At 46.3% G+C, this 72,089-nt stretch overlaps 1 protein-coding gene across 1 annotated transcript; it reads right to left on the reverse strand.

The window, feature by feature from the left end:
- Window positions 1-11,066: 11,066 nt before the first annotated feature.
- On the reverse strand, window positions 11,067-50,643 carry LOC135884059 (uncharacterized). Its single transcript, XM_065411353.1, has 13 exons — window positions 50,567-50,643; window positions 46,523-46,661; window positions 36,781-36,867; window positions 33,294-33,644; window positions 31,645-31,914; window positions 24,040-24,168; window positions 22,627-22,728; window positions 21,168-21,290; window positions 19,930-20,025; window positions 18,978-19,070; window positions 17,004-17,760; window positions 15,739-15,919; window positions 11,067-14,702 (listed from the first exon to the last, which is right to left on the reverse strand). Exons 2-11 carry the CDS (start codon window positions 46,644-46,646, stop codon window positions 17,519-17,521), a joined length of 1,617 nt encoding a protein of 538 aa, XP_065267425.1. The 5' UTR covers window positions 46,647-46,661; window positions 50,567-50,643; the 3' UTR covers window positions 11,067-14,702; window positions 15,739-15,919; window positions 17,004-17,518.
- Window positions 50,644-72,089: the final 21,446 nt, after the last annotated feature.

Raw genomic sequence — 72,089 nt, forward strand, 5'->3', positions numbered from 1 at the left:
AACTGACCTACTTGCCGACATTGCAGGAGAAAGATCCATTATCCACTTTCCTTAGAGACAAAACATTGAGGTTTTCAAAAAGGTGGTAACATTTATCCCGGGTAAGAGGCTTTCCATCTCTCTTCCAAACAATCTGATCCACTTTGCCCTCTGATACCAGACAAGATAACTCAGTGTCTGAACCTGCTGGTATCAGACTCAAATTGCTTTGTAGTTGAGGTTTGGACACAGGTTCTGTAAACAAAAATATTCAGCATTTTAAGATGCTTAATTGTAGACAGAATAAATTCTGCCCCAACTATACAGAGAATGTATGCATCTTTTAAAAACTATCAAATCTGTGGTATTTACAAGGTGACCATCACTTTGGTATCTAATCAAGTCTTGTAGTAAGGCATTACATTGAACTATGAATAATTCTTTTGTAGCTTCAAACTGCAGTAAATGCCAAAAGCCATATTTTGGTAGCACGCCTTTAAACTTTTGTAGCCCACTATTTTCATTGTAGAAGTTATGCTGGACACAAGTATGAGGGGAAAAGCTTGTCGACCTAGACCAGCACTGTTGTCTTTCTACCGTCCTTCATTTTTTTTATTTGTCTCCTTTCTTCTCCTCTTTCTTACTAACCTTTTTGTCTCTATCGGTGTCTTTTTCTTTCTTAAATTATAACCAGCAGCTGTAGAGAGTAGCTTGATGCTCCTACAGTGAAATGCACTACCCAGAGCACCTTTTACGAATCAAATACTCTGCAATCACAATCATAATCAGTTTCACTCTCAGCATGTGCTGCAGGTAAAGGACTCAATTGTCCGTAGGATACTTTGCCATTCCCTAGCTGCCAGGAAAGACTGCCCAGAGAAAGAAGCTGGGCCCCATACCAAGAGCATCCTACATAGCGAACTACTATTACAGCTAGTTAAATATATTTATATATAATAAAGTTAAGGCAGGCCCATTGTCTTTTAAGGGTGACCATGCAGTGGTGGCCGTTGTACATGCATTTTGCACAGCTGTGCCCAGGGCCGGCTCTAGGCACCAGCAAAGCAAGCAGTTGCTTGGGGCGGCAAATTTGCAGGGGCGCAAGAATCCAGCATGGGAGCTGAGAACCAACTGGGGGCCCTGGGAGCTGTAGTTCCTTGGTTAGCTCCCTGCCTATAGAGCCAGCCCTGGAGCAGGGAAAGAACTATATTTCCCAGCATTCCCTCGGCCGCAATTAACCGGAAAGGGAGGGGGAAGGAGTGGAACTGAAACCTCATGCTGCAGCTTCCTGTGAATGGTAGGAACAGAGCTAGCTCTAGGTTTTTTGCTGCTCCCCCACCCCAGTCCTGGACTCTTCCCCGCCCACACCCCTGTGTTGCCCCAGCCCTGGACTCTCCCCCACCCACACCCCCTGCTGCCCCAGCTCTGGCCCCCACCTGCACCCTCCTGCTGCCCCAGCCCTGGGCTCTCTCCCCACCCGCATCTCCTTCCACCCCAGCTCTATCTAGCACCTGCCTTCCAGATTTGAACACCCTCAAAATTCAGGAGTGCTCAAGCTCAATTTGGGCAGCTGTTACTTCATTTCTCCCAAATCAAATATACTGATCCACTGTAACTTGCTGTAGAAAAAGTAGAATAAATTGAGCAAGAAATGCTTCCCAGTGGTTATTAGGACTGGAATTGCTGTTTTCAACAGCTATTGTTTTTGTTTGTTTGTTTTTAGTTTTAGTTGTTTAAAAGGAAGACAGTAATATTGCATTGGCAAATTCCCCATAGAAACAAAGAATGGAACAAAAGAATAATAAAGGCACCTCAACTTTTCCTCATTTGTGTAGGACAGTCTTATAATATGCATCCAGGTATCCTTCAATCACACAAGCTGAAAATTGTTCCACTTTACTGCAGTTCTGTAACCATATGAGAACCAATCCTGTCTGTGTTCTGTGCACATCCAAAATTCCTGCTGAATGACCCGCCCTGGGAGCGAGTTACCAGTGACCCAGGGCTAGGGCAGCAGGAGGGTGCAGTTGGCAGGCGGGGGAGAGAGAGCCCAGGGCTGGGGGGGAGGGCAGCAAAAAACCTAGAGCCGGCCCTGGCTGTGCCTCTAACTTTTAAAAAAATCAAGATCTAAGGCCTGCTACAAGGAGGAGGGAGAAAAATTGTTCTCGTTAACCTCAGAGGATAGGACAAGAAGCAATGGGCTTAAATTGCAACAAGGGAGGTTTAGGTTGGACATCAGCAAAAAACTCCTAACTGTCAGGGTGGTTAAGCACTGGATTAAATTGCCTAGGGACGTTGTGGAATCTCTGCCATTGGAGATTTTAAAGAGTAGGTTAGACAAATACCAGTCAGTGATGGTGCAGATAATATTTTGTCCTGCCTTGAGTATAGGTGACTGGACTAGAAGACCTCTCAAGGTCCCTTCCAGTCCTATGATTCTGTTTGCTTTCTACTAAATTCTATAGAACTTTTCTATAGAATTTATAAGGGATTAGGAAAAAGAATGTGGAAACATTGGACCAAACAGTTGGGTGTTCCCAGCAGTATTTGGCCCACTTGACTGGGGAGCAGGGGCAAAGGTGATATACCACAGCCTTTCCATCCTTTTGGCCCTGGGCAGGCAGATGTGAGAGGTTTCATTGTCTTCCTGCTCCCCACCCAGTGTTCAATATAGGGTAACTTCTGAGGCTGTTACAAACTGGATCTGCCACTGAGTGGCACTACACCAACTGGGATTGCACAATGCACTCCATCCATAGCCCTTCATCTCCTTGACATAATCCCACCACATCCTCCTATACAGTGGGAGGCTGAGGAAAAAGGTGGTATAGAGTTATCTACACCACCTGAGAATTCCCCCTTGCAGGAGCAAGTCCTAGGGCAGCTTTAAGTCTGCTTTACCCTCTTCCCTCCTTTGTCCTACAGAGCCAGCATGCCTGTAGGAAAGTAGCTCAATAGAGTTGCTAGCCAAAACTGAGGGCAGAATTGGAAGACAATAGGTTGTTTTAGGTGAAACTGAGGTTAGAGTGTGACCACACAGTCTTTATTTCTGGTGATGATGTACTGCCCAGAAAAGAACCAACTTGACTGACTCAAATTCTCAAACTTTTCAGGTTTGCAGGGCTGGCAGTTAAGAATATATTGTAATGTGAGCAAATGTGATTTGGAATCACTGAGACAAGGGCCTAATCTCATTTACATCAGGAAGTACACTAGGGTAGGTGAGCTCCAATACACTTGAAATCCCATAATGCCATTTTGACAGTCTCTTCTCAGAGCAGAACCACACTCTGAAATACTCAGAGTACTATCTCATTCTGCTGCTTTCACTTACCTGTAACTTCCATCCCAAATTGTCTTGTGACTTTGAAATCACTGGAAAAGGTTTAGACCCCAGTGTCAGCCTCTTTATATTTTTCAACAAGAGGGAGCCACTGAGTGGGTAGAAAGTCATAGTTTGGGGGAGGAGGAGGTTGTTTTTTGTTTTTAGGGTGGAGTGAGGAGTTGTACATTGCTTTGTCAATACAATACTCTGTGATGTGATATCATTTAACCATTTTCACCAACCAATTCCTAAATATTTGTCTTGCCTTCTGAAAGGCATAAACTGGCTCCTCGTTCTATGGCCCACCCTCCAGAAGAGGCTCTCAGTATGCAGGTGGTATTTTAGTGCAATATAATCAAGAGCACTGGAAGTGTTTACGAGGTAAGTAGCAGTGGGTGGGGTGAGGACGTGAACTCATTGCAGAGGTTCTGCAGTGGGGTTTGCTTGCCTCTGGTTGAAAGTAGCCTCTGATGACAGAAGCTGGTGCAAGACTCTCTGCACCACGTTAGCCCCACATAGGGCCTGTGCTAGGGGTTGACCAGATGAGTGGTTGCACAGGAGTGACTGGGCACCCGCTGTGAGCAGCAGAACTGGATTCTAAGCCAGCCCAAAGTCAATTTATGAGAGGGCTGAGGATGGCTGGTTGGTTTGGGGGCAATACTGTACTGTAGGACCAGTATGGAAGGGCTGTAACTGCTATTTCATCCCAAAATCTGAAGCAAGCAGCAGCTGCAGTGAAGTGAAGGGGGAGCTGCAGGAGGGCACTGGGCCTGAGCTGCAGCAGTGAATTTCGCCTCCACTTGCACAGACACCAACAACTCCAGCTGTACAGGAGCAGAGAATCCCACCCAAATGAGCCTAGATCTCGTAGGTGCAAGTTCACACCACGTTTCCACTGAGTGGGGTTTCTCTGAGTGATAAAAGCACTAAGGGTGAGTTTACATTGGAGAAGGTGAGGTAGAGGCACAATGAATTTTATGATCATCTATAATATGCATCTGTCTTGCTTTAAAAGGCAACAGAGGGTCCTGTGGCACCTTTAAGACTAACAGAAGTATTGGGAGCATAAGCTTTCGTGGGTAAGAACCTCACTTCTTCAGATGCAAGTAATGGAAATCTCCAGAGGCAGGTATAAATCAGTTTGGAGATAACGAGGTTAGTTCAATCAGGGAGGGTGAGGTGCTCTGCTAGCAGTAGAGGTGTGAACACCAAGGGAGGAGAAACTGCTTCTGTAGTTGGATAGCCATTCACAGTCTTTGTTTAATCCTGATCTGATGGTGTCAAATTTGCAAATGAACTGGAGCTCAGCAGTTTCTCTTTGGAGTCTGGTCCTGAAGTTTTTTTGCTGTAAGATGGCTACCTTAACATCTGCTATTGTGTGGCCAGGGAGGTTGAAGTGTTCTCCTACAGGTTTTTGTATATTGCCATTCCTGATATCTGACTTGTGTCACTCTTGCGTAGTGACTGTCCAGTTTGGCCAATGTACATAGCAGAGGGGCATTGCTGGCACACGATGGCATATATAACATTGGTGGACGTGCAGATGAATGAGCCGGTGATGATGTAGCTGATCTGGTTAGGTCCTGTGATAGTGCTGCTGGTGTAGATATGTGGGCAGAGTTGGCATCGAGGTTTGTTGCATGGGTTGGTTCCTGAGTTAGAGTTGTTATGGTGCGGTGCATGGTTGCTGGTGAGAATATGCTTAAGGTTGGCGGGTTGTCTGTGGGCGAGGACTGGCCTGCCTCCCAAGGTCTGTGAAAGTGAGGGATCATTGTCCCTCTACATACTGCACAGACCACAGTGAGAGATTATGCCATACACTATCAAAGAAACTGAGGAACCACCTGATCAGCATCCTATACAGCAAACAGATAAACATCAAGAAAGAGCTCTCCAACCTGGAGACTTTCATAAATAACCAACCCTCCACACAAATGGACTTTACTAAAATAAGACAGGAGATCTACATTACACACTTCACCTCTCTACAAAGGAAAAAGGACCGTAAACTGTCTAAAATCCTACCTGGCACATGGGGCCACAACAGGGGTACCCCTAACTCACCCAGCAATATCGTCAATTTATCCAGCTACACACTCAACCCAGCAGAAGAGTGTGTTCTATCTCGGGGACTCTCTTTTTGCCCCAGCACCCCCACGAACATGATACAGTTCTGCGGTGATCTGGAAGCCTACTTTCGCCGCCTCCGACTCAAAGAATACTTTCAAGATAACACTGAACAGCGCACTGATACACAGCTACCCTCCCACCAACAACACAGGAAGAAGAACTCCACATGGACTCTTCCTGAGGGTCGAAATGACAGTCTGGACCTATACATAGAATGCTTCCGCCAACGTGCACAGGCAGAAATTGTGGAAAAACAACATCGCTTGCCTCATAACCTAAGTTGTGCAGAACGCAATGCCATCCACAGCCTCAGAAACCACCCTGACATTATCATCAAAGAGGCTGATAAAGGAGGTGCTGTTGTCATCATGAACAGGTCTGACTACCAGAAGGAGGCTGCCAGACAACTCTCCAATACCAAATTCTACAGGCCACTTTCCTCAGATCCCACTGAGGAATACACTAAGAAACTGCACCATCTACTCAGGACACTCCCTACACTAACACAGGAACAAATCAACATACCCTTAGAGCCCCGACCGGGGTTATTCTATCTACTACCCAAGATCCACAAACCTGGAAATCCTGGACGCCCCATCATCTCGGGCATTGGCACTCTCACTGAAGGACTGTCTGGATATGTGGACACCCTACTCAGACCCTACGCCACCAGCACTCCCAGCTATCTCCGTGACACCACAGATTTCCTGAGAAAACTACAATGCATTGGTGACCTCCCAGAAAACACCATCCTTGCCACCATGGATGTAGAGGCTCTCTACACAAACATCCCACACACAGATGGAATACAAGCTGTCAGGAACAGTATCCCTGATGATGACACAGCACAACTTATTGCTGAGCTCTGTGACTTTATCCTCACGCACAATTATTTCAAATTTGGTGACAATATATACCTCCAGACCAGTGGCACCGCTATGGGCACCCGCATGGACCCACAATATGCCAACATCTTTATGGCTGACCTGGAACAACGCTTCCTCAGCTCTCGTCCACTCACGCCCCTTCTCTACCTACGCTACATTGATGACATCTTCATCATCTGGACCCATGGGAAGGAGACCCTGGAAGAATTCCACCATGATTTCAACAGCTTCCACCCCACCATCAACCTCAGCCTGGACCAATCTACACAGGAGGTCCACTTCCTGGACACCACAGTACAAATAAGCAATGGCCACGTTAACACCACCCTATACCGAAAACCCACCGACCGCTATGCCTACCTTCATGCCTCCAGCTTCCACCCCGGACACACCACACGATCCATCGTCTACAGCCAAGCACTGAGGTACAACCGCATCTGCTCCAACCCCTCAGACAGAGACCAACACCTACAAGATCTTCACCAAGCATTCTCAAAACTACGATACCCACACAAGGAAATAAAGGAACAAATCAACAGAGCCAGACGTGTACCCAGAAGCCTCCTGCTACAAGACAGGCCCCCAAAAGAAACCAACAGAACTCCACTGGCCATCACCTACAGCCCTCAGCTTAAACCTCTCCAACGCATCATCAGTGATCTACAACCCATCCTGGACAATGATCCCTCACTTTCACAGACCTTGGGAGGCAGGCCAGTCCTCGCCCACAGACAACCCGCCAACCTTAAGCATATTCTCACCAGCAACCATGCACCGCACCATAACAACTCTAACTCAGGAACCAACCCATGCAACAAACCTCGATGCCAACTCTGCCCACATATCTACACCAGCAGCACTATCACAGGACCTAACCAGATCAGCTACAACATCACCGGCTCATTCACCTGCACGTCCACCAATGTTATATATGCCATCATGTGCCAGCAATGCCCCTCTGCTATGTACATTGGCCAAACTGGACAGTCACTACGCAAGAGGATAAATGGACACAAGTCAGATATCAGGAATGGCAATATACAAAAACCTGTAGGAGAACACTTCAACCTCCCTGGCCACACAATAGCAGATGTTAAGGTAGCCATCTTACAGCAAAAAAACTTCAGGACCAGACTCCAAAGAGAAACTGCTGAGCTCCAGTTCATTTGCAAATTTGACACCATCAGATCAGGATTAAACAAAGACTGTGAATGGCTATCCAACTACAGAAGCAGTTTCTCCTCCCTTAGTGTTCACACCTCTACTGCTAGCAGAGCACCTCACCCTCCCTGATTGAACTAACCTCGTTATCTCCATACTGATTCAGGTTGGAAATCTCCAACCTGCCTCTGGAGATTTCCATTACTTGCATCTGAAGAAGTGAGGTTCTTACCCACGAAAGCTTATGCTCCCAATACTTCTGTTAGTCTTAAAGGTGCCACAGGACCCTCTGTTGCTTTTTACAGATTCAGACTAACACGGCTACCCCTCTGATACCTGTCTTGCTTTAGTGTGATGTGTGGCTGCAGTTAGGGAAAAACATACAGCAGCGGCACAGAGAAGACAGGGAGGCACTGACAAGATAATGTTCAAAAGGAAACTGCGGTAACATTGGGAAGGAGGAAGGAGGGGTAACCCTGCCCCTCTCCTGACAGAGCAGCTGCACATACAGGGAGGCAAGGTTCCAGTAGTCGGTGCAGGACACCTGTGCCCCCAGGCAGAACGGAGTTCAGTTCCAGGGGGGTCCCCTTGCATGGAGAGACTTGGGGGATGGAAAAATCAATAGTGTAGGTGAGGGGAAAATGCAGGTAAATGGAGTTTCCATGCTTCTCATTTGGGGAATATGGAGTGTCGGTTAGGTTAGGTTACCCGCTGTTTTTCTTACCACTGAGAAGACTAGAAAGATCCCACTTCCCTCATGGGGAAGGATAGCAGATCAGTTCTTTATGTTGTGTATAGCATGTAACACATTCATATATGTATGCAAAGTATATGCATACTTTAATTCCTATATAGCTATTTCATTTAAAGTAATCTTTGGTTATATTTTTTTCCTTTTTCCATTCGTGTTACAATCTAATAAAACTACTTTTAAAACTAAACAAAATTTAAGACTAAAAATTTCAAACCTGCTGCATCTAAAGTTTGTCATCTCAAACCATATTTAGGCACATAAATAGAAGCAGACTGATTTTTTCAGAGGAGCTAACCTCTTATCTCCTACTGAAGACACACAAGTTTGAAAACATTGGCGCTAGTATCTAGATACGGTTGTCTAATAGAAGAAAAAAATACAATGGCATTTGGTCATGTGCAGTAGTTTTAATATATACTTCTAATGGTCCTGTACACTTCTAGATTACTTATTCACTTATCTATCTACTTAATCTATATTACCTCAGGGGGGTGCTGTGAGGTAGAGGGTGCAATACATTTTATGTTCATCTATAATATGCATCTGTCTTGCTTTAGTGTTTATATGTGCCTGCAATATTATTGAAAAGTGATAGTTAAATAAAAACCCCTCGCTGCTATTGATTTGCTCTTTCCCTTACTTGTGAGCTGCAAAAAATTTGTAGACACTATCTGCTTGCCATGGGCATATAAGCTATTTAGATTCTGGAATTCTCTAGATTGTTTGTTTTCTATCCAACAGCTACACCAATCACCCAAAAGGTGTGTGTTGTGGTTCAGAGTACCTCCGTCTCTCCACACATGGGGATGGGAGAAGGTAATGCTTTCTTCAGTTAAAAAGACAGTTTTCTGTATTGGGGTTTACTGTGTGCCAAATTGGATGATGAAATAGCAAATATAACAGGAAAATGTAATTTCTCTGTGCTAACAGAAGTCTTACAAGATAGCTAGCCCTGTCCTCATAAGACGATCTTAGCACCTGCTCTGTACAGGTGTAAATTAAGTCAAATAATGACCAAAAAGGAAGTCAAAAGGATTACTGTAAAGAGTTCTAGTAGCTCTGTGTGCAGAATCTCCTGGACCAGTCTAAGGCCCCCAGAATGATACTACCTGGAGACCTGTCTAATACCTTACCCAATATGGGAGGTTTGAGAGGGGGAGTCGCATGCAAGGCTCAAGTGCCATGGACGTCATCTCACTGTCCAAGCTGCCCCTCTTCTTACCACTGGTGGCTGTCCACTTGGTGGGTTCCCCTCCGTTGTCCTGTCAGGGAGACTATCCCTCCACCGGGCATTCCTATCCAGTGGGGAAGAGCTAGATGGTGGTTTCCCTTGTTTAGCTCTCTCTGTGTGAGGTGAACTGTTATAGTGCACTAGGTTTCTCTCTTTATTCTGTATTACTTGCCCCTGTTCCTTCTGTTTGCTGTTGTAGGCAAGTGTATGTTGTAGTGTTGGTCAGCGGACATTAAGGCTGGTTGAAATTTTTCTGACAAAACTTGGGTTTTCAACTTATCAAATTTTTTTGCTAAAATAATCTTTCTGCAAAAACTTACTTTGTCATTAAAAAGGAATGCCTGAAAATTGACATGTTTTGGCCAAAACCTGAAGTATTTTAGTCAAAATGGTGGCTCCATGCTTTGTACAAATTGTAATTTGGGTGCCTTCTGCTCCCATTCTCTTCTTTGGGATCTCTATCTGGACTACATAGTCACGTGGCACCATGGGCCATGATTCCTATGATGCACCCACACCGCTCACCAAAGGGGAAAAGGTGGTGCAGTATGATTGAAATGTGATTTGGCCCAACAGTCTGGCCCAGAGAAAAGAATGGGAGTGTAGGACCAAACTCCATGATACGGGACAGTGCCATTTTGAATCAACATTCTAGTTTTGACCAAAATATTTTTAGTTTCAATATTTTTGTGAAAAAGTCAACCTTTTCCAGTGAAAAGTTAGATGAAAATGAAAAATGGATTTGACAAAACCACAGGAGAAAAAGACCTATTTTCCAAGCAGTTGTAATGTTCATAGTGGCTTGCCCTGAAGGTAGGAAATGTTTGTGCTGTGTTACACACCATTTCTTTCTGTAGGGTTGTTCATGAATGATTTTACTTACTTGGAAGAAAGGAATGCCTTCTTTGGCCTAGCAGCCAGTTGTGCTTCCAGAACCACTTAGCACCTCCTCAACTTTCCTCTGGTTGTGAGTGAAAATACAGGGGGTTGGTTTAGGTAGAATCCTGTGGTTTTGTGTCCCCTCTCTTACTCTTGGTTACCATTCCCTCACTCTCTTTTCTGATGCCCAACCATGATGCATCAAGTGGCAGGGAGCCAAGACACTCTTTCACCACATGCCCTCCAGGTGCGGGAGGGGAAAAGAAGCTCAATTGCACTGACCTACCTGCAGGAACAGTAAGTAACTGCCCAGGAAGCCTCCGGAGCAACTTGGATGTCACATTACAACATAAACTAAGAAGAAAATACTGGTTGTGATGGGAGTGGAGCATTCACCCAGATGCTGTGTGAGTATCATGCATGGAACATGGGTAGTGTATGTTACATGCGCAGCTACTACCTATCATGGAGTAAAAGACTTTGGTTTGATGCCTCAAGGTCAAGCATAAGATTTTACACGCCGCAGGGATTAATGGTAATAGGTGTAGTTTGCATCGTGGGAAAGGCTCCTCTGCTCCATTTTCACTGTGTGGAGCCAGTTTTTTCCTGCAGTGTTGCATGTATTCAAATAGATCTTATGTTAAATCTTTTTCTCAGACATGTTTGTGATCAGACAGCAGTCCAGGGGTTAATGATACAAATGAAATAAAAGGCACCGAGTGTAGGTTCAGTTATAAAAATGAAAGTTTTTTATTGAGCCCAACTGTCAGTGAATTTATTGAGTCAAATTAGCAACAAATTAACTGAGTCAAACTGGCAAAATATATTTTTAGTCCTGAGTAGTTCTCCTGAGAAAGGCAAAAACCCAGAGGGAAAACCCCTCTTTTTAAAGAGGGGAAAAACTCTGGGAAATTCCTTTCTGACCCTCTAGGCAGCGATCGGAAAAATGCCCAGGAGACCAAAACAAAAAACTAAAGTATTAAATGAAAAATACAAATATATCTGTTATAAGCAAAAGAGAGAGAGCAGAATGATGTCCTGCCAATACATAAACTGGGGTCCAGATTCTCAAAGGTGCCTAACTCCCATGACCTAAATGCCTTTGAGGATCTGGGCTTGGGTTACCAAAGATAGTCTGGTGACAAAGCAATGACCAGCCATTTTTACCAAAATAGAAATTAGCAACCACTGTTTCTATTTATGGCAAGCCACAGTGATATGACAATGGAAAGCAGGCTAAGGGGAACATGCACACTGCTTAGCTTTGAAAATAAAATCCACGCCAACCCAGTAAACCCAGTATCTTTTCAAAAGATAAAAAGCTAAGTAATAAGATATCAAGAAGATTGAATATATATCTAATATAAAAATCTCTATATCAGAATTCCTTGGCTCCAATTTTCGGGCTCTCCAGCCTGTCTTCTATTACACCATTAAGGAGTTTTCCACTCCTTTTTAAAAAATATCACAGAGCATTGTACCAAACACCCCCCCCCACACACACACACACCAACATGCACACTCCTCCAACACACCATTGCACCATCCACATCTCACACACCTTTGCACCATCAACACACCAGCACGCTCACAACACACCAACATGTTTTAGATGTTGTTCGAAAATATGTGCTCTAGGAATTATTTTGGGAAAGTTCTAGAGCCTGTGTCATACAGGCGGTCAGACTAGATGATCACAATGGTCCCTTCTGGCCTTGGAATCTATGAATACACATCACACAATCCACCCACAAAAGGCCATCTGTATAAGATTTTTCCACCTTTCTGCCCAGCAAACACTGGAGTAAGCCCCACCGCTATCTCCTCCCTAATCCCTGCACTCACACTCCCCCTTTCAAGACACACCTCATTCTAGCCGTTCACCTCTGTCCCCTTCAAAATGAGATGGAAAAGTTTCATTTTGTTTACTTCTGAATTGCACTTTTCATTTTATTTTAGTTTTTGGCCACTGAAATAATACACTTGTTTTCAGACTTTCCCTCCCATTTCTATAACAAACACTTTTCCTCCTTCTTCACGGGAAGAGGTGAGAAAAACAATTAAATACAAAAACAACCCCATACGTTCCCCTTCTCTCTTTTTCCTCAAAAGTAAACTTTTTTAAAATTTGAAACTGCACGGTCTCCCACCCACTTTCTTTCTTGTTCCTTTGCCACTGACTGAAACAGAATGAATGCCAAGATTTTGTTTAGAGGGGTTGTGGGGTTTTTTTTCACTTTTTCCATTTTTTTCCCTTTTGACACACCTTTTCCAAACTCCCTCATAGCTCCAATTCTACAAACACGTATGAATGTGCTTAACTTTACTACTCTGAGTAGTTCCATTGAAATCATTGGATTACTCCCACTAGTAAAGTTAAGCATGTGAAAGATGTTTGCAGAATCAAAGTTGAAATTCAGAAAAGTGGCAACAAGAAAAATGAAACGACACCTCTTTGTAACTTTACATTTTTTCTTCTGCCATGCCATAACTTTTGCAAAAGTTTGAGACGTTTTGAAAAGTAATGGATTGGCAAAAGGAAAAAGGAAGGGGAGGGGGCTAAAAGGAACATACACACACCCCAGCTCTCCTCAGATATTATTTAGTTTCTTGCACTCAGTGACAAGATAAGTGAGAGAAACCCTACGACAACCAGAAATTTTGAAAGTCTATATAATAGGATTGTTATGCCGGAGCCTGCTCTGAGTCAGTGTGAAGCAATGGAAACAGCTGCAATCATGGCTGAGAGCACTTTGTTCAGAATATCACCAGGAGGAATAACCACTGAGTTTTGCGATATGTTAATATTCCATTTTTAAGTTCTCAGCCATTTTGAATTTACAAATCACACTTGTGCAGTGTACAGCTACAGTATGGAATGTGCCATGCCAAGAGACCTAGACCATTGTGATATCAGGGTGATACAACCAATCACCACCCTTATTCTACAAGCTAGTTTGCATGCAGCAATTTCATTGGTTGTATGAGGGAGACTGCACTGAAGGTGGACCAACTGCCCAACCTGTGTGCCCAACTGTCACGTGCACAAAATACAAATCTCCCAGCTCAACTCTTTCTACATACAAATCAACACAACTAACACACACAGCCCCTCACCACAGCATACACCATTTATTACCTGCACAAACTAACAACTGTCCCAACACAACACACACAGTTTCCCACTCTCACTCATACTTACCATAAACTTGAGAGGCAAAACTGCAGGTCCATTTCTAGCTCAAAATGAGATTTTTGGGGAAAACTGGTCTATTTCTAACCTTGATCGAGATCAGTTGAAGGAATAGTGTGAAAAAGATCAGGACTGAATGAACGTGGGGAATGAATTCTTCATTTACCTCAGTAGAGAATGAATGAAGATGAATTATTCTGAAAAAAAATCTTTGGAAAGAAGTCTGAAGAAAACTTCTATGTAAGTCTTCCACACCGATTTGGCCTAGGTGCCAAGTGAAGCTGACAGGTAGTTTGGAGGTTTTTCCCCCATCTCATCTTTCAAATTCTCAAACCATGAAATCTTGTACCTTCTAGCGATCCATTACCAGCCTATGGGATACATTAAGCATGGTGAGCAGAGCATGATTCTACTCTGAAAAGTGACTGACTCTCAAGGTACATCTACACTGTAATAAAAGTCCCACAGCATGTCTGCAGCTGGGCCAGCTCAGCTGACTTGGGCTCATGAGAGGGATGGGTCTCAGAGCCCAGACCCTGAATGTCTACACTGCTATTTGTAGCCCTGCAAGCTCAAGTCAATTTAGCTGGGCTCTGTGACTGGGTACTGTTTTTTTTATTGCAGTGTAGACATAACTTCAGTGATTCCCTGTCAAATGTGCTCAGTTTACAGGAAAAAAAGGCAGAACTGCTGAATAAGGTGCCACTTTTATATAGTCTACTTCAGGAATTGGAAACTGTAGCGAGGCTCCCTGCTGCCCCGGAGGGGATGAGCCTCTCTGGATGCCAAAGTGGGCGGTGCCAGCAAACCCTGCGCCCGCCCCTCAGAGGTCAAGGCGCAGGACAGGAAGTATAAAAGCCCGACTCCAAAGCTCACTTGTCTCTCAGCCACCGGAGTGACCAGACGCTTGTGGCGTAGCTCCTGGTGGGGAGACCACCGCGATTGGTGGCCGACCCGAGGACTGGCCAGACCAGCCAACGCCTGATACTAGCCCGAGCCCAGAGAGGCTGCTGAGCCTACCGCTCGCCCATTACCTCAAGGAACTGCCAGGCCTACCGTGTGCCAGTTACCCCGAGGAGCTGCCAAACCAACCGCTTGCCAGCTATCCTGAGGAGCCTATGGGGTGTGACTCCGCGGAGGATGCCGTCCAGACCCAGGTACCTCTAGAGGGGGAGATAGGAAGTAGTCCGGGGGCAGCTGACCCGAGTCTGGCAGCAACACTGCCAGAGCCAATGTCAGTGTGTTGTGGTCAGGATCCCCACTGACACAGCAGCGGGTTTTCTGCCGCTGCTAGGGCCCTGGGCTGGGACACAATGGGGTGTGTGGGCCTGCATCCCCCTGCCACCCACCTCACGGGTGGCAGTCTCCCCCTCTCCCCGGCTGCTCAGAGCCAGGAGCCTGGGGTTTGCTGTTCTGACTGTTTGTTTGTTGCACCGCCCTAACCCAGGGCCTGGGCTTGCTAATATTGAACTGTTTGCTCAGCCCCTGCCAGAGGGCCGGAGCTGCTGACTGTTTACGGCACAGCCGAGCTAATTCCCTGACACACCTGATCAAAGTAGTGAGGCAGTCTGGCTCCCCGCCGCCCTGTAGGGGAACGAGCCCCGGCCAACCAGCCTACAGCAATCTTTGGAACGCGGCCCGTCAGGGAAATCCACTGGCGAGCTGGGATGGTTTGTTTACCTGCAGCATCTGCAGATTCGGCCAATCGCAGCTCCCACTGGCCGCGGGTCACCATTCCAGGTCAATGGGGGCTGCGGGAAGTGGTGGCCAGCACATCCCTCAGCCTGCGCCGCTTCCCGCAGCCCCCATTGTTCTGTAAGTGACTTTCTTCTAGAACAAAGTGTTCGGGGGAGAGAGGGGAAGCAGGGAGAGAAGAGAACATCTTCCCTCCAGGTATCTCTTGTCTCCTGATCAATCCTTATCTCTTACACACAAAAAATGACCTTATTTTCATGGGTTCTGTTTTGAGGGTGGCTGTATGTCACAAACACATGGCTATGAGACTCCAAATTTGTATTATAAACTCTACCCTGGGTCTTGAATGAGCATTTCAAATCTCAAGCAGATCATTGTATCTTGGTTTGAAGGGAGGACTAAAAATTCAGTTTTAAGCAGAAACCATGTTGTATCCTAAGTTCTGATACTCTTAATACTGCCTCATGATCCCACCTGAGAACCACTGACCTGGAGGATACATACCTTTCATTCCTGGCTTTCGGCTTCTGGAGCCTCATTTAACTGTATCTACATAGGAAAGCAATGAAAATGTAAAAATGTTTGAAATTTGTTCAGCTATGTTAGCTATCACCTCAAGTGTCCCTTTAACCGTGCTTGCTGGCTGGTCAGTTCTGCAGCTCTGGTCATCCAAGGACTGTTATAGCTAGAATAAGAATAAATAAAATTTGTCATCATGATACACATTATGGCCTTTACATGAACACAAAGAAAAACCATGCACTAAAGACACCATAAATAGCTCCCATTCCACCAGTTTGTGGTGTTCATGCAGCATCCCGCATCAGAAAGCTGCCCTGAAGTGGCAGGTGGGGCTTCCTCTGATGTAGAAGAATCCTCAGGTGTTTTAAAAGATGGGATGGCGAGTTCTATGCCACCTGATCAACCTAAGGAGATGAAAATGGCAGGAGGGGATGGGGCTGGCAGAGTGGGCTGTAAGGCATCAGCGCCAGATTAAGTCAATCCAGGTCCCTGTGGAGCCCCACCATGCCACTAACTGATTATTCATCTAGACAAGTCCACAGGTCTATTGTTATAGGCTCTCTGCAAACTCAGGCAGGCTTCACTGTATCAGTTACACTAGGCTCATGTTTCAAGCTCTTCTTCACAACCATGAGGGATAGAAACCTGTTTTTAAAAGAACTGCCAAGATTCTGATGTTATCAGGTGTCTTCAGGATTCATAATAGCCATGCTGAGCTCTAGTCTGAGAGGAAAGAGTATACCTCAGTATAATACATTGTAATAATTTGAGATTGCTACCTGTTGACTTGATAATAATAGTTTGAAATGTATTTAGCCCAAGCCAGGATTCAGTTAATACCTCTCCAACAGGAAGCAATCTCAAGCTATAAACGTCTAGGTAAATGGAACTTGCAATGCATCCAATACCTCAGCTATCCTTTTGACATTTAATCAATCACAAATGCTGACACCATAAGCATTATTTCTTAATTCAATTACTTGTTCATTCTTTGCTTTGGATTATATTTATATTGCTGTGTTAGTTTAAAAGATAAAACTACTTCTGAGTTCATATTATTAAAAAATAATATGATACCCTTTAATTCATGGTTTTAAAATCCTTTAGCTTAATTTTGTCACTAACAATATCACAGGAAGGCAACAGTTTGGTGGCAAATCAAATTAATCTCTTTCTGATTATCCAATATGATTTTGTGTGTGCTAATTAATCTCCTGTGCTGCACCTTTGATTTCTTCACACCTTACCTCCAGGCCTGGACAACAAAGGGACATCTTCCAGGAGCTTAGGCATGACACCTCCTCAGACAGCAGAGGGAACGAGAGCTCTTGATGAGAGCAGCTCCAGGAAGAAAACAGGTGCTGCCAGAACTAGCATTGGTGTTTCTGTATGGGATACAATTCCTTCCAAGACAAAGAGGCTATTGCTGAGTTGCAGGGGGCTGTGCAAGAAATCGAGTATTGCCACCTCTACAATCTAGCCTGATGTCAGAACTGCACTGATGGCCAAGCATGGTGTTGGAGGCATTGTGTTCCTAGATGCATTGTCATCCAGAGCAGATGCAAAATTCACAACTCCTCTCTGCCAGGTCATGAAAAATGGAAAGAGTGCCACTGGAAAAGCAGCAGAGCTGATCCCACCGTCCTGGCTACAGTCCATCTTATTTCATTACATTTTGCTTCCAGAAATTCTCAGTTTTTCAATTCCATGTGAAATTCTTCTCTTCCTGGCCTAAAAAGATGTGGTGTTTTACTGTTAAATGTTAAACAATAGTCCTGTGTGTTGGTGTATATTTACACAAGCAGTTGTAAAGTGTTTTGAAGTACTGGAAGCTCAAAAAAGTTCTGGCTGAATTGAGGGATCTCTCAGTTTTTGTGGTACTATGGAGAACCAATGAGAATATTTTCAAAGTCGAATGAAAAGGTTTTCTGGGGCACTGCATCCTTACTTCTACAGGTTCTCTTTTTTGCTGATTCTTTTCTTGGCTTTTTTTCTTCCTGTGATCTAGAAAGCATAGACAGATTAACCCCGCCTTAGTGCTTTATATAAACATCAAACCCAGTAGAAGGAAAAGATGTTACATCGAGAAAGTCACTGGAGCCTCTGTGGTATGAAAGTGAAACTAGAACCCTTCAGAAAATGGGGTTTTAGAGTGGTTCACTGATCCAAATTCCAAAAGACTATCGTCTTGCTGCAATACTAGAGAAAACAGGAAGATTTGCAAAACATTTTTGTAAAGAAGAGGTATGGCTGAAGTAATTAGTTTTTGGCATTTTGGTGTAATCAAAGTCATACCTGCCTGTGTCTCCCTTATTATTTCCCTGGTCCAATAAAATGAAATCTATGTGCTTTGAAGCTAGAGGATTTATATCATCATACACACATGTATCAGCAGCTCTGGCAATAAAATCATTTTCTGCTAGAAGGGATCCGACCCTTCCCATCACAACAGGATCAACGTCAATCGCTCTGAAAGGAAATTATAACCAACAGCACCGGCGCACCATGTAATTGTCACCAATCTCTTTTTTCCCCTTCGCTGTTGCCTCTCTTTGCCCATCAGCTGGCTCTTCCCACAGTGATCCAGTGTTTCCCTCAGTTCTTTCTCTCCCAGAATTGCTTTGTAATTACTGGCTTAATCTCCCTCATACTGTGGCCTCTTCCTGGGGTTGAAATGTGATGCTTTAGGACTGGAAAGCAGCTGTACTGACCTCCTATCCCTGCCTGCTGTGCTGCACTGAGACATGGGGGAGTGAGGGTGTAAGCAGAAGGAGCCATGAGGAGGGAAGGAGAAGGAGAAAGCCTGGACTGCCAGCTCTGGGAATAGTTGGGAGTTAGAGCTAAAGGGCATAAGTGGGAAATCAGTGACACATAGACCCTGGTGCTAGTTCTCTGCATGGGGTGAATCTCAGTTTAAGGGAGGCCTGATGTATGTTTTTTATAATTTATATAATTTTTATATTTATAATTTTAACCCCAAAGAAGATTCCAAGTTAAAGGGATATTTGCCATCCCAGCTCTCACTAAATGATGGTAGAAGGGCAGTATATTTCATCTACTTCCCCTTGCCTTCTAATTTACTTTATAAAGTTATCTTTTTTCTTTATAACTCCTGCGGGAAATAAGGAATATTTAAAATGGATGGTGCAATATGCTGTAACAGTGATATTTCTTTTAAAAGGCTTTAAAATATGCATGAAATGAGCAGGGTTGATACTTACACCACACAAAGGGCGCTAGAAGAATAAGGAGAGAAATTGCAGCAGTGATAAGGATGGCAGCTGTGTTGTCAAAAAATGGTGAGCAGCCTTTTCCTGGAGGTCAAAAGAAGAAAGGAATGAAATACCATGTCGCTAGTTTATTTGCTCGGGGGAATTTCCGCAGCTGGGATTCTGAGTTTCACAAGGGCCGGGGCTCAGGCGCTTGTAAAAGCCCTGCAGCTGGCAGAGAAGAATTCTCCTGATGCAGTAGTGCAGGGATCGGCAACCTTTGGCACGCGGCTCACCAGGGTAAGCACCCTGAAGGGGCCGGGCCGGTTTGTTTACCTGCCGCGTCCGCAGGTTTGGCCGATCGCGGCTCCCACTGGCTGTGGTTCACTGCTCCAGGTCAATGGGGGCTGTGGGAAGCGGCGCGGGCCAAGGGATGTGCTGGCTGCAGCTTCTCGCAGCCCCCATTGGCCTGGAGTGGCGAACCGCGGCCAGTGGGAGCCGCAATCGGCCGAACCTGCGGACGCGGCAGGTAAACAAACCGGCCCTGCCCGCCTGGGTGCTTAGTGCATATGTAACACCAACAGACCCCAGTCATTGGGAATCAAACCAGGGACCTCTGGAGCTTAGTGTATGAGCCTCTACCGCATGAGCTAAAAGCCACCTGGCTTTAGCTCTCTCTAAGTGGTTTTGGTGCCACTAGATGGGACAGAACACCACACCCTCTTTGCAAGCCCTGGTGTAGAAGGCTGGCCGGGAACCGGGCTAGACATGGGGAGGACATGCTGTGCCCAAAGGTCCCTGTAGTATTTAGTGCTATGGAGATTCTCAGCTGCCATGGGCTGTGGGGAGGACTTGAAATCTTTATTTTGCACCAAATATAAATAAGTTCCCTTTTTTTAAAAAAATGCATCTTTGCAGGAAAACACACGGTATAAATTTTAATCCATGAAGGATGGGGGCTTACTTTGGAGATGCTGGATATTCTGTGTAAGGAAGATGGCAAACAACACAACTAGAATCACTCCCCCAAGAGCTGCAGTATCCAGAATGACACGGTACACTAGGAAAGAGAAAAGAAATAATAAAATGCTGCCATATTTGATTGACACAATTGAACATAGATGGAGATTGTTTTTTTTTCTTCTCTTTGTATGTAGGATCATTCCTGCTTCCTGTACAATTGCAAAAGCCTTTGAAACCTGATTCTTGAGGTGACCCATGGTGAATCTCAGCTCGCTCATGAGACTTCGGTGCAGCAAGTAGCAACAGGAGTCAACAGGTCTGCAATAGTTTATTGAGTTTTGTAACATGTTATGTGATGTTAAGCTCTCTGTACATATGTTTTCTTTGTTTAACATTTTAAGGCAAAGCAGGTATGGGCAAACGTTAAGGCAAAGTATCAGCCAGCAAGGGGGAAAGGTACAAAGTGCACTTAATCTGCTGCCAAATGCTAGCAGCTGCTCAGGAGGTGTGGGGCCTTGCCCGCATCACAGTCCTGCTGGCTATGGAATTCTGCAGGCATGCTAGCCAACTGCACAGCTTCTTGCTGGGTCAGTATTGTGTCTGGCTCCTTGAAAGATGAGGGGTAAGGGGGGGGGGGATTTTCCTTGTACATTCTTCTCCCTCTAGCCACACACACGGGCAGCCAAAACTTTGCCCTCAACATATAGGATACGTCTACATTCTGAGCTGGGGGTGTGATTCCCAGCTTGAGGAGACAGACCTGCATTAGCTCTCATTGCGCTACTGTGCCAAAAGTAGCAGTGCAGCCATGGGAGAGGCAAGTCGGCCTGAGAACGTACCTAGCGTCTCTTACGGGCACGTAGAAGTCTTTTACCTTCCACAAGTAGGGCGCAGTGTTAAGCTCATATGAGGACAATTAGAATTGGAAAAAACAGGCCTAAGGCCACTAACTGGGGGAGTCTAGTTGTCACGCTTCATACCAACTGTGCCAACAAAGCTCAGCATTTCAAGAAATGTACTGTGTAACCAATGATAATTGCTACAATATATTACAGCTACACCACTCACTCTGAGAATCACAGACATGTAGGGCTGGAAGAAGCCTTGAGATCCTCTTGTCCATCTGCCTGTACTGAGGCAGGAATAACTGTACATAGGCCATCGCTGACAGATGTTTGTCTAATCTTCTCTTAAATGTCACACATATATAGGTACGTGTACAAATAACCTATTACTTACTTGTTTTCTTTTTAAACATCTCAAGGTGTTGGGGACAAATTGCCAAGACCACACTTATGAGAAGCGTTACCATGATCATCCACGTGAGGAAGATCATATACAATACAAGGGCTGTGGAGAGACCTGTGGAGAAATAGGGAATGAAACTAGAATTGCTGTACCTACAATTAGGCTCTGGTTCTGCAAATCACTCTGCCTGGGCAAACCCCTGCAACCACAAGGTGTCCCTTTGGAGGTCTGCCAAGATGGAGTAAGTAGCAGGATTGGGTCTCAGTTAAGATGACAGAAGGGCTGTTTTGGTTAATTCTGTTTCACTGTGGTTTAATAACTGCCAGCCAAAACATGTTAAACTGGAGTTAAGGATGAGAATATGTATCAATAATAAACATCCCATCCTCAAAAGCTTTACAGACCCAAGAGATTCCTACTTAAGGCTAGATGTAAAAACAACCAAACACGATAGAGTGTGGAAACATATAGTTAAAGCACCCAAACAACCTTAATTCCACCCTGCAGGGATGCCACAAGGGAAAAAAAGTTATGGAAAAAACATTAATCTATTTTTAAAAATCTGTTTAAGCTAATAAGGGACTGCCAGAACCAAAGTTTCTTGTTATTAATTGTGTGGCATGAACACAGTGCAGGTTTAAGGAATGGGGGTCCCAAGCGAGTGAGGTGGTATGGAAGGAGTCAGTGAGATCCCAGTTTACAAAAGGACTTAGGCACATATTTAGCTTTAAATACAAGTTAAAGTCCTGATTACTTCAGTGGGATTTAAGCACATGTTTGAAGGTGTGTTTAAGTGCTGACCAGAATATTGGTACTGTCCTGCTTTGAGGCCAGAACGGCAATATGGGAAGAGCTGGACATGATTTTCTTTCTTTCTCTTCCTTCCTTCCGGTTTTATAATAAAATTGGAGACCTGGGCACTTATCCTAGGGGCACCTCTCTCAACCCCGGCGGGGAAGACAGGTTTACTTACTAGTGGCTCTTTGACTCCATTTTAGGCCCCCTCCCATGTCCTACGAGTGCAGTGATTTATACCCTCATGTAGCCCCATCTAGCTTAGGGAAACAGCTTGGAAAAGTTTGGATCATTGGCTGTAGTAAGATAAAGGAGGAGCCCGGGGATGAAAAAGTGGTTGCCATCTTCTGGGAGTAAGTGCTGGTTAGAGCTTTAATTTCAAATCTCCCATCTCGGATATGTACAGTGGCCTCCTGCCTTTCCTCCCCTTTTGCTGATTTTATGATTCTATAGTCCATATAACCCATGCTATAGTGACAGGGTGACATCCTGCCTCTGAATCTTCCAGGTATGAAATTAATAAGGTGCTTTTGCTTTTTGAGTCTAGGGCTGAACCTGCTCCTTTGACTAAGAGTACGTTCACTTCTGCAATCTGTTCCATCTGCTTCATTCACTGCACACATACCCTTTAGTATGAGAACCAGGGTGGGCCTACCTTCTTCCCATATCCAGAAGACAGCAGCAGTGAACATCAGGATGGCCGAGACACACACCAGCCCATGGATGAATACGATAAGCCATCTCCACAGCTCTCCGGCTATGAAAGCAACAGATACATTAGTGAGTGACATCACCATCCCCATCACCAGTGATCCTGCTCTACAACATGGTGTCCTCCATCCAAGATCATGGTCCATGATCATGTAGAGCAAAATGGCATCCTCCACACAGTATGACCTTGCATGCACTGTACATGCAAGGTCATGCTGCATGGAAGATGCCATTTTGTAGAGCACATATATCCATATGTGGCCCGTGGAGGTGCCCCAAAACTAGCATCTGGCCAAAAGCACTGAAAAGGTTGGATCAGATTCTAAAATAAGGCAAAACCTTGCAGCTCAGAAGAGATCCCCTTTATCAAAGGGATGAATGGAGATAGTTCAGTATACACACACGCAAGAGGAGAGTGGTGCTAGTTAATATTAAAAAGAACTTCTATAACTAATTAGGCCTGTGTTAATATATTGCCTAATCTATTAGTCAGTTATAGGAGAATTAAAGGGGAAAGGACCTTAAAATATTGCTGTGCCCATGCCTCTCACTTTGTAAAGAAGTGAGGACATAGTTATATCCTAGTATGCGTGTAATTAAAAAGAAATCTGGAAGTGGGGCAGGTTTAGGGGACCTCCATGCCATACTAGGAATAAGCTGTGTATTTTGTTAAGAGGCCTGAGAGGCCTGGGGTGAAAGTTGCCTCATACCAGCATGAGGTGGAGTAGCCCACCTGCTAAAGAGAAACCCAGACGAGTTTGATACTAAAATGAGCTGGGAAAGAGAGGAAGGGAGAGAAAGGAAAGGCTGATCAGTATTTAAGGTAAGTTAAACCAACGGGGTTGGGTGGACGGGGCACTGGCATGGGAGTCATAATAATAAAGGCCTCATCAGAAGATCTCAAAGCACTTTACCAAGGAGATCCATATCATCATCATAAGAAAGCAGCATAGGTTCTATTGACATCAATAGGAGCTGCTGGCTGCTCTGCACTAATGAAAGAAAATTGGGTCATTCATTTAGGTGCATCCACATGGATTTCAGACCCTAGCGTTAGGAGCCCAGGTTGGAAAATGTTGGCCTTGGAATACTGAAGATACCCAGGAGCTTTGGAATTTCTCAGAGAAATCTGATCAGATGTGAACATGAAAACTGACATATAGTGAAGATAACTGAAGTATCCTGGTACAGGCGTATACAGTATCATCAGTTACTGCCAGAAGACCACATACCTTTTTGCTTTCAACTCTATTCCGTCACCTACGTTTTCATACACGGAAGAAATTAAGCACATTTTAGGTTTACTTGCAATTTACACGCTGTCAAAGATTGAAGGGAAATGAGCTGAAATACTTACTAATTTTTTTCTTTTCTGATTGACAGCACAAGATAATGAAGCCCAATCCAGATCCAGCAGCCAATGTTGTTGCAATAGCAAGAGCAACAGTAGAAATTTTCAGTGCATGCTTTAGTGAAGGCATGATACCTACAATATGGACACACAAATCCAAACCATCACTCGAAAGATGAGAGCAGAAAGGGCTCAGGAGGACTGAAAGCTGTTCTGTTTTCCCTGCTCTTTCTTTCTGCTTGAAGGATAGTGTAAGTGTAACACTGACAGACCCTGCTTGTCAGCAGGCAGGATTCAACCTGGGACCTCTGGAGCTTAGTGCATGAGCTAGAAGCCATATGGCTGTTAGCTAAGGCTGTAGAGCAGGCTCATTAATCTTTCTGTAAGTGGTCTTGGTGCCACTAGATGGGACAGAACACCCCACCCAGAAGGTGTGTGGGTTACATAAGTACAATTTCCTTTTTGTCTGCAGTTCAGATCAGTGTCCCAAAGACTAAAATGGGGATGAACCTTCTCGCTGGGATTTGAGATACAATGAAAAGTAAGCCCCATGGGCAGCACTCTGGTTCTATGACTAGAGCTCCTAGGCACTACAGTAATACAAATGAATAATAATTAATAAAGCAATTGTGAAACTTGGACACCTGGTAGGGGATGCAAAGCTTTCAAACCTATGTAGCTGTGTTGAGATCGTAATGTAGAATTTCCTCTGAAGATTCCCTAAGTCCTGCCTTAGGCTGCTGAGTGTTCAGAATGAGAAATGAGCCAGAATTAACTGGATCCACTGTGAAGGAAGATGCCTGGTACTAGTGAAGGTTCTGTTATGCTGATTGTGATGATCTGAGTGTTAAGATGAAGTGCCAAACCTGATGCTTACCAGTGCCACATGTTACTCATTTCTCCAAACTTTTCCAGTTTGCCAAAAAGTTTTTTTTTTTAATTACCATGTCACTTGTGTCTCTAAATCACTTTGATGCTGTAGCTTTGTCAGGGTCAAAATGTGCCACTACTACTCATTAAGTCAGACCTTACTCCACAAATAGCCTGTGCTCAACTTTACAAGCCTGGGTTGCTAAAATTAGGCACCTAAATCCATATTATGGCAATAAAAAGTGGGGGTTTTAAATATACGGAGCATCTGCTGCTCCCTTGGCAACCAAGGGAGCAATGGATTCTCAGACCCACTGACAATCATAGGCGGCGAGTTATATGGGCCCGTGGTACCCATGCTCTACCTGTATTTAGGAACATGAGCCCGGCTCCACCAATGTTTGGGCTTACCATGCTTTGGGGGACCCTATGAGTTCAGGGCAGCCTGGGAGGTTGGTGGGGGGCCTAGCGGCAGCGAGCAACCTGGTGCCAGCAAGCAACCCGGCCCCAGCCTTCCCTGCTCTGCTCCAACCCGCCAGGTCCTGCCATCGCTTGGTGGAGGGGGCAGAAGCTGGAAAGAGGTGGGTGGGGCTTGTGGTAAGGGGTGGAATGGGGGCAGGAAGGGGACAAAGCAGGGGCGGGCTGGAGCTGGGTCACTCGCTGCTGCTGGTGCCAGGCTCCCTGCTAACCCCCCAGGCCACCCTGGACCCCTGTGTCCCCCCGAAGTGCAGGGCCCCCCAAAGCACGGGTCCTGGGATGGTTGCTCTGGTCTGTCCTATGGACGGGACAGCTCTGCTTGGACCCATTCTGGGCACCACCAAAAATTATACAAACCTGGCGCCATGCTGACAATCAATCACTCGATTTAGGTGTTTAGATACGGATTTAGGGCCTAGATTCACAAAGGTATTAGTTTACTAAATCCCAGATTTAGGGGCCTAAATCCTAGTTTTAGGCTCCCTTACGGGCCACAAAACTCCCCCTGAACCCTGTAGACACTTAAATTCACTTGGCACCTACATTTTCATGGTCAAAATACCCTGGATGCCTAAGTTTCTGCCTCTGGGAACATGCACGAGTGCCGCCTCCTAGTCATCCAGGTGCCTGTCTTCCACCGCAACTCCAGTGGGATTCACGAGCCAGGGAAGTTAGGTGTTTTCCCACCTAACTCACTGTGGGGCCCAATCATGTTGGTGTGCTCTGAGTCTGCCTAACAGATTGGGTTCTGTTCAAAATCTGTCTTTAGGAAGAGGTGGTGCTACCCACCTTGTAACTTTTAGCCCAGTGGTTCAATCCCCCCTCAAGCAGAGAGAGGATTTGAACAGGGGTCTCCCACCTCTGCGTGCTCTGTCATTCTCTCCTGTTGGAACTGTTCCCATTCTCTCCTGTTGGAACTGTTCCACTGTGATTAGACATTTAGAGTCACTGGACCAGAGAGAGTGAGAGAGAATGACTGTAACTCTGGAGCCTGGTGGTTAGAGGTGACAGACCCAGGATCCACTCCCCCTGCTCCAATAAGTCCAGGAGAGGGGTTCCCAGCTGGAAATCACAAGCAGGGCTTGGTGCCTCCCTGTAGCCTGGACTTAGGTGCTTATGTCTGTGAGAGGGGAGAGACTTAGAGGAGCCTCCTCTTGTTGGCATATTCCAGTGGCTAGCTTTGGTGGCTCCCCTCCTACCGTGCTGGCTTTTGTGAATTGGATTGAGTGCACATCTTTCCCCATCCATTGTATAGTGAGATGACATGCCTAATGCAGGCTGTGTATGTGTCTCGGTGTTTTGTTCCTGTGATTTCACTAGGGGTCTAAAAGCTATGCATTGTGACGCTGAGTGTTACAACACCTCATCCCTTTGTGAATCTAAGGGTATGTCTACACTATGGGATTATTCCGATTTTCTAGAAACCGGTTTTTGGCAACAGATTGTGTAAAGTCGAATGTATGTGGCCACACTAAGCACATTAATTCGGCGGTGTGCGTCCATGTACTGGGGCTAGTGTCGATTTCCGGAGCGTTGCACTGTGGGTAGCTATCCCATAGTTCCCACAGTCTCCTCCGCCCATTGGAATTCTGGTTTGAGATCCCAATGCCTGATGGGGCCAAAAACATTGTCGCGGGTGGTTCTGGGTACATCCTCCCCCTCCCTCCGGGAAAGCAACGGCAGACAACCGTTTCGCGCCTTTTTCCTGGGTGAACAATGCAGACGCCATACCGCGGCAAGCATGGAGCCCGCTCAGCTCAAGACAGCAGTCATGAACATTGTAAACACTTCGCGCGTTATCGTGCAGTTTATGCTGAACCAGAACCTGCAAAACCAGGTGACGAGGAGTAGGCTACGGCAGCGCGGCGACGAGAGTGATGAGGACATGGAACATGGAATTCTATCAAACCGCGGGCCCCGGCGCATTGGAGATCATGCTGTTAATGGGGCAGGTTCATGCCGTGGAACGCCGATTCTGGGCTCGGGAAACAAGCACAGACTGGTGGGACCGCATAGTGTTGCAGGTGTGGGACGATTCCCAGTGGCTGCGAAACTTTCGCATGCCTAAGGGCACTTTCATGGAACTTTGTGACTTGCTTTCCCCTGCCCTGAAGCGCCAGAATACCAAGATGAGAGCAGCCCTCACAGTTGAGAAGCGAGTGGCGATAGCCCTGTGGAAGCTTGCAACGCCAGACAGCTACCGGTCAGTCGGGAATCAGTTTGGAGTGGGCAAATCTACTGTGGGGGCTGCTCTGATGCAAGTAGCCAAAGCAATCACTGAGCTGCTGCTACCAACGGTAGTGACTCTGGGAAACGTGCAGGTCATAGTGGATGGCTTTGCTGCAATGGGATTCCCTAACTCTGGTGGGGCGATAGATGGAACCCATATCCCTATCTTGGCACGGGAGCACCAGGGCAGCCAGTACGTAAACCGCAAGGGGTACTTTTCAATGATGCTGCAAGCACTGGTGGATCACAAGGGACGTTTCACCAACATCAACGTGGGATGGCCGGGAAGGGTTCATGACGCTCGTGTCTTCAGGAACACTACTCTGTTTAAACGGCTGCAGCAAGGGACTTACTTCCCAGACCAGAAAATAACAGTTGGGGATGTTGAAATGCCTATAGTTATCCTTGGGGACCCAGCCTACCCCTTAATGCCATGGCTCATGAAGCCATACACAGGCAGCCTGGACAGTAGTCAGGAGCTGTTCAACTACAGGCTGAGCAAGTGCAGAATGGTGGTAGAATGTGCATTTGGACGTTTAAAAGGTCGCTGGCACACTTTACTGACTCGCTCAGACCTCAGCCAAACCAATATTCCCATTGTTATTGCTGCTTGCTGTGTGCTCCACAATCTCTGTGAGAGTAAGGGGGAGACCTTTATGGCGGGGTGGGAGGCTGAGGCAAATCGCCCGGCCGCTGATTACGCGCAGCCAGACACCAGGGCGATTAGAAGAGCACACCAGGAAGCGTTGCGCATCAGAGAAGCTTTGAAAACCAGTTTCATGACTGGCCAGGCTACCGTGTGAACATTCTGTTTGTTTCTCCTTGATGAAAACCCACCCCCTTGATTGACTCGTTCTCTGTAAGCAACCCACCCTCCCCCTTCGATCCCAGCTTGCTTTCAAAGGAAATAAAGTCACTATCGTTTAAAAATCATGCATTCTTTATTAATTGATTATAAAAAGAGGGAGAGAACTGACAAGGTAGCCCGGGTGGGGTTTGGGAGGAGGATAGGAGGGAAGGAAAAGGCCACTAAAAAGTTCAAAGTAATGACAGCCTTTTGGTTGGGCTGTCCACTGGGGTGGAGTGGGAGGGTGCACGGAGCATCCCCCCCCCCTGTTCTTACACGTCTGGATGAGGAGGCTATGGAACATGGTGAGGGGGGAGGGAGGTTATACAGCGGCTGCAGCGACACTCTGCTCCTGCTGCCGTTCCTGAAGCTCCACCAGACGCTGGAGCATGTCCGTTTGATCACGCAGCAGCCCAAGCGTTGCAGCCTGCCACCTCTCATCTCGAGCGTCCCTCGTGGCCTCACGTTCACTGGCATCTTTCCTGTACTTTGCTACCATGTCCTTCCACTCATTCAGATGAGCTCTTTCATTGCGGGTGGATTCCATGATTTCTGAGAACATTTCGTCTCGCGTCCTCTTTTTTTCGACGCCTTATCTGAGATAGCCTTCGGGTCGGAGGAGGGAGGCTTGAAAAATTTGCAGCTGCAGGAAGGAGGGGAAAAAGGTAGAGAAGTATTTTAAAAGATACATTTTACAGAACAATGCTTATACTCTTTCACGGTGAACAACACTATTCACTTTACCTAGCACACGTGATTTCGGTACAAGGTCGCATTTTGATCTTAATATTGAGTGCCTGCAGTTTTGGTGTTAGAGAACACAGATGCAGGTCCGGGCAACAGAATTCGGCTTGCATGCGGCCATGGTAAGCCATTGTCTTTCGGCTTCTGCAGCTTTCCTACAAGCAGCACCCTCCTTTCCCACATACCAAGCAAAGCCCGTTGAGTGCTGCGGTTTTCCTGTTAACGTGCAGCAGCAGAAACCAAACTAACCCCCCCCCATCCAATTCTCTGGGATGATCGCTTTATCCCTCCTCCCCCCACCACGTGGCTGGTATCAGGGAAGATCCCCGCCCCCTCTTCCCCCCCCCCCCCCCCCCGCGCTTGGCTAACTGCAGGGAAGGATTTCTTTTCAGCCACAGGCAAACAGCCCAGTAGGAACGGCCACCTCTGTCCCCTTAATTAAATTCCCGTATTTCAACCAGGTTACCATGAACGATATCACTCTCCTGAGGATAACACAGCGAGATAAAGAACGGATGTTGCTTGAATGCCAGCAAACACCGGGACCAGATGCTGCCAGGCTTTGTCATGCAATGATACCAGATTACTTGCTACTAGCATGGCGTGGTCAAGTGTCCTACCATGGAGGACGGAATAAGGCTGCACTGCCAAGAAACCTTGTGGAAAGGCTTTTGGAGTACCTCCAGGAGAGCTTCATGGAGATGTCCCTGGAGGATTTCCGCTCCATCCCCAGACACGTTAACAAACTTTTCCAGTAGCTGTACTGGCCGCGAATGCATCCCAAGTCCTCAGGGCAAATTAATCATTAAAAAATGCTTGCTTTTAAACCAGGTTTTATATTTACAAAGGTACACTCACCGGAGGTCCCTTCCATGGCCTCATTGTCTGGGGGTTGGGAGGGTGCTTCAGTCAGGCTGAGAAAAAGATCCTGGCTATTGGGGAGAACGGAGTGCTGTGTGCTCTCCGCAAGCTCGTCGTCATCCTCCTCCTCCTCTTCCCCATCCGCAGAATCCTCAGGCATGGCTGAGATTACCCCCGCCTCGGAATCCATGGTCAGAGGTGGGGTAGTGGTGGCGGCCCCCCTAGAATTGCATGCAGCTCAGCGTAGAAGCGGCATGTCTGCGGCTCTGACCCGGAGCGACCGTTTGCCTCCTTTGTTTTTTGATAGGCTTGTCTGAGCTCCTTAACTTTCATGCGGCACTGTAGTGAGTCCCTATTGTGGCCTCTCTCCATCATGCCCTTGGAGATTTTTTCAAATGTTTTGGCATTTCGTCTTTTGGAACGTAGTTCTGCTAGCACTGAATCCTCTCCCCATATAGCGATCAGATCCAGTACCTCCCGTATGGTCCATGCTGGTGCTCTTTTTCGATTCTCGGACTGCATGGTTACCTGTGCTGATGAGCTCTGCATGGTCACCTGTGCTCTACACGCTGGGCAAACAGGAAATGTAATTCAAAAGTTCGCGGGGCTTTTCCTGTCTATCTGGCCAGTGCATCCAAGTTCAGATTGTTGTCCAGAGAGGTCACAATGGTGCACTGTGGGATAGCTCCCGGAGGCCAATACCGTCGAATTGCGGCCACACTAACCCTAATCCGAAATGGCAATACCGATTTCAGCACTACTCCCCTCGTCGGGGAGGAGTACAGATATCGATATTAAGAGCCCTTTATATCGAAGTAAAGGGCTTCGTTGTGTGGACGGGTGCAGGGTTAATTCGGTTTAACGCTGCTAAATTCAAGATAAATTCCTAGTGTAGACCAGGCCTAAGCCTAGATGCCTCACTTTGGGTACCCAAACTTGTCAATTTCAACCATAAGTTTTAAATATATGTAACACTTTGGAAAACAGTACGAGGTATTTAGAAAATGGAGTCAGATGTCTCATGCAAATGTTGGAAGCTTTTAAAGATGCTAACTACAGGGTTCCACAATAGGTGTGAAGATTAAATCAGTTACATGGATCAGACTTTCATCCTTCCTGGGACTGTCTGTATGAGCCCTTGCATAAGTCAGGAAGCATCAACATGTACGTTTCGCTGGGCCTGATTCACCATTGCATTGCTCCAGTTTTGTGCTGGGGTAACTCATTGATTTCAGAGGAGTTACATGCTGTTTCAAAACTGGCATCCTGCAGCAGTGAGTCAGGCCTTCTGTAAGCAGCGTTGCTACCACATAGCAAAAGACTTGTAATGTTATCCGAAGAGGATCTTCTAACATCACTCTATGCAATTTTACTTTCTAAGGTTGTGTTATTTGCATGGATGCTTAATAGAATTAATCCTAGGAACTGTGAAAAGGGGAGAAGAATATGCAAGATTAGCATTTCCATTTCATCCTTAATCTAATCTGCAACCTGAAGAGGGTAACACGTGGCACTGCTAAGCATCAGGTTTGGCACTAGCCATGACAAGTGTTTGCAGTTGAAGATGCTCATACAACACTTACCTTCAATGGTCAAATTCACTGAGGTTTCCTGCCAGCTTATATCATTGCTGGCATTGCAGGAAAAGGATCCACAATCTGATTTCTGTGCTTCTGGTATGTACAAAAGACTGAAGTTTTCAGAGACCTGGTAACATCTGTTCCTGGGTAGGGGCTTCCCATCTTTCTTCCAGTCAATAGCTTGCACTTTGCCAACCAGCACCTTGCAGGATAATTCAATGGAGGAACCAGCCACAGTAGAATTTATCTGTATCTGAGTTTTGGACATAGGCTCTGGGGGTGGGGGAAGTGAGATTATATAAACATTTAAAAGTCCTGGTTGAAATGTACAAACTCAGGTATCTAAAGTTAGGCATCTAAATCAAACAATTAAATCTGCTTATCTATATGATAGACGATGATTTCACAAGTTTTAGGAATACATCTAACATCCAGTGATGTAGGCTTGATTAATAGCTCAGTAGACATCAAAAGTCAAATTCTATCAGCTCACATCTAAACTTTCATAGCCTAGGTAATCCTCAGTACAAGAGTTCTGAGATACTGAGTCTTGAGGGAGGTTTTTTTTAACACCATTGTCTTTCAACCTTATTAATTTGTGTTTGTCTCCTTACTCCTTTGCTCTAACCCACTTAGAAATTTCTTGTTCTCAAATGATATGGTCCTGATAGAATCATAAAGAACCTAGTCTGTCAATTCTTAGGGTCCTGTGTAGGGATATTCCCTGCAATATATTTCAGTACGTTCTCCAGTCTAGTTATATAGTTTACCAGAGATGGAGTCTCCACCACTTTTGGAAGACTATTTCTTAGGGTACGTCTATACTTACCTCTGGGTTCGGCGGTAAGCAATCGATCTTCTGGGATCGATTTATCGCGTCTTGTCTAGACACGATAAATCGATCCCGGAAGTGCTCACCGTCGACACCGGTACTCCTGCTCCGCGAGAGGAGTACGCGGAGTCGACGGGGGAGCCTGCCTGCTGCGTGTGGACCCGTGGTAAGTACCTTGTAGTTCGAACTAAGATACTTCGACTTCAGCTACGTTATTCACGTAGCTGAAGTTGCGTATCTTAGTTTGAACTGGGGGGTTAGTGTGGACCAGCCCTCAGTGTCATAGACAAGGTTAAAGGACGTTATGACTATATGCTCCAGAACCTTAATGTACAACTCAGTGAAATCAAAATTGGGATTTCTTGCTTGGGTCAAAATGTACACGTGTAGTGTGGCTAGAACCAGAGTCTCTCTGTTCTTCAGCCACACCATCTTGGATTCTGCTTTCATAAGTTAGTCAGGGTCAAGTTAGGATGACTTTGATGCGAGACCTCCAAGAAAATAATGGTAGTGATATGAGAGTTGGCATTTTCCCTGCAAAGTCAGAATTGACTAAAACTTTTTCCCTCTGATATCCAGCTTATTTTTCATTTTTTAGAAGTGTCATCCCCTTGTCAAGCATAACGGATCCTTGTCCAATCTTACAGGGGTAAATGTTTTATAAATGACTGCAAGGCTGTTTTATGTGGTGAACAGGTTGTGCAGCTGCTTCCTTGAAACATGCACCCGCAGAGCCTCTGTTCACATTAGTGTGATCTATTCAGTAAAAATGTTTCTGTGCTGCCAGCTGTTTTATAAATACTTCTGCTCTTTCACTTACCTAAGACTAGCAGTGTAGTTTGCCTGGCTTCAATTTTGTTCAAATTGACGGTAGCTCTGTAGGTCCCGCTGTCTGTCTCTTGTACGTTTTTCAACAAGAGGGAGCCGTTGGATGAATAGAAAATGACTCTGTCTTTATAGGAATTAGAGATAATAGGTTCTGTTCCAGTTCCATAGTAATCCACAATACCGTGAGTTGGGGCACTACTTATGTATTCCCACTGTATATGTTTTATGACTGTTTGGTCATTGATGGGCAATGCAGTCAACAGCACTGAAGAGCCCGTACCAACGGTTCTATGTTCTTGGGCTTCTGCTGTTTTTGGAGCCCAGTGGAAAACCAGTAGCAGCACTAGAGAGAAAGGGAAGACAGGAAGAGCCAGGCTAATTAGTCTTATGCCGTATTTATCCCAGGTCTATGAAACAATGTTCATTTGGGGATCTAGGACAGGGGAATGGTAATGGGGACCTGTTCCTCAGGGACGTTAATGTGAATCCGGACCAGAAAGGCTGTGATGAAACATTAACCTTTCTGATGGTGGTTGGGTGGCATATGTTTAAGCAGTTGGTGCTCTCTGTCCATTTCCTACTGGACAGGTGGCTGGATCACAATTAGGCCTCATCTATGTTGGTGGTGTGTAGGGTATGTGTAGCTACACGCCACAGTGAAAGGCAGGCTGCATTCACGCTGCGGTGTATAGCTATATGTGCCCGTGAAAGGCTCTGGCTGAGAGGAGGCACCAGGGAAAGGTTCTGGCAGCTCACTGCAGTGGGTGAAAGGCTCTGGCGGTGAGCACGTGGGGACATTGCAGCATAGATGGGGGAGGCACAGCTTGGGTATACAGAAACATGTAGGGTACCTACCCACCAGGTCTCTTCTCTGTTTGCCTAAGCAGTGCCTAACCATCTACACAGTTATTTATAGCTGTACTAGGGGTGTGTGCAGTGAATGTACTCTACACACCACCGTAAGTGTAGATGTATCAATAGAGAGGTGTGAGCCAGAATCCCAAATTCAGACATCCCTGGATTCTGGTGATGTGGGCAGGGGAGGGAGTTGAAATCTGAACCTGTATCTGAACTGCAACTGGCACTCTTGTTTGGCCAGAAGGGATCACTGATCATCTTGGCTGACCTGGGGTATAGCACAGGGCCTAGGACTTTCCTGAAATGATTCCTGGTTGAACTAGAGCATCTATTTTTAGAAAAAGACACCCAATCTTGATTTGAAAATTGCCAGTCCTGGCGAATATCCCGCAGCCCTTGGTAAGTTGTTCCAGTGGTAAAGTGGAAGATTCAGCCCCATACATGCAGAGAACAGGGGTTTAGCGGTCCATTGCCTTTACCACTTAGCCACCTCATCTCAGAGGCTGGCAGCCTCAGAACAGTAGCCAAGAATGGAACAGGCACAGAAGTGGTGCATCCTGACAGGGTTGGGGCATGTTGACAAGGGCTAACGTAGAATGTTTTCATTGCTGTTGTTCCCCATCCTGTGCTTATTGTAGGCCTCGTTTCGAGGGACCAGTTTAAGGGCAGGTCTTCACTACAGGGGGTGGGGTCGATTTAAGATACGCAAATTCAGCTACGCGAATAGCGTAGCTGAATTCGACGTATCGCAGCCGACTTACCCCGCTGTAAGGACGGTGGCAAAATCGACCTCCGCGGCTTCCCGTCGACGGCGCTTACTCCCACCTCCGCTGGTGGAGTAAGAGCGTCGATTCAGGGATCGATTGTCGCGTCCCGACGAGACGCGATAATTCGATCCCCGAGAGGTCGATTTCTACCCGCCGATTCAGGCGGGTAGTGTAGACCTAGCCTAACTCTCCGGGTAGCTTAGAGCAGCTCTGAGGGATACCCTAACTTGTGCCCTGTCTGCCATAGGCCTGGCTACAAGCTGGGACTAGACAAGGCATAGGGATGCTGCAGCCACACCTCCTCTCACTCATTTTTCTGGGAGCTCCACCAAAGGCAGTGGACAGTTAATAAAGCTACCTCTGCGCCTGGCAGGCAGGCCCCTTACCAGAATGGATAGTGGGGAGAGGACTCAGCTGGTCAGCTGCTTTGTGGCCAGTTTTCAGGCCAGAGAGCACTAGTGAATAAGGCCCTCACTGAACAAACTGAGCACTTCTCTCTCAAGTACTCTCCACCCAGCACTTTTCGTGGGCACTCGGGGCTGGTCTTGGGTCAAAATGTACCCCAAGAGAGCCAAAATTTGGGGTCCCAAAGCAAGTGATGGTAATTATTCACCTACAATTCCAGTGGTGCATTAGCCACTGTCAGAAGACAGGATACTGGGCTAGATGGATCATTGGTCTGACCCAGTGTGGCCGTTCTTATGTTCTTCATACCCAGGTAAGTCTCGTCAATGTTATCACTCAGTAAAACAGAGTGGAGTGCCTAAAGCTGGGCTTGAGCTAGTGCAGAGAATGTAATGCGTACAGAGGCTGCACCAGCATATCCTGATTCCCACTCACACGTAAGCTAATTTGTGCTGTTCTGGCAGTGTAAGGTAGCCTTAAATGGGGTGGAAGTGAGTCCCTGAGGATACTCTTCATGAAGAGGATCTCCACAGCCAATGTAGAGCTGGAGTAAGGGCTCTGGGTATGTCTGCACTGCAATATGAGGGTGTGATTGTAGCACAGATAGGCATTAGAAATCATGCCTCATAGTGATAGGCTCAAGTTGCTCAATATAATTTGCTTATAGAGGAGGTTAAGGGAGGGACTTGATCATATCTATAAGCAGCTACATGGGAAAAAATATTTGATAATAGGTTCTTCAATCTAGCAGAGAACGGTCTAACATAATCCAATGGCTGGAAGTTGAAGCTAGACAAATTCAGATTGGAACTACAGTATAATTTTTTAAACGTGAGATAATTTAACTGTTGGAACAATGTACCAACCAATGGTTGTGGTAGATTCTCCATCAGTAGCAATTTTTAAATCAAAACTGGATGATGTTTTTCTCAAAGCTCTGATCTAGGAATTATTTTGGGGCAGTTCTTTGGCCTGTGTTATATAGAAGGTCAGACTAGATGATCACAATGGTCCCTTCTGGCCATGGAATCTACAAATATCAGTGCTAGCTTTAAACTAGCTAACATGGGTAGCAATGGTAGTGAAGACATGGGTGCATAGATTAGCTGCCTGAGTACAAGCTGAGGTATATACTCATGTTGCTAGTACATGCTGAAGCCTGTGCCACCACATCGACGCTACTGCTGTTGGGATTGAAAAGCACCATGGGCAAACTGCCCTGCACTGCTGCTATTTTTAGCTTGCTAACACCTTGTGGGCCATGGGAAGCAGAGCATAAGTTGGAGCAGCCTTGAGGCTGATCTAGATTACACAAGGGGTCAGACAGATCCCGGCTGCTCCAGAATACAGTGTGAAAAAAGGGCTTAAAACAGAGATTGACACACATTTCAGTGTCCAACTAATACTATTCTTAGATATGTTTCGGTACTGGAAGGAATTTATACATACTCAGGCACTGGCTCATAATTCTGTAATTCATCCTGCCGAGGAGGCCTGCACTAGCAGGTAACATTTTGGTACAATGCCAGCAGGACCCTGTGGAAACATACAGTAAAAATCAGCAACACACATGATGGGATCAATGCAATCACTGCAAGTGACCTGCAGTTCCATAGGAGAATGCGAAGGCTGCACATTTAGCATCAGGCACGGCCAGAGCTAAGGTCGTACTTGTTCTAGGGCTGACCCAAGGAGAGGCGGTGGTAGGAGCTGTGTATAGCTTTCCTCTATTGAGGAGTGTCTTAACGCAACATAGGACATTCGGGGCTGTGAAGGATGTTGGAGAAAGGGGAGGAGAGGAATTGTGGAGCTCCTGGGGACCTGACGACCTTCTGGGGAAATTTTGTTTTGCAGCAGCAATAATTAGTAATTGTCCCCAAAGGTTACCAGTGGTCTGAGCACTGGATTAGAGGCCAGGAACCCCTGGGATATAATTCCAACTAAAACTGACCCCCCTCCCTGAGTTAAGTCACTGAGACAAAGATGAAATCAAGGGATAATTTCCCTACCTAACTCAGAACTGTTGTGAGAATCAGTAGTGTTGGTAAAACCGCCCACATCCTTCGTGCCATTCCTGTATCCGCCCCAGTCCCCTCCACAGGGATTCCTGTGTTGGAAAACACAAGAATTGCTCTCTCTTTTCCTACCACCCAAAAAGCAGAAATGACACCAAAAAGGATGGGGAGAAGCATGGCCATGGCCTTATTCCCCAGTGCACCTATCTGTGAGGCGGGATGGATGAACAGGGTGCTATGGAGTGGGGGCAGAGTGTATGTGGGTTCCCCTTCCACACTGAGAGTGTTTGTGTCCCAAAGCAGCAAAACTTCACACTTTCCCCTCCAGATGGGCCAGTGTAATAGTCCCAGACTCTAGCCCTACATATGTGCTAAGAATTATTAGAAACTTATATCCACATCCCTGCCCCAACACGAGAACTTCAGGCCTCCTCCCCAGTACTGAAATTCCATTTTTAAATGTTGTTTTTAGGGGCCCACTGCAGCCAAGGGAACAATTCCCATTCATGAACTTTGAATCAGGCACTTAGTAAATAGATGACTGTGTTTTCCCCATTACCTGAAGGAGAAATTCAGCTTGAAACTGGATTTAAGGCTGCAACAGGTGCATTTAGAAATTGTATTGATCTGCTCAACAAAATTTTAGTACTACAATAGATAGTCTTATGCAGAGAGATATACATGTGTCTGGCAGGTGGAGTCTAACCTGGAAATACCCTTTCGTTTATATGCCTGGCACCTGCTTTTTAATCCCCTGTGACCTTGAACTTCAGGTTTTAACTTCTTTAGTAATCATCTGTGATTATTTGAAACCTAAATCTGAAGCAATATAAACCACCTGCTGCTAGAATTTCTCCTCAGAGATTTATTTTTTGTTAATTCATCCTCATCATCATGGCAAATCCCAAAATGACATGGCCCCCTTACAGACTGAGTGACACTTGGATTGATCTCCAGGGAGGTCTTTAAGCTGGTCTGGTTGGATAGTCAGTTTCTGTCAATCACTGGCAATCTTATCGTGCCACTGAAGGTCTCTAATCTAGAAGGCTGTTTTCAGATTTCCCCCATCCTTTTATCCTATCGACACCCCCTCCTCCTTTTGCCCCTCCCTCTATTACCAGCAATCACAACCCCTGTCCAGTAGGTTTTCCAGGAATACACCTGCTGGTGAAAGTCTTTCCTTCACTATAGTGAAGAAAGGCAGGCCCTGCACAAGAGAGAAGGAATTGCCAGAATTGGGAATTAAATGATCTTCTATGTTACAGTAAATGACAAGGCAGAAATGTCTATTCACTGATATTAGTAACTTACAGTGTCACACACAAAACCTCCTAACTTTGGGCCTCATTCAAATCCCATTGAAGTCAATGAAGAGAGTCCCACTGAACATAAGAACGGCCATACTGGGTCAGACTGAAGGTCCATCTAGCCCAGTGTCCTGTCTTCTGACAGTGGCCAATGCCAGGTGCCCCAGAGGGAATGAACAGAACAGGTAATCATCAAGTGATCCATCCCATCACTCATTCCCAGCTTCTGGCAAACAGAGGCTAGGGACACCATCCCTGACCATCCTGGCTAATAGCCATTGATGGACCTACCCTCCATGAATTTACCTAGTTCTTTTTTGAACCCTGTTATAGTCTTGGCCTTCACAACATCCTCTGGCAAGGAGTTCCACAGACTGACTATGTGTTGTGTGAATAAATACTTTCTTTTGTTTTATGCCTGCTGTCTATTAATTTCATTTGATGACCCCTAGTTCTTGTGTTATGAGGAGTAAATAACACTACCTTATTTACTTTCTCCACACCAGTCATGATTATAGACTTCAAATCATATCCCCCCCTTAGTTGTCTTTTACAAGCTGAAAAGTCCCAGTCTTATTAATCTCTCCCCATACGGAAGCCATTCCATACCCCTAATAATTTTTGTTGCCCTTTTCTGAACCTTTTCCAAATCCAATATATCTTTTTTGAGATGGGGCAACCACATCTGCACGGAGTATTCAAGATGTGGGTGTACCATGGATTTATATAATGGCTATATGATATTTTCTGTCATTGACTTCAAAGGGGTGTAAAACATGCCCCTAGAGAGAGGCTATTTTAGAAGGTTGGGGGAGGGGGGGCGCTGATTAGTCTGGGCGTGTGTGGAGCAGAAAACAGTAATGGATGGAGAAATAGGCATGAGCCTAGAACGGTCCCTTTATAGTGGCCACTGAGGTACGTCTACCCAGCAAGCGGCAGCAAGTCTCAGAGCCCGGGTTGACAGAAAATAGCTGCCCAGACATTGTGGCTCAGGCAGAAGCTCTGACTCTCAAGCCTATGGAGGAAGGTGGGCTCCAGTCCGAGCTGCCATTTGTTGCTCAAACCTGTCAACCCAGGCTCTGAGCCTCGCTGCTGTGGGCTTTGTAAACGTACCCTGACTTAGCTATGTGGCATTGATGAATCAGGCACATGATATTTACTTCTAACTTAATTTTAAAAAACAAACCTCACAGTGAATGGCTGAGTATCATCACTATTGGCGCAGGAAAGGCCCTTGGATGTTATCCACTCCAGCTCCCAGTATCTACTGCCTGTTATGCTATTAGCTGCCTCCTTTTGACCTTCTCCTTTCCGCCCTCCTATCTCTCCTCCACACACAGTGTTTGCTACTCTCACAAGCTCTTTCTAAGCAGATGTTCCCCTCTCTAATGTCGTTACTGTTTACAGGATGTGATAGCCGTTTATGATTTAATGGCTTGGAAGCTTTTTCTTGGACATTTTCCATTTAACTCTTCAAGCACTGAGGAGAATTGTACAAACTAAATCATAGCCCCTCAATTCAACAATCCTCAACTGCTGATGCCTGATTTACCCTTCCTGCAAGTGATCCAACTCCACTAAGCCCCCTTATCCATCCACAAACCTCCTGGAAAGTTCTCCAACCAGATATACGTGGTTTCCTCGTTTTCTCCAGCACCCCTCCTTTTGTTGCCCAACCACTTCCTAGCAGCCAGCTTTGGTATAACTCAGGCCTGCACAACATGCGGCCCGCGGGGGCTCACTGTGCAGCCCGCGGGGGCAGGGCTGGCTCTAGGCACCAGCAAAACAAGCTGGTGCTTGGGGCCGCACATTTTTAGGGGCGGCATGGCCGGCGCCAGAATGCCGCCCCTAAAAATGTGCCCCGGCCGCCCTAGCTCACCTCCGCTGCTGCTGCCGCTCGCGCACCACTACTCGCCCTCCCTCCCAGGCTCTCAAACCTCCGAGACACTCCGAGTGGCCGCAGCGCGGGCGCCGCTTCTCCCCCTCCCTCCCAGGCTTGAGAGCCTGGGGCGAGGAGGCAGGAAAGGGGCGGAGTTGAGGCGGGGCCGGGGGTGGGGTAATTAAAAAACGGGGGGTGGGGGGACGGCCAAAATTGTTTTTGCTTTGGGCGGCAAAAATCCTAGAGCCGGCCCTGCGCGGGGGGATTCCAAACCTCACGCACACAAAGTCCCGAGGCTGGCGTGGCGGCGCTTCCTGGGGCAGGTCCTGGTGGCGTGCCTACCTGCCGACAGGAGCCAGCAATGCGGGCGGCTGAGTCTAGCTCAATCAGACTGACATTGAGTCTGCGGGGGCGGGGCTTTCAGGCGCCCCCCACCCCCACCCAACGCCGGTGCAAAGATATTTTTGCACCCTCGCGCGCCACTGGCCCCCTGCCCCAAGCGGGACACGGGCAGGGAGCCCTCGCACGCCGCCGCGCCTCCACCCCCCCCCCCCCCCGCCCCAAGCGGGACACGGGGATGGAGCCCTCGCGCGCTGCCGCGCCTCCACCCCCCCCCCCGCCCCAAGCGGGACATGGGGATGGAGCCCTCGCGCGCCGCTGCGCCTTCACCCCCCCCCCCCCGGCCCCAAGCGGGACATGGAGCCCGTGCGCGCCGCTGCCCCTCCCCACTGCCCCAAGCGGGACACGGGCACGGAGCCCTTGCCGCGCCCCCCCCCCCCAGCGGGACACAGGGCTCAGCCACCTGAGCGCTTTTTGGCCCACCCCCCCGGGACTCCTGCCCCATCCAACCCCCCGCATTCCTTGATACCCCTGCCCCATCCACCCCCTTCCCTGTCCCCTGACTGCCCTCCGCCGCCCCATCCAACTCCTCTCCTGAGTCCCTATCCAACCACCCCTTCTCCCTGTCCCCTGACCACCCTTGGAACCCCTGCCCCTGACTGCCTCCCACCACCCCATCCAACCCCTGCTCCTTCCTGACTGCCCCCCGGGACCCTTGCCCCCATTCAATCCCCCTGTTCCCTGCCATCTGACCGCCCCGACCCCTATCCACCCCCCCACCACCCCCCTGAACTCCCCTGCCCTCTATCCAACACCCCCTCCCTGCTCCCTTACCGCGCTGCCTGGAGGTGACTGGCGGCGCTACAGCCGCGCCGCTCGGCTGGAGCCGGGCCACGCTGCCACCGTGCAGTGCCTGGAGCACCGGGTCAGGCTGAGCTTGCAGCCCCCCCGCTTCCCGCAAATCAGCTGTTCGCGCAGGAAGCCTGGGAGGGCTGAGAAGCAAGCGGCGGCTTCGCGCTCAGGCCCAGGGAGGCGGAGCAGAGGTGAGCTGGGGCGGGGAGCGGTTCCCCTCCGCGCCCCTCCCCCCGGGTTACCTGCTGTGGCACGGGCGGTTCCCCCCACCCCAGCTCACCTCCGCTCCGTCTCCGCCTCCCTGGGCTTGAGCGCGAAGCCACCGCTTGCTTCTCTGCCCTCCCAGGCTTCCCGCGCGAACAGCTGATTCGCGGGAAGCGGGGGGGGGGGACGGGGAGAAGCGGGGCAGAGTGTTCAGAGGCGGAGGCGGAGCGGAGGTGAGCTGGGGCCGGGGAGCGGGGCGGAGAGCTGGAGCATCCATGGGGTCGGCTCCTAAGGCGCCACTTTTGGATAATGTGCTCAGGGGGAGCAGCCGCTCCCTCTGCCGCCCCCCCCCCCCCCCCCCCCAGCTACGGTCCTGGTCACTTCAACTTACTGGTTGTTAAATTTAGAAGCCCTTTTAGAACCGGTTGTCCCGCTCAGGATAACTGGTTCTAAAAGGGCTTCTAAATTTAACAACTGGTTCCCGCGAACCGGTGCGAACCGGCTCCCGCTCACCACTGGAGACTCCCCTTGCCACTCTCACCCTAGGAGCCAGAGACCTCCCAGCAGGGCTGGTGAGTGCGGCCAGGGAAGGGGGAAGGGTGTGGTGGAGTGAGTGTCTGGGAGATGTGCGGGGGGTGCTGGGCTGTGAGGGTGTGGAGGGCACTGGGCAGTGTGGGAGGTTTGTGTGTTTTGGGGTGCTAGGCAGTGGGGGCCTGTTGGGGGGTGCTGGGCAGTGAGGGAGATCTGTGTGTGTCAGGGCACTGGGGGTCTGTGTGAGGCATTGTTTAGTTGTGGTGGTGGGGCTGTGGGGAAGGGCACTGGGAGGGAGGGAGGAGAAATCTGTGTGTATTGGGAAACTAGCGAGTGGGGGGTTCTATGTGGGGTGCTGATGTGTATTAAGAGTTACCAGCTGGATTGAGGACTGATAGATCTGGACAGAGTTTATATTGAATGGGCAAATGAAAAAGATTGCAGGGAAAAAACAGGAGTACTTGTGGCACCTTAGAGACTAACAAATTTATTAGAGCATAAGCTTTCGTGGGCTACAACCCACTTCTTCGTTGTAGCCCACGAAAGCTTATGCTCTAATAAATTTGTTAGTCTCTAAGGTGCCACAAGTACTCCTGTTATTTTTGCGGATACAGACTAACACGGCTGCTACTCTGAAACCAGGGAAAAAACAGTAAGGTTAGTTTAGCCGTCTTTGACATTTCGACCAATAAGGAAATTAAAATGCATTTGTAATTACATATCTTATTCTTGGCTGATAATCATTTACTGATATTTTTTAGGAAAATTTTCAATTTAAAACACAAACTTTTGTTTTTCTTTTTTTACTTATGATGTCTATCTGAAAACCCATATAAATTGACACAAATTGCAAATTAAAACTTTTTAAATGTATAAGCATTTTACTCACTTGGGCGCATTTGCCTCATGGCACACAAATTTGAACTCTGCTTCAAAAATTTGCACAGAAGAAATTTTTCTTTTACCTTAATTATACTATCTTAGGAGCCTGCTATAACATAGTACCAAGGTTCAATACAAAGTCATATAAAAGTTATACAAAAATGCATAATGCAGAGATTTATCTACAACTGCATTGATTGACTGCTGTGTGCAGTAATATAGTGACCCCTGGACCTACAGGCTTCCACACACCGTCAGTGCCTTGCTAGTGTGCCATGCGCCGTGAGATATCTCTTCTCTTTGTGTGTGACTGTGAGTGTTTCTCTTGTGTGTGAATTTATTCAACAAAATCTTGAGCTTCATAATGGATACCATGAGTGAAAAGAAAAAGAGAAAAATAGAATCAGAGCACAGAGTTTTCAACACTGAATGGACGAATAAATACTTATATACTATTTCCAAAGACAAAATACTGTGCCTCGTGTGTTGCGAAACGTTAGCCGTTCCGAAAGAATACAACCTTCGGTGGCACTTTGAAACTAAGCATCCCAATCTCGCCAAATTGAGCCCAAATGAAAAAATAATTAAAGCAGCCATTTTAGCGAAAAACCTTAGTAGAGAACAGCAAATTTTCAAGAAAGTGAGCACTGAGAACGATACAGTTACTAAAGTAAGCTTTAAAATTTCTAAGGAAATCGCTGCTGCTGGGAAATGCTTGACAGAAGGCGAGTTATTAAAAAAGTGTATGTTGATTGCTGTATCTGAGTTATGTCCAGAAAAGAGGGGAATATTTGAGAATGTCAGTCTATCACGCATGACTGTATGGAGAAGAATAGCTGACATTTCTACCAATTTAAGTGATCAGTTAAAGCAGAGAGTCAGTGAATTCTGCTTTTACTCCCTAGCTATGGATGAAAGCACCGATTTAAAAGACACCGCCCAACTTCTTATTTTTATTAGAGGTATTGATAAAAACTTTGAAATTACTGAAGAACTTGCTGGCATGTGCTCCATGACGGGTTGCACAACCGGAAAAGAAATCTCCAGTGAAGTGATAAAGTGCATGAATGATAAATCATGATTAGATTTCACAAACTTGGTGGCCATTTGTACTGATGGTGCTCCAGCTATGTGCCAAAAAAATGTTGGAGCAGTTACTCTTCTTGAAGAATTTATCGGGAGAGAAATAACCAAACATCACTGCATTATGCATCAGCAGGTTTTGTGTAGCAAAGTCTTAAAATTTGAGCATGTAATGTCAGTGGTAGTTTCCATTGTAAACTACATCCGTTCTAGAGGACTAAAACATAGGACATTTCGAGCCTTTCTTGAAGGGGTAGACACTGAGTGCAATGACTTAATCTACCATACAGAAGTGAGGTGGTTGAGTCGAGGAAGAGTGCTCCAGCGTTTTGTTGCTTTGAAAGAGGAGGTAGCAAAATTCCTAGAAAATGGGCCAATAAAATTCCCAGAGCTTGAAAATGAGTCCTGGAATCAAGATCTCTTTTTCTTTTGTGATATTACAGCACACCTGAATGATCTCAACATTCAACTTCAGGGAAAAAATCAACTTATATTTCAAATGTGTGCAGCAGTGAAAGCTTTCAAAATGAAATTGAAACTTTTCAGAAGTCAGCTGTCAAAAGGTGAAATGTGTCACTTTCCCACTTGTGCACAGTGTATCCCTCAGCACAAACACGCAGAGTTAGGAGAAAAATACGCAAAGCACATCATTCTTTTGATTGAAGAATTTGACAGAAGACTGACTTTGTCTAAAGAAGAAGATGTCCAGTTGAAGCTGATTGAAGATCCCTTTTCTGTGGATCCAGAGGAAGTGCCACTAGATTTGCAGTTGGAGGTTATTGAACTTCAGTGTTCAGCAGTTTACCGAAATAAGCACAGAGAAAGCAGCTTGCGGGACTTCTACAAAAGTCTGGACAATGAAGTTGCATTGAAAACGTTCAGCATTTTTGGACGCACTTACATATGTGAACAAACATTTTCCATCATGAACATGAATAAAAACAAGCAACGTTCTTCTCTGACTGACGACCATTTGGAAGACATTATGAAAATATCCACTTCGAATATGACCCCCAAATGTGACAAGCTTGTTGCCGAAAAGAGATGTAATATTTCTCATTATATTTGCAAAGTAATTATGAAAATTACAAATGTTTTCTTTCAAAGGAACAGATGTTTTTAATCTTTCCATGATTAATTAAAAAAAATTAAAATAATTTAAAAAATTGTTTGATTTAATTGAAAAATTCTTAATAAAGTATCACACACCCTTCCCCCCAAACCTTAGCTGTTTCGGCGGGGCGGTGCTGGGGAAGGAGGGTTTGTTTCCGCTGGGCTGGGCGGTGCTGGGGGGGGGGGGGGGATGTTTCCGCGGGGCCGGGGGGTTTCGGCCCTCAGCTGTTTTCTTTGGAGTAATATGGCCCTCGCCGCTTTACGAGTTGTGCAGGACTGGTATAACTGGTCTTTGCCCTCCAGTGCCAAATTTCACTCTTAGAGATTCTCTGGCATTGGGAAGAATTGACCATCTATTTCCCTTTCCCCTGCTGTTTACACTCACTAATGTATCTTGTACTAAATTAGATTTTAAACTCTTTGGGACCAGGGCTGCCCAGAGGGAGGGCAAGTGGGGCAATTTGCCCCAGGCCCCGCAGGGGCTCCCACGAGAGTTTTTCGGGGCCCCTGGAGCGGGGTCCTTCACTCGCTCCGGGGGCCCCGGAAAACTCTCGCGGGGCCCGGGCCCCCGGAGCTTCTTCCGCTCCGGGTCTTCGGCGGCAGTTCGGCAGCGGGCGGTCCTTCCACTCCGGGACCCACCGCCAAAGTGGCCTGAAGACCTGCGGCGGGGGGGTCCTTCCACCCCGGGACCCGCCGCTGAAGTGCCGGGTCTTCGGCGGCAATTCGGCGACGGGGGCCCCCTGCCACCGAAGACCACAGGCCCCCTGAATCCTCTGGGTGGCCCTGTTTGGGACAGGGGCTGTCCTTTTAACTCTGTGTTTGTACAGAGACTGTCACAATAGGGTTTTATCTTGCTCCTGCGATATTAACTAATAAATACACAACAGTGGACAAAAAAGCAAAAGAAATATTAGGTTATATAAAGAACATGATATAAAACAATACTGAAAATGCAATGACATTATAAATTGCTGGGACGCTCTCACCTGGAATACAGCAGGTTAGAGACTGTATTACCATGACTCTCACTGGCAGCTTTTGTGTAACCACCCACACAGGTGACAGAGGCAAGCGGGACCCCATCTCCTTCATAAAACAGGAATGCAACATCTCCTTATCATGCACCTGTTGTCAGAAATGACACAGGTAGATATCCGAGACGGTCAAATATTTTTGTGTAAAAACTTTTTTCTGATGAAAAATATCCTTTTTGAACATGAACATCTGCATTTAAAAAATTGAATCCTTCCATTTTTTCTGATTTCTCACTGAAATTTTAAAAAATCATTTTGATTGAGTGGGACTCAAAACATTTTTTTCCCCATTTTTCTTCTCCCTTCCCCCTTTCTTACCCCTTCCCTCCCTGCTCTTGTCCACTGAAGAAAATCATACAAGTGTAGGACTGGAAGGGACCTTGAGAGGTCATCTAGTCCAGTCCTCAGTACTCAAGGAAGGACTAATTCCTGACAGTTGTTTGTCTAACCTGATCTTAAAAACCTCCAGTGGCAGATTCCACAAACTCCCTAGGCACATTTTTTCCCCAGTGTTTAACAACCCTGACGGTTAGGAAGTTTTTTCCTAATATTCAACCTAAACCGCCCTTGCTGAAATTTAAGCTTCTTGTCCTATCCTCAAAGGTTAAAGAGACAATTGTTTACCCTCCTCGTAACAACCTTTGATGTACTTGAAAACTGTTATCATGTCCCCCCTCAGTCTTCTCTTCTCCAAACTAAACAAACATAATTTTTTCAATCTTCCCTCATAGGTCATGTTTTCTAGACCTTCAATCATTTTTGTTGCTCATCCGGCCTGCCAGCCAATTTAATCTGGCCCTCGAGCTCCCGCTGGGGAGTGGGGTCTGGAGCTTTCCCTGCACGTGTGTGCCATGGTCCCCGGAAGCAGCAGCATAGAAGCACGTAGGAGCAGCTAGGGGGCTCTGCACACTGCCCCTGCCCCAAGAACCACCCTCAGAGATCCCATTGGTTGGGAACTGTGACCAATGGGAGCTGCAGGGGCAGCGTCTGTGGATGGGGCAGTGCGCAGAGCCGCCTGGCCATGCCTCTGCGTAGGAGCCAGAGGGCAGACATGCTGCTGTTTCCAGGAGCTGCTTGAGGTAAGTGCCGCCTGGGGCCTGCACCCCTGGGCCCCTCCCGCACCCCAGCCCCCTACCCCAGCCCTGATCTCCCTCCCTCCCTCCGAACCCCTTGATCCCAGCCCAGAGCACCCTCCTGAACCCCAAACCCCTCATCCCCAGCTCCACCCCAGAGCCCGCACCTCCAGCTGGAGCCCTCACTCCCCCTTACCCCAACACCCTGCCCCAGCCCACAGCCCACTCCTGCACCCTGAACTTCTCATTTCTGGCCGCGCCCCCAGTCATAGCCCTCACCCCCTCCTGCACCCCAACCCCAATTTCATGAGCATACATGGTCTGCCATAGAATTTCCATACCCAGATGTGGCCCTCAGGCCAAAAAGTTTGCCCACCCTTGCTCTATGCCATTATCTAAATCATTGATGAAGATATTGAACAGAATTGGACCCAGGACTGATCCCTGCGGGACCCCACTCAATATGCCCTTCCAGCTTGACTGTGAACCACTGATAACTACTCTCTGGGAACGGTTCTCCAACCAGTTATTTACTCACCTTATAGTAGCTCCAACTAGGCTATATTTCCCTAGTTTATTTATGAGTAAGTCATGCAAGACAGTATCAAAAGCACTGGTGGGCAACCTGCGGTCTGCACACAGCCTGTCAGGATAATCCACTGGCGGGCCGCCAGACAGTTTGTTTTCATTTGCACGGCCGCCTGTAGCTCTCAGTGGCTGTGGTTTATGGTTCCTGGACAATGGCAGCTGCGGGAAGCAGCGCGGACCACAGGGACGTACTGGCCGCTGTTTCCACAGCTCCCATTGGCCGTGAACGGCGAACCGCGCACGGCCACTGGGAGCTGCGGGCAGCCCTGCAAATATAAACAAACTGTCAGGTTGCCCACCACTGATCAAAAGCATTACTAAAGTCAAGATATACCACATCTACTGCTTCCACAAGGCTTGTTACCCTGTCAAAGAAAGCTAGCAGGTTCATTTGACATAATTTGTTGTTGACAATTCCATGCTGACTGTTACTTATCACCTGATTATCTTCTAAGTGTTTACAATTTTTGATTGCTTGATTATTTGCTCCATTATCTTTCTGGCTACTGAAGTTCAGCTGACTAGTCTGTAATTCCTCGGGCTGTCCTTATTCCTTTATCTATAGATTGGCACTATATTTGCCATCTTCCAGTCCTCTGGAATTTCTACAATTTTCCATGTTCATTATATTAGATGTCCGATCGCTAACCTTTCTGGTGAAAACTGAATCAAAGAAGGTATTTAGCTCTTCTGCCATTTCCACATTTTCTGTTATTGTCTATCCTTGGTATTCTTCTTGCTTCAAATGTATTTGTAGAATGTTTTCCTGTTACCTTTATGTCTCTAGTTTATTTAATCTTGTTTTGTGCTTTGGCCTTTCTAAATTTGTCCCTACATGCTTGTGGTTTTTTTGTTTTTGTTTTTGTTTTTGAATATTCATCCTTCATAATCTGATCTAGTTTCCATTTTTTTGTAGGACTCCTTTTTGATTTTCAGATCATTGAAGATCTCCTGGTTAATACAGAGTGGTCTCTTGCCATACTTCCTATTTTTCCTATGCAGTAGGATAGTTTGCTCTTGGGCCCTTAATAATGGCTATCTGAAAAACTGCCAACTCTCTCAAACTGTTTTTCGCCTTAGACTTGCTTCCCATGGGATCTTACTCACCAACTCCCTGAATTTGCTAAAATCTACCTTCTTGAAATCCATTATCTTTATTCTGCTGTTTTCTCTCTTACTATTCCTTGGAATCAGGAACTCTATCATTTCTCGATCACATTCACCCAAGCTGCCTTCCACTTTCAAATTCTCAACCAGTTCCTTCCTATTTGTCAAAAATCAAATATAGAACCGCCTCTCCCCTAGTTGCTTTCTCCGCCTTCTGAAATAAAAGAATCTCCTATGCAGTCCAAGAACTTGTTGGATAATCTGTGCTCTACTGTACTATCTTCCCAACAGATGTTTGGGTAGCTGAAGTCCACTATCACTGGGGGAGGGATAGCTCAGTGGTTTGAGCATTGGCCTGCTAAACCTAAGGTTGTGAGTTCAATCCTTGAGAACACTTAGGAATCTGGGGCAAAATCAGTACTTGGTCCTGCTAGTGAAGGCAGGGGGCTGGACTTGATGACCTTTCAAGGTCCCTTCCAGTTCTAGGAGATAGGATATCTCCATTAATTTAATTTAATCACCCCAAGTCCTGTGCTTTGGATGATTTTGTTAGTTGTTTAAAAAAAACTAATCCGTCTCTGGAGGAGAAAAGGGGGAGGGGGTACAAATTCCAAACATGTTTCATTTCAGTTTGCATCACATTTTTTAATAATCCTTTTGATAGAAAAATTGAAATATTTTGTGAGAGTTTTTTAACAAAGTAAAACCAGTTTTGTTTCCTTTGAAAATTTTCACTGAAAAGAATTGCCTTTTTTCACCAGCTCTACTATTGAACTTTAGTTCCATTATAATATATTTCTCTCCTATACTGTCCAGCCCTGAGTCTGCTCAGTATTCACACTTCAAACAAAGCCTAAAATTTGTGAAATGCCCTCAGGCTTACATCTGAGTGGTGCAGACTCCTTCTCTGCTTATGCTTAAATCAAGGTGATCTATTATGTACTGGGACTATAATCTAAATAATTTCCCCAAGCTATTGAGGAGCAATAGATCTGCATGTAATGCACATGGTTTGATAATGTCTTCAAAAGTGCAGTCAGAGTGTTATTGTTAAAGCATTTATTTTGCATTTTAGAAAGTGAAAATAATCTAGGAAGACTGAAAATAAAATAAATTTTACAGAAACTATACAATACAGTTTTGCAACAGCATAAACAAAGTAATAGAACAGTAATGCTAGTAAGAATTTTATGTTACAAAGGAAAAGCAAAGAGATAGTTCCACTTACCAGCAGTTGCCTGTGGGAGCTCACCCAGATCTCTTTACATCGGGAACTAGCAGCATCTGAAAACTGCAAAGGAGACTGACCATGTGACTTTTCCCCCCTGTCACGCCTCTCTCTAACAGTCATGTTTGCCTGATTGGTTATTTTGAACAACACAGGAAAGTAAAATATGTGAGCATTCAGTTCAAGGAAACTGACTCATCAACACTCCTTTGTGCATTAACTGCCAGCCATTGTGTGACATTTTAAGCAAAGTATCCAATACATTAATTTGCATATTAGCAAATGTGCAAATTACCCTAAACTTCATTTTTAAAAGCTTTATGGATAGAAACGGAGGTCAGTGGAATGGGACAAAGGAAACAAAAGTGTAGTTCTGGGTAGAGGCAAGGTGTGTGAGGTTCATGTACCCTCCCCTCAGTTTTATGCCTTCCATTTAGCAACAGCTTCAGAGGTTTTCAAGCTGGGGTACGCCTCCCTCAAGGAGCTTGGAGGAATGTTGGGTTTTTTGCGGGGGAGGGGAGGAGCAGTGATGCCAGGCGGCTCAGGTCAGTTCCACATGGTGGGGCTCAGGGATGGAGCACCACCTCCACCCTGAACTCACCTCAGCGGGCTAACCAGCCTGTCTGGGTTGGGGGGAACTTTCTGAGCTGAGCCCCTCCGCCCCCGCACCTTGGAGTTACAGTTTTTGGTTGAGTCAGGGGGTGGAGGTGGCGCTCTCTCCCCAAGCCCCGTGGCATTGCCGCTCCCCCCCCCCCCCGAACATTCCTCTGTGCCCCTCTTGGGGGCATGCCCCACAGTTTGAAAACCTCTGTTCTAGATTCAGAGGCAATGCCTGGGGTCGTCATGTTACCCGGGGTTCTTTCAACCCAAAACTCTTGGTAACTTTTACTCTGTGCGAGGAGGTGTCAGGAAATAAATCAGGGGAGACACGGCCGTCCGACTGATAGATGGCTGGCACAAACAGGACAACACAAGAGTGCTTTCACTTAAAGCTGATCTTTACTTAGTCTCAAGCACTTACACACGTCCGCAACAAGATTAGTAAAACACCCCCAACCCTTGATAATTACCAAAGCTGAGTGTGGCTTTCAAGTGACACAGTGGCAGGCTTCCGGTGGCCAAATCTTCCATCTGCTGGTGGGGACCGCAGGATGTATCCAGAGGGAGAGTCCAAAAAGAGTCCAAAAGAGTCCCCAAATGAGTCCAACTATCTCAAGCTTTTTCCCCTTATTTATACACTAGTAATAGAATGACATGTCCCTTAAAGAAACCTTGTTAAGTAAGCAGTTTCAATGGTCAAGCAAGAGGTTCCTTCTGATTAACCAGGTGTGGGTTTTTCCAGAGTTTGCAGCCTTGAGACCCAATAGACATTCCTGGGGCATAGCCTACTCTTTTAAAATGCATGTATCAGCAACTTCAACACAATTCTTATCAGGAAGGACGCGGAGTCAAGCTGCCCTTTCTGTGGCACCTCAAACCTCTCCCCCCTCCTGCCTTGGTCAAGCTGAGACTGCTGAATGGCCAATTTACAGCTTGCTGACTAGGCTGCCTTTTAACAATAAGCCATAGTGGTTTCAGGCACTTTACTGGTTTGCCAAAATCTCCCCGTACAGTCATGCCCCGCCCCACACCTTTAAATTGTGCCCCCCCACTACCAACAGTTACATATTGCCTCTGGGTCTATGGGGTGGGTCAAGCAGATAACAGAGGTTGCCTGTGCAAGGACACCAAGCAGAGACCCCTGCATGATGCCCTCTGCTCCGAGTCCCGTGCTCCACAGTGGATTTCTGTCTGGATGCAGGAACAACCAATGCAAGGAATTCAGGCAGAGGGAGCCTTGCAATGAAGCCTCTTACACAGACAGTTTGGCCAAGGCCAGGAGGAGATTTACACGGATTGCTTGGGACATTGTGGAGTGAACAAAAGGAAAAAAGTGTGGGAGGAGTGCAGCCAGAACTTCAACAAGAGGTTCTGGAGAAGCTGAAGTAGGGGGCAGCAACCTGCTATGCACCAAGGACTTCTTCCTCTAGAGCAGGCCTGCAAAACTCATAAAGCAGCGAGGGCCATATTACTCAAAAGAAAATAGCTGAGGGCCGAAACCCACCAGCCGCCCCGAAACACCCCCCCCACCCCAGCGCCGCCCGGCCCCGCGGAAACAACCCCTCCCCCCCCCAGCGCCGCCCACCCCTGCGGAAACAAACCCTCCTTTCCCAGCCCCGCCCCGCCGAAACAGCGATATTGAACCTTGATAATATGTTATAGCGGGCCCCTAAGGTAGTATAATTAAGGTAAAAGAAAAATGTCTTTTTGCTAGAAGTAGAAAAAGATCTTCCCCCCACCTTGTAATCAATTGCCCTGTTGAATGAATGAGGTGTGAATGAGAAAGGCGTGGAAGGCAGGCACCTCCAGACAGCTGCAAGCCTTGGAGAGGGGATGGGAGCCAGACCAAGGACAATTAAACTTGTCAAGTGGGCTGACTAGAGAAGAGCAGACATACTGACAGCTCGGGGGTTAGAAGCAAGCACCTTCCTTTGGGAACACCCGCTTTGCAGCATTGGGACAACCCCCAGCCCAGAGAAAAGCAGCAAAAAGGACCAATTTTTATGAGAGACAAGATCAGTAGAACAGGTCAGCCACCGATTCGCTGCTCGCCTCCTCACCCCCCCTCCCAAGTATAAAGCCCCCCCGCCACTGCCCGCCCGGCTCGTCATCCCCCCCACCCTCCCCCGGCTCGCCTACTCACTCTCCGCCGCCCGCTCGCCTCCTCAGCCCCCCCACCACTACCCGCCCGCTCGCTTCCTCAGCCCCCCCACCACACCTGCCCCCCGCCACTTCCCGCCCGCTCGCCTCCTCAGCCCCTCACCCCCCCCAGCTCGCCTACTCACCCCCCTGCGCTGCCGCCGCTGCCAGCTCACCTGCCTGTCCGTCGCCGGCTTGCCTGCTCCCCCTGCCACCAGCTCACCTGCCTGCCCGCTGCTGGCCCCTTACCTTCTGCCGCTGCCCCCACCCCCTGCCGCTGGCTCATCCTCACTCCCCAGCCTGCCACTGACCTCTTCACCACCCCACCCACCCCCCAGCCAGCCAGCCGTTGCCTTGCCCCACCCCGCCGGTTGCCTACTCACCCCCCGTGGACCACACAGTGAGCCCACGCGAACCACATGAGGACCACGGGCCATATGTTGTGCTCTAGAGAGAGGACGGGCCCAGAACCTTCCAGTCTTGCCAACCTTGTGGAATGGCTGGAATGGAAACAAAGATTTTCTTAGGCATTGTGACAGGGCTTGACTCACCACTGTGGCACCTCCTGCTGGCTGTCCTGGGGATTAGCTCTGTATACCAGCGCAGATCTCCTCTGGTAATGTCTTGCCACTGTCACTTCTGCTCCAGGGACCCATGTTACTCCCAGGACCGCAGCATCCTCTTCATTACACAGCCCGCCGGCTGTGCCACACTCCGTGTTCCCCCCTTCTAGGGGACAGTACCTCCATCCCTCACTCCAGCCACTTCCTCAGCGGCAAGTGGGGGGGGGGACTTGGGCCCACCCACTACTCCAGGTCCCGGCCAACCTGCTGCGTCCCCTCTGACTCCTCTGAAGATCTCCCAGGGCCACTTCCTCGCAGCCCCAGCACCCCTCTTGCTCTTGCCCTTGCTTCAGGGCCTCAGCCTGCAGATCCCTGCAGCCCGCCAGGAGCTGCCTTTAGCTCCCTGGGTCTCTGCCTGCAGCACTGTTAAGTCCCAGGTGCTTACTGCCCTCTACCTGCAAGGCAGCCAGTCCTCCTCCCTCTTCAAGCTCCAGGGAGTGACTGAAGCAGCTCTATACTGCAGCTCTTCTTATATGGGCCTGCCCAGCCCTGATTGGCTGCTCCTATAAGCCCTTCTGTGATTGGCTGCCTCCTGTGCAGCCTCCCTAGGGATCTATTAACCCATTATGGGCCAGTGTGGGGCAGATGCCTCATCACAGGCATCTACACAGGTGAGCAAACAGGTAGGAGACAGGCAAATACGTTCACTCATCTATGACATGGGAAGTGAAATGCAACATGTTTTAGCTCCTTCTCTTTCACCAACATTGACAACGAGAAGGATTAGGATGAGGTTCTCCATGAAGACTACTACAGCATGAGTGGTAGCAATAGTATAGTTCAAATTTAAAAATAGTTCTGTTACAACCCCATTTTTTCACACTTCCCTTCCTAGCGCTGTTGTCCTACCCTCTGTTTTACAGAGCAACTACCATTCTAACAATGGTAAATGAGCTGGCAGAACTGTATCTTCACATCCTAGAAACCCACTCTCTCACTGCCTGGTGTTACCAGCTTTGCCTGTTACTTTGGGGTATGCTAATTTATTAGGGTTACTCTTCTGGGTGGGGGGGAGGCGTTTCTGTAATTCTATCAATGTACTGCTTCTGTCACTTGTGTTTACCTACGGAGCTCTACTTCTCCCTGCTGCAAGTTCCCTCCCAATAGAGCTATCCTGCAGGACCTAGGTTCCCCAGGGCTGGGTTCTTCCAACCCAGAATCAAACGAACACACACACACACACACACAAACACACACATTAACTGAGCATGTCTGAGAAGACTGGGTTAATCAGCACTTCCAAGCTGAACCCTTATATATCCCTGGACTCAGCAGTCTGGGTCGAGCAGCACTTCCAAGCTGCCTCCCTCATATGTCCCAGGTTCAGCACGTCCCTATCCCAACTTTCACATTACAATTGTTCTGGTAATAACCCACTTGATGAGCAAACCCTACAGGATTTTTGGGCGTTGCCGGGATCTTTTAGCTTAGGAACCAGGAGCGTTGCTGCAGAGCAAATGAGGAAACCAAAAAATACCCAAGAGGGGGAGAGAGAGAGAGAGAGAGAGAGAGAGAGAGAGAGAGAAGCAACCAGATTAACCATGGAAGTTATTTCTTGCCAGGTAATAACCATACAAGGGGAGCCAAACAAACAAAACAATTATAATATTAAATCTAACCTAAATTTGATTATAAAAGTCAGGTTTAGAAAACTATAACTGATCACACAAATCAGGTTCAGAAGGCTATACCGAGAGAGAGAGAGAGAGAGAGAGAGAGAGAGAGAGAGAGATGGGTTCTCACCACTCCGTGAAGCTTGAATCAATCGGGGGTCCCAGGTGATGGTGGTAGCTGAGGGTCCAGAGTGCTGGAGACTGGCAGAGCCCCCAGCACAATCAATCAGGAGAAGATGAAGTGCCAATGGAACTGATGCAGATTTTGGATCCAGGCATCAAAATACTTACTTGAGCGTGGGTAGGGGTTTTTGTAGGGAAACAATAATGGTTCAAGGGAGAACACTAGATTTGTTTACATGTAAACTGGTGGGAGTATACCAAAGTTGTTTTGTTCAGGCTAGACAATGGGAACTGATCATTCCTGGCTATGGGCAGTGTTCCTTCCAAGGAGCTCACAATGCAATTAGGGAGCTTCACTATTTTGGATACCAATAAAGGATTTATTACTAGAATTGGTCTGATAACTACTGAACTGGGTGTGTGCAGGCGTGGGTTCATTAACATCTGGAGCAGAGATCTCCCATCATGCAGTGCTTCCCTGCTTTTCTGGTCCCAGAGTTCAGTGTGGTTCTTGCCTTGGAATCTCTGTTCTCCGTTCTGTATGCTAATGGAGATGCCTCCCTGTCCCATTTTTGATGCAAATAAGGCTAAAAGGAGTTTCCTTAATCCTGTCATCCTTATCCCAGGGGTTTAGGTGTGTCTCCCATGGCCTTTTCATTGCTTTTTGTAAGTCTTTCTTCTGATCTGTTTTGGTTCAAGCAGAGGCTGCGGAGGGCGGTGGGTGGGGGAGGGTATTTTGTGACTCAGACAAGCTGGGTACTGCCCCTTGGTTCCCCAAGAACACAGAGCAGATAGGTAACACTGGATTTTGTAAAGGTTCAATAGTTGAATAAACCAGCAAAAGATTCATCTTAGATCTTCCATGGCAAAAGCCATTCCACTATACCTGGGGTGCCAAACATATGACTCCCAGGCCAGATCAGGGCATTGTGATGTATTTAGGTGACTTATATGACATATTTAGATTGTGAAGAACCTAAGTTTTCATTTAAAAATAAAAGTAAGTGTCTAGCCCTCCTGGCTGCACACAGATCCTTCCAAATGTGACCTGAGCGTAAAGTGATGGCATGTCTGCCTGGGCCTGCAGACAGTCTGAAACAATGACTCAGAGGAGTTTACCCCTTGATCACTTTGCAAACCTCCTTCTTATGTCAGCGGGTAATTCCCTGAGGACAAAGGGGAATATAAAGTCTTGAATGTATATCCTGGCCCATGAACCAAAATTAAACATGGAATCCAGCCCTCTTCCTAGTGAATTTGACATTGCTGCATTAAACCCTGAATGGGCTACCATAACTATTCTCGGACCATAGGAGAGTGGCTGGTCTGCGTTAATTTTATGTGACTCTAAAAAAGTCTGAGAAAAAATAATCTTGTTTTTTAGCCAAGTTTGAAGTTGAGATGGGTCAGGGGGTGAGGGGCAAGAGCGAGAGAGACAACCTCAAACCTCTGAACCTTGTGGGTTTCAAAATCCAGATCCCTATTTTGTAGCTTGACCCCATTTCTGCTGTACACAAAAAGCAATTTTTCTTTGCCAAAATATATGTGCTATGGGTCTTGTCAATTTTTATCCTACCTCCCTGAATAAAACAACATAGCTATAGGAAAAGAAACCGATGAAAAAGATTCTCTCATGCCTTGCAGCAGCATTCATTGTCCCACAGAGGGAGCTCTTAAACAAGTTACAAATTAAATCTTGCCCCAAGTATTTTATTTCACTGCTATAGATAAGTTTAGTGTGGTGACTATATTAATGGCTTTTCACGGCACTATTAACATAAGGATGTTAATATAATGTCTATTAAGCACAGCCTTGCATAGAGGATGATGGAGGGCCATGCAGGCCTAGCAGAAGCAATAAATCTGTGAAATGGCAATAATGATTGTGAGCTCCATTGTAAAGTTCTTTGAGATCTGATGACATAAAGGGCTAGATAAAAGCTCAGCTAGCTATTATTATTATTATGTATTCTTTGTTGATGTTTCTATCTAGGAACTTACCTGACCCCAGAATCTGAGAGGTTCCCAAAAATTTAAAATACAAAATAATACTCTCCTTTTCTTTTTCTCCCTTCCCAATGTGTCGGGGAAGTAGCTTGATCACTTTATGATTTGTGTGTGTGTCTGCATGTGAGCAAGTGAATGGTGGTTGTTGGTGTGTGTGAAAAACTTAATCAGGGAAAGCTAAGTGGAAGAGATGAGTTTCTGTTCTGAACAGGGTGAGGCCCATGGTTATTCCTTTTTCTTGTGGCAGAGAGTTCCATAGTCTAGATCCAGCTCCTGTGAAGCTTCTGTCTCACTTATTCAAGAGCTTCCCCTATTATTTGACAATGTCATGTGTTCCAGTGGAACATATCTGTCATGGGAGCACAGAGGGAGATCCCTTGGGTACCTAAGGCCAATCCTAGGGCTTGGAATAGCCTCCTTTTGAAAAGAGCTCTGTGTTCAGTGAGGAGCCAGTACAGAAACCAGAGTGCTAAGTAGTTGTGCTTGAGCTCACCTGTGTCCTCTGTGTAAGGGGACTGTTGCTCCCTTACTAACATTCAGTGGGGGTGTTTTGGTTGGCTAGCTCCCAGTACTAAAAGGGGAAGGATCGATAGGAAATCAGGACCCTGAGACTGACATAGGAGCCGACTTCTGCTCCCGCCAGTGGGTGCTCGACCCCCCGCTCTGCCCCCGGCCCTGCCCTGACTCCACCCCTTCCATGAGGCCCCGCCCCGCCCTGCCCCCATTCCAACCCCTTCCCCAAAGTTTCCACCCCCTCCCTGCCCCTATTCCGACTCCTTCCCCAAATCCCCACCCTGGCCCCTGAGTGCACCACGTTCCCGCTCCTCCTCCTCCCTCCCGGAGCTTGCTACGCCACCAAACAGCTGTTTGTTGGTGCTGGGAGGTAGGCGGAGGAGCAGAGACGCGGCATGCTCAGGGTGGGAGGTGGAGGAGGAGGTGGAGCGGGGGGGAAGGGAGCTTGGCTGCCAGTGGGTGCAGAGCACCCACAAATTTTTTCCTGTGGGTGCTCCAGCCCCGGAACACCCATGGAGTCAGCACCTATGGAGACTGACAGTCCCCAGGAACAATGGGGAGAGGCCAAGGCTCCAGGTCAGCCTGAATGACAGGGTGGGCAGGCTAATCATGGAGTCGGGAGGCCAGGGTGGGCCCCGTCCTCAGTGTGAGTTGGAATTGCCTGGGTCGGACAGGGTGGGGCCAAGCTAAGGAGAAAGCAGGAGCCTAAGTTGAGCTGGGGAGCAGAGCTGTGCCAGATCCAGAGGGACCAGAAAAGCAGCCCAGAGAGAGCAGACCCTATGCTGGGAGCAGAGCTGCAGCCCCAAAGCCAGAGCACAGCCCAGAGAGAGCAGACCTGCCCTGGGAGGAGAGCTGCAGCAACCAGAGCCAGAGGGGCCAGAGAAGCAGCCCAGGGAGCTGGAGGCAGAGCAGCAGCAGCAGCAGCAGTGCTGAGACAGAGTGGTGGAGCTGGGGCTGGAGCAGTCCGGAGCCGGGTGCGGTGAGCAGCTGGGAAGAGTGAGGGGGACCCTGGGCAGTGGGCCCAGCACAGGGAGACGCCTCAGCCAAGAGGCTCTGCAGGCCAGGCTTGGACGGGGATCGTAACCCCAAGAGGGCGGGGGTGACACTGGGAAGAAGATCCTGCCACTTAGAGCCTGAGGGCATGTGGCAACACCAGAGCAAGTGTCCAACCCGCAGCATCCCTGCAGCACAGCCAGGGCCTGAGAAGGAGGCCTGGGACCTACAAGGAACAGACTGTGAACTGCCCTGACATTCCAGAGTCACTGTTTGTAATGTTCCCTGCCACAGATCAGGGTGATGTGTTTTCCTTTAACCTTTCCCATTTTTCCTTATTCCTTTTTAAACTAATAGTTGATTAAATAAATTGTATTTGCTTTAAATGTAATGACCAGTGGGTCAGGGAAGTGTCCAGTGCAGAGAGAGTACCCCGGAGTGAGGACACCCTAGCCCCTGTCCTAGGTGACCACAGCAAGGTTGGGGGTCGAGCCCCCCAGGAATCCTGGGCCCAGCCTTGTTGGGATTACAAGGACTCTGCCAGACAGGACAGTAGAAGGGGAGTCCTCGAGGGCAGGGAGGCCTCTGGGTAAAGGAAGTGGGAGCGAGGACTCAGATCCTTCCGCTAGCCCATTTCACCGGGGTAGTGCAGAAGCCAGGAAAGTTCCCCGCAATAGCGGGACCATTCCCCCGCTTAGATATGCAGATGGGTTGCTACATGTTGTATCAGTTGGACCTTTTCTGGAGAGTTCGGTTTCTTTCCTAGATATAATGACTTGCAATAATTAAGCCTGAAGATCAGGAATGCATGGATCTCTGTGGCCAGGTCTGTGTCTTGGAAGCCCTGTGGCCTGAAGCTCTGAAGAGATGGGAACTCACTACTACAATCTGTTGCTGAACAGGGGAAAGAGCAGCCCAGAGCTGCTTGGAAAACTCCAGGTGGACAGAGGATCCATAGGGGAGAGAGCTCTCTGCTGACATCTGTTGGTGAGCTGTGGGAAATGACTAAATAGGCAAGGCCTCATTTGCATCTCTGCTATGTGAAGGTTTAGGCAATTTTGTTCAAAATTCAGTTAAGTTTTTTTTTTGGGGGGTGGGTGGGTGAGGGTAATAAAAAGTTGTTGTTCCTGTTGGGTAACAAAAGGGCAAGAGAGCAGCACCAAATGTGCCTGGGGTGACAGGTCACCCTGACCAATATTGCAGTCTGGCACAGTTGGGTAGCAGAGTCTGGCTAAAGTTAAAGAAAGAGGTTTTTATCTTTTGGCATGAGTGTACCCTAGCTGGCATGAACTCTGTTCAGGGTCCTATATGCTACTGATTTTTCTCTGAAGAGTTTGTGGAGACAACAATTTGCTATGCAGCAGCTGTATTATGACCTGAAGCAGTTTGGAGATGGTTTTTGGTGAAGCTGTAAAGAACAGCAACAGCATAACTGAGGAGCCCTGTGATGCTACCTAGCATTATTAGAGCTGAAATCACCACAGTTGCATTATATGGTGGGGGCCCCAGAGCAGACCAGCCAGTGTTTCACTTAGGGGCTGGAGATGGATGTGCCTGAACTCTGGTCTTCACTAACCTAGACAACAAACAGTGAGCGTGGGTGCAGTGGAAGAGGGGGGTGGACGGGCTATTGAAGGAACATTGCCTGTTTGGGTGTTCACACCACAAGTGGAACACTGACTCTAAAGACTATTACCAAAGACGCTGGGGGGAGGGGGGGAGTTTTACTTAGTAGTTATATAGAGAGATATTTGTGGTTTATTCTTTGCTAGTTTCCCCCAAGGTGATTCTGTGTCTCTTTTCCCCCTTCTAATATAATGTTCCCTGCTTCATGCACAGACTCAGTGCTTGCGACTGGGGAAGTATTGCCTATGGCGGCTGCCCAGGGGATGTATTTAGTTTTCCCAGGTTTCAGGGAGGGGGGGCTTGAGCTGGTGGTGTCTGATAATTGCTAAAGGAACTACCAGCTAGCTGAACCTGACTCTTGTTGCTGCCAACAAAACCTGTCAGATGCATGGCAGTCTGCTAGAACAGGGCACAATCTTCTAGCCAGGTGCAGATAGAAATGGTGTCTTCGTTGCTGTAGGTATTTGGGTGTTCAACAGCACTGAGTCCAAGAGGAGTGGGGGTGGACTGCACCTTGTGTAAGCAAGAGACAAGTAGGTGCTATAACAACAACGGGGAGGTCTGATGCGACCCTGAGTTCTCATGGTGCAGAGGGACTCGAGGCATCTAGATAGACTTATGTGTAGTGCTGGGGAGGAGCCGGTGGTCGTGGTACATGTAGGTACCAATGACATAGGGAAGGGTAGGAGAGATGTCCTGGAAGCCAAATTTAGGCTGCTAGGGAAGAGACTGAAATCCAGGACCTCTATGGTGGCATTTTCAGAAATGCTCCCAGTTCCACGCGCAGGGCCAGGTAGGCAGGCAGAGCTTCAGAGTCTCAATGCGTGGATGAGACGATGGTGTAGAGAGGAGGGGTTCACGTTCATTAGGAACTGGGGAAACTTCTGGGATGGGAGGAGCCTATACAGGAGAGATGGGCTCCACCTAAACCAAAGTGGAACCAGACTGCTGGCACTAAACATTAAAAAGGTTGTAGAGCAGTTTTTAAACTAGGAGATGGGGGAAAGCCGACTGCTGCAGAGGAGCGTGTGGATCGGACACAGACTTCTCTTAGGGGAGAGTCTGATGATAGAGAATCTCCAGGTTATAGTCAGGAGCAGAGGACTGAAAAGTATAATGTAAGGGCCGGATCAGATGATAAACAGCCACATAAAAAAGAATCTGGCACATCAGAAAAAGGCAGGCTAATAAACAGGGACAAGTTTTTAAAGTGCTTGTACACAAATGCCAGAAGTCTAAATAATAAGATGGGTGAACTAGAGTGCCTTGTGATAAAGGAGGATATAGATATAATAGGCATCACAGAAACCTGGTGGACTGAGAGCAATCAATGGGACACAATCATTCCGGGGTACAAAATATATCGGAAGGACAGAACAGGCTGTGCAGGGGGAGGAGTGGCACTATATGTTAAAGAAAGTGTAGATTCAAATGAAGTAAAAATCTTAAGCGAATCCACAGGTTCCATAGAGTCTCTATGGATAGAAATTTCATGCTCTAGTAAAAATATAACATTAGGGATCTATTATCGACCACCTGACCAGGACAGTAATAGTGATGATGAAATGCTAAGGGAAATTAGAGAGGCTATCAAAATTAAGAACCCAATAATAGTGGGGGATTTCAATTATCCCCATATTGACTGGGAACATTTCACTTCAGGACGAAATGCAGAGATAAAATTTCTCGATACTTTAAATGACTGCTTCATGGAGCAGCTGGTACGGGAACCCACAAGGGGAGAGGCGACTCTAGATTTAATCCTGAGTGGAGCGCAGGAGCTGGTCCAAGAGGTAACTATAGCGGGACCGCTTGGAAATAGTGACCATAATACAATAGCATTCAACATCCCTGTGGTGGGAAGAACACCTCAACTGCCCAACACTGTGGCCTTTAATTTCAAAAGAGGGAACTATACAAAAATGAGGGGGTTAGTTAGACAAAAGTTAAAAGGTTCAGTGACTAAAGTGAAATCCCTGCAAGTTGCGTGGGCCCTTTTTAAAGACACCATAATAGAGGCTCAACTTCAATGTATACCCCAAATTAAGAAAAACAGTAAAAGAACTAAAAAAGAGCCACCGTGGCTTAACAACCATGTAAAAGAAGCAGTGAGAGATAAAAAGACTTCCTTTAAAAAGTGGAAGTCAAATCCTAGTGAGGCAAATAGAAAGGAGCACAAACACTGCCAACTTAAGTGCAGGAGTGTAATAAGAAAAGCCAAAGAGGAGTTTGAAGAACGGCTAGCCAAAAACTCCAAAGGTAATAACAAAATGTTTTTTAAGTACATCAGAAGCAGGAAGCCTGCTAAACAACCAGTGGGGCCCCTTGACGATGAAAATACAAAAGGAGCGCTTAAAGATGATAAAGTCATTGCGGAGAAACTAAATGGATTCTTTGCTTCAGTCTTCACGGCTGAGGATGTTAGGGAGATTCCCAAACCTGAGCTGGCTTTTGTAGGTGACAAATCTGAGGAACTGTCACAGATTGAAGTATCACTAGAGGAGGTTTTGGAATTAATTGATAAACTCAACATTAACAAGTCACCGGGACCAGATGGCATTCACCCAAGAGTTCTGAAAGAACTCAAATGTGAAGTTGCGGAACTATTAACTAAGGTTTGTAACCTGTCCTTTAAATCGGCTTCGGTACCCAATGACTGGAAGTTAGCTAATGTAACGCCAATATTTAAAAAGGGCTCTAGGGGTGATCCCGGCAATTACAGACCGGTAAGTCTAACGTCGGTACCGGGCAAATTAGTTGAAACAATAGTAAAGAACAAAATTGTCAGACACATAGAAAAACATAAACTCTTGAGCAATAGTCAACATGGTTTCTGTAAAGGGAAATCGTGTCTTACTAATCTATTAGAGTTCTTTGAAGGGGTCAACAAACATGTGGACAAGGGGGATCCAGTGGACATAGTGTACTTAGATTTCCAGAAAGCCTTTGACAAGGTCCCTCACCAAAGGCTCTTACGTAAATTAAGCTGTCATGGGATAAAAGGGAAGGTCCTTTCATGGATTGAGAACTGGTTAAAGGACAGGGAACAAAGGGTAGGAATTAATGGTAAATTCTCAGAATGGAGAGGGGTAACTAGTGGTGTTCCCCAAGGGTCAGTCCTAGGACCTATCCTATTCAATTTATTCATAAATGATCTGGAGAAAGGGGTAAACAGTGAGGTGGCAAAGTTTGTAGATGATACTAAACTACTCAAGATAGTTAAGACCAAAGCAGATTGTGAAGAACTTCAAAAAGATCTCACAAAACTAAGTGATTGGGCAACAAAATGGCAAATGAAATTTAATGTGGATAAATGTAAAGTAATGCACATTGGAAAAAATAACCCCAACTATACATACAACATGATGGGGGCTAATTTAGGCCTGGTCTACACTACGACTTTAATTCGGATTTAGCTGCTTTAATTCGAATTAACGCTTGACCCGTCCACACAACAAAGCCAGTTAATTCGAATTAAAGAGCCCTTTAATTCGATTTCTGTACTCCTCCTCGACGAGAGGAGTAGCGTCAAAATCGGTATTGTTAATCCGAATTAAGGTTAGTGTGGCCGCAATTCGATGTTATTGGCAATTAGATGTTATTGGCTACCCACAATGCAACGCTCTGGAAATCGATGCTACTACGGTAGCTTGGACGCACACCACCGAATTAATGGTGCCTAGTGTGGCCGAATACATTCGAATTTATAAAATCGGTTTCCTAAATTCGAATTATATAAATTCGGATTAATCCTGTAGTGTAGACATACCCTTAGCTACAACGAGTCAGGAAAAAGATCTTGGCGTCATCGTGGATAGTTCTCTAAAGATGTCCACGCAGTGTGCAGAGGCGGTCAAAAAAGCAAACAGGATGTTAGGAATCATTAAAAAGGGGATAGAGAATAAGACTGAGAATATATTATTGCCCTTATATAAATCCATGGTTCGCCCACATCTCGAATACTGTGTACAGATGTGGTCTCCTCACCTCAAAAAAGATATTCTAGCACTAGAAAAGGTTCAGAAAAGAGCAACTAAAATGATTAAGGGTTTAGAGAGGGTCCCATATGAGGAAAGATTAAAGAGGCTAGGACTCTTCAGTTTGGAAAAGAGAAGACTAAGGGGGGACATGATAGAGGTATATAAAATCATGAGTGATGTTGAGAAAGTGGATAAGGAAAAGTTATTTACTTATTCCCATAATACAAGAACTAGGGGTCAGCAAAAGAAATTAATAGGCAGCAGGTTTAAAACAAATAAAAGGAAGTTCTTCTTCACGCAGCGCACAGTCAACTTGTGGAACTCCTTACCTGAGGAGGTTGTGAAGGCTAGGACTATAACAATGTTTAAAAGGGGACTGGATAAATTCATGGTGGCTAAGTCCATAAATGGCTATTAGCCAGGATGGGTAAGAATGGTGTCCCTAGCCTCTGTTCGTCAGAGGATGGAGATGGATGGCAGGAGAGAGATCACTTGATCATTGCCTGTTAGGTTCACTCCCTCTGGGGCACCTGGCATTGGCCACTGTCGGTAGACAGATACTGGGCTAGATGGACCTTTGGTCTGACCCAGTACGGCCTTTCTTATGTTCTTATGTTCTTATGTTCTTATGACCATAGTCATTGCTAACCCCTTTAAGAGCATGCAACCAGCCCCCACAATGACAGGGAATGATTAAGTGAAGTACATACAGATAATCCTGGCAAGCGACTTGCACCCACATGCTGCAGAAGAAAGCTAAAACCCCTCAAACTCACTGCCAATCTGACCCAGGGAAAAATTCCTTCTCCACCCCACACATATGGTGATCAGTTAGAGCACATGGTCATCAACCAGCCAGCCAAGAATCTGAGAGAGAGAATGCTCGGTGCCACCTCAGAGCCCTGAACTTCCCTGTCCAATGTCCCATCTCCAGCTGTGACCATCCCTGATGCTTCAGAGGAAGGAGATTTAAAAAATCCTCTGAGAATACATTAGGGAGTCCCTTCCTGACCCTTGCCAATGCTGGCTCAAACCCTGAAGCATGAACTTTAGGAACAACAATATATAACCAAACAGACCCTCAGGACGGCTGAGCCCTACCATCACATACAACCCTGTTATACAACTGCACTCAAAAATTTGTCCAGCTCTCTCTCCAAACTAATTAAATTGTTTGGTCTCACAACTCCTAGTGGAAGGCTGTTCCAGAACTTCACCCTTCTGATGGTTAGAAACCTTTTTCTAATTTCCAACCTGAATTTTTTCATGGCTATTTTATATCCATTTGTTCTTGAGCCAGCACTGTCCTTTAGCTTAAATAGCTCTTCACTCTCCCTAGTATTTACCCTCCTAATGCATTTATACAAAGGGATTTTATCCCCCTCTGCCTTCTTGTTGCTAGACTAAACAATCCAAGCTCTTCTAGTCTCCTCTCATAAGATTTGCCCTCCAGTCTCCTGATCATCCTCCTAGTAGCTCGTCTCTGCACCTGTTCCAGTTTAAATTCATCTTCCTTGGACATGAGTGACCGGAACTGTACACAGTATTCCAAATGAGGTCTTACCAGTGCCTTGTACAGTGGCATTAAAACTTCTGTCTCTACTGGAATGCCTCACCTCATACATCCTAGGATCACATTTGCCTTTTTCACAGCTGCATCACATTGGTGACTCATAGTCATCCTGTGATCAACTCACACACCTAGATATCTCCTCCTCTGTCATTTCCAACTTGTGTTCTATAGCCTTGCATACTTCTGAGGTTTATTTAATTGTCTGTAATTGTCTGTAATTGTCCGGATTTCTTTCCCCCCCCCTTCTTAAATATAGGTAGGACACTAGCTATTCTCTAGTCATATGGTACAACCCCCAAATAGATTTATTAAAAATTCTTGCTACCAAACTAGCAATCTGCCAGTTCTTTCAGTATTCTGGGATGGAAGTTAGCTAGCCCAATTTTTGAGCATATTAAGCTCTGTACGTTTTTCTTCTACCTCAGATGTGGTAATTTCCATTTCTAAACACGCATTTCCATCAGCCATACTGCCTTCATGCACATGTTCTATATTATTATCCTAATTGAATACCAAGGCAAAATATTCATTTAGTTTTTGGATTATACACCTCTACCCCGATATAACGCGACCCAATATAACATGAATTCGGATATAACGCGGTAAAGCAGTGCTCTGGGGGGGCGGGGCTGCGCACTCTGACAGATCAAAGCAAGTTTCACCTATAACGCGGTAAGATTTTCTAGCTCCCGAGGACAGCGTTATATCGGGGTAGAGGTGTATTTAGATTATTTTTCATCTCCTTCCCAGCCACACTGCATAGTGGCCCAACCTCATTGTTCCTTATCTCTTTTCATTTATATAACTAAAACACCTCTTCAGATTTATTTTAATTTCCTTGACAAGAGCAAATTCAGCTTGATTTTTAGCAATTCTCATTTATTCCTACATTTTCTAACCTTCACAATGTAGTTTTCTTTGCTGATCACCTCCTTTTTTCATTCCCTACAGGCTTTCTGACTTGGGATGCACATTTGATAGCTTTTAGGTAGTTGACCTGATGACATTTCAAACCTCCTCTATATTTAAGTCCTTGCACTCTTCAGTCTAGCTGAAATTTTTAGCTAATCCCCTTAATTTTCCAAAGTCTGCCCTTTTAAAATCATAAATAAACAGATAATGCAAGTTCGAAAAGTGAATCAAACAATTTTGGTCCAAAATTCCACCCACAGGTTTAGTGCATTTGTTAACACTGGGTATAAATTGCACAGAGAGAACAACTAATACTCAAGTGTTTTTATACTTAGATTGTAAGTTTTTTAGGGCAGGGACTGTCGCTTTGCACAAGGCCTAGCACAATGGGGCCCTTATCCATGGTTGGGGATCTACATGTTACTGTAATCCAAAATAATAATAATAAAGAGTTACCTGTTTAGATTTATTTAAGCACAGATCTAAACCAGATGCTCAATACTTTAGGGGAAGTATAATTTTATTTTCATTTCTAAATTGTGGACATAATATTGAAGGAAGAAAAGGGACAAATTGGCAAGGAGGCTGCTGCTTTCTAGACATAAAACAATCTATCAGACATTCCATTCTTAGCAAACACAAGTATAATGTGACCATTGATGAAATTACATTTCAGTTGCACACTAATGGAATACAATGCAACTGTGTAGAACATAGCTTTAAACACAAACATACAATTCTCTTCTCATGTGCTGCAACAACATGAATTACTACCTTTTAGGATTGCCAACTTTCTACGTGAATAGAACCAAACACCCTTGCCCTGCCCTGCTCTGCCCCTCCTCCGAGGTTCCTCCCTGCCCCTTTTCTGAGTCTCTGTACCTCCTCACTCCATCCCCTCCCTCTGTCAATCACTCTCCCGACCCTCAATCACTTGCTCATTTTCACTAGGCTGGCTCAGGAGGTTGGGGTGCAGGAAGGGATGAGGGGGGCGAGCTATGGGATGGGGCCAGAAATTAGGAGGTCAGGGTGCGGGAGGGGGCTCCGGTTTGAGGCAGTGGGTTGGGATGCAAGAGGGGGTGAGGGCTCCGGCTGGGGGTGTGGACTCTGGGGTGGGATCAGGGCTGGGGCAGGTGGTTGGGTCATGGGAGGGGGTGAGGGGTACAGGCTCCAGGCACACCACACCACACTGTTGCCTATTTTGTCCCCATATCTACTCTAGCGACACTATCAGAGGACCCAACCTCATCAGCCACACTATCAGGGGCTCATTCACCTGCACATCTACTAATGTGATATATGTCATAATGCGCTAGCAATGCCCCTCTGCCATGTATATTGCCCAAACCAGACAGTCTCTATGTGAAAGAATAAATGGACACAAATCAGACAAAACATACAAAAGCCAGTAGGAGAACATTTCAATCTCCCTGGACATTCAATAACAGATTTAAAAGTAGCCATCCTTCAACAAAAAAACTTCAAAAACAGACTTCAGAGAGAAACTGCAGAGCTACAACTCATTTGCAAACTTAACACCATTAATTTGGGTTTGAATAGGGACTGGGAGTGGCTGGCTCACTACAAATGTAATTTTCCCTCTTTTGGTATTGACACCTCCTCATCAGTTATTGGGAGTGGACCACATCCACCCTGACTGAATTGGCCTTGTCAGCACTGGTTCTCCACTTATAAGGTAACTCCCTTCTCTTCATGTACCAGTATATTTATGCCTGTGTCTGTAATTTTCAGTCCATGCATCTGAAGAAGTGGAGTTTTTTACCCACAGAAGCTTATGCCCAAATAAATCTGTTAGTCTTTAAGGTGCTACCGGACTCCTCATTCTTTTTCTGGATACAGACTAACATGACTACTCCTCTGAACTTCTGTAACCGGTTTTTGGATTAATAATCATGGAGACTAAATATTGGGAAACTCCTGGCACCTGCAAGTGTTATCAGAAATTCCCAGCAGTTGACTAAATATTTGCAAGTGGTGGATAACAGGACCTCACAAATCACATTGAACTGAACTAGGCAAAGCAATTTGCTAATCAGTGTGTTTGGTTTTTATGACTTCCTGTTTAAGGATTTGACCAGCTTTGCACCTAGTGCACTAAGCAGACACTTCAGAGTGGAGAGAATATTTGCTTCAGAAAATATTAAGGTTAGTCAACAAATATGTTTCTTTACTTTAAAAGAGAGAATAAAAAAATAAGAGCAAGAAAGTCAGTGTAAATGCTCTGCTTGAGCTGATTTCATGCACATATACCCGCATTCTATTCTGAAGAGCCGACCCATTATCACATTTGCTCTGTCTACTAGCTGCTACTTGTGTGTGGGCTGAATTTTTGGCATCTTTTACTACCACAACATATTTGCTGCTGATGCTTTGAACTGCTCTCTGCATGTTAGTCAACTTCAGGCTGCTGCGCCAGAAGTTGTATCTGTGTAGCTGAATTTACTGCTTTGTACAACTGTAATTACATACAGAAATGTGAGGGTGTTTTAAAGGCACAAGGTACAAATTTCAGGGATGGATGGTGGATGTTAACTCTATTCCAAGTGATTAGATCAGAATGAGAGGAATTGAGGGAGAAATGGAAGTCCCATTTCCATTCTCCCCATTGCTCACTGAAAGCAGCCCTATTTCACTGGCCTAGTCCCTTGCTGGGAAAGAAAGCTCAACCAAGTGTCAATTTATAGTATGAGGCAATATGGCCCAGAATGAAATTGTGACTATTTTCATGAAGTTTCACAGATTGTTGCATGTATTTTCCACAAAGCCCTAGCTGACATCCAACTCGCTGGCCTCGGCAGGGAATGAGACAGGAAAATGTGACAGAACATGAGTTCTGAAACTCTTAACTATGATAGCTCAGAGTTAATCCCTTTGTTATCCTCAGTGCTATTTATTGCATAGCAATATTACAAATGTAATATGTTCTGAGGGAGAGACTATCCATTATCCTCCCTTCACACGCCTCTTCATCAGAGCCTTGTCTACTACAGTACATTACTTGTAATGCCCAGTGAGTGCAGCCCCACCACTGGTACCAACTGTGGACGCTACAGCATCAACAATAAGCAGGCATTTCTACCACCTTCCCTGAGCAGGTCTAGATGACACAATTGGTAAAAAATGCATGTGCTGTCTCCAAACCATCCACCCCTCTGCCATTGCCACCACCAGTCAGTCTGCAGCTGTTTGGAATAATTATGGGTAAGACAAAAACTCAAATGCAGACACAACCTAGGTGTGAACTAGAGGTGGGGATAAAACCCATTCTTCCACAACTACTAAATGATGGCTAACATTTGGCTTCGCTATGCCTGGTGGGATATTTGGAGGTTTAGGGTTATATTCTGCTCTCAGTACTCTGGAGGAATGCCATGGAAGTCAATGGAATTACTCCAGAGTATGTAAGAACAGAACTGGACTTGAATCGATTACTGCAATAATAATATAGGTTTGTGTTTGATAATAGAATACGTCTCTGTGGGCCCCAGCACGATGTAATACAAATGCATTGTGTAAAAGAACAGGCTTGTCTCATAGCTATGTCCACTGGCCACAGTAGTGATAAAGATTGGTTTAGGTGATAAGAGGGCTTTCTCTCTGTTTCAAACACCTGGTGGTCACAGCTCAGTGAAAACACAAGAAGAGAAAGCCCCATCTTTTCTCAGTCTCAAGACCGGTGAAGCAGAAAGCTGGAGTTGCTTTAGCTAAAACAGAGTTATCATTGTGGTTAGCATGAGCTCTTGAAGGGCCGTGTGTCTGAGTGAGGGGGCAAACATGTTGTCTACAGAGGGTTGTCTCATATATACAGAATTCCACAGGAAATATTTACTGTCTTTAATATTCAGTACACTGAATTATATTTAAATTGTTGTGTTCCCTATGTCCCTTTTTGGTGATATGGAGGTTCCTCTTGGGACAATAAGAAGGATCTGTGCATGGGTTAATTAATCCTGGGCAGCTCTATTTAGAAATGACGTCTCTTTCTCTTTTGTACCGGTTTCATGTCATCTGACATTACCAATTATAGACACCAATGGCTAAGGAAAATTACAAACAGGGTTTCAGCTCCATGTGGATGAGGATATGCCTTGACTGTTAGTTAGATAGGTGGATGGATGGATAGAATATTTGTTATCCTATTCCAAATGTACTCTCATATTTATATATTCTTACTGTATTTATTGGAAGCAGGACTGGTAGAAATTCTTAGAAACCTGGTGTTTGACTGTTTATTATAGTGCCTTCTCAATATTTATTTGGGATAAGAGAAACACTGAAGTTAACACCTCACCAAGAGTGGGAAGTTGACTGGACTTCATGATAGGGTTAATTGAAAATTTTCTATTAAAAGTTTTTTGGACAGTTTTGGAACAATTCAATTTTTCACCAAAAAGTGTCTGCCTTTCTCAGAAAAAAAAAAGGTTGTTAGAAAAATGAAAATGGAAAATATTTTGATTTTCAGTAGAGCTGGTTGGGAATTTTCCATCAGAATAAAAAATTGAACAATAATCAGAATCTTTTTGTGTGGAATTAAGAGGAAAATTGAAGGGATTTTTTCATCATGGATATGGAGAAGGACACTTGAGTAATAGATCCTGTTACTAGTTACCATGCCTAGTTATGAACCATGTTTTGGCTTTTTGATGAAGTGTGACACATCTCAAGGAACTCGGAGGGGAGATACCCAAGAAAAACTTGAGAGAGAATAATTTCTTTTGAACTGGTGTTACAGAAACAAAACAAAACGATAACATGGATATTTTCTTTTCAAAATGGTTGGATGGATTATTGGCATTAGGC

The sequence above is a fragment of the Emys orbicularis genome, chromosome 9 (assembly GCF_028017835.1).
Source record: "Emys orbicularis isolate rEmyOrb1 chromosome 9, rEmyOrb1.hap1, whole genome shotgun sequence".
NCBI lineage: Eukaryota > Metazoa > Chordata > Testudines > Emydidae > Emys > Emys orbicularis.

Excerpts from the sequence above, each read along its gene's own strand:
- LOC135884059 (XM_065411353.1), bottom strand. The coding sequence starts at position 46,646 with ATGTTGCATTCCTGTTTTATGAAGGAGATGGGGTCCCGCTTGCCTCTG. Across the intron at positions 24,169-31,644 it reads AGTGAATTTGACCATTGAAG|GTATCATGCCTTCACTAAAG; the intron begins GTAAGTGTTGTA and ends TCCATATTGTAG. Across the intron at positions 22,729-24,039 it reads ATCAGAAAAGAAAAAAATTA|CCGGAGAGCTGTGGAGATGG; the intron begins GTAAGTATTTCA and ends TTGCTTTCATAG.